General features: G+C 41.9%; 1 protein-coding gene across 1 annotated transcript; it reads left to right on the top strand.

The window, feature by feature from the left end:
• The first annotated feature begins 25945 nt into the window (after window positions 1-25945).
• Window positions 25946-67861, top strand: LOC147372839 (antigen WC1.1-like). The gene is made up of 12 exons (XM_086404355.1): window positions 25946-26123; window positions 27329-27514; window positions 39679-39993; window positions 43775-44083; window positions 44177-44485; window positions 53212-53304; window positions 55039-55353; window positions 61815-61856; window positions 61949-62257; window positions 62513-62545; window positions 63093-64719; window positions 67690-67861. The coding sequence occupies exons 1-11, from the start codon at window positions 25946-25948 to the stop codon at window positions 63293-63295; spliced, it is 2292 nt and encodes a 763-aa protein (XP_086260481.1). The 3' UTR covers window positions 63296-64719; window positions 67690-67861.
• Window positions 67862-72089: the final 4228 nt, after the last annotated feature.

The following is a 72089-nucleotide window of genomic DNA, read 5'->3' as shown; positions in this document are numbered from 1 at the left end:
GATGAAGACACAGAAGGATGGGGAGATCCAGGAAAGTACCTGCTTCATGTGACAGATTCTGTCTTCTTTTCAAGTCTTCTTTCTCCTTTGTATCCATCAGAAGAGACTCTGCTCTGCTGCTGGATAAAGTGACCCCCAAATCTCACACATACACGCATATACACACACACACACTCATATACAGACACACGCACACTCATCACAACCTACAGATGTTTGTGGTCAGTGAGGCTCTTGCACATGCAGCATCTGGAACATGCAGCCTCTGGGGCAGGAAAAAGAGAGAGACTAGAGAGTCACATTTGGGCATTTCATGCCTCCACTCAGAAGTGACACAGGTGACACCACCCATGTTTCATTGGCCAGAATGAGTCACCGGGGAGTAGAAATACAGCTATTTGATGAGTATTACTGTCTATCCACATCCTTCAGTAGAACTCTTGAGAGCAGTGCTGTCAGTTTTTTCTCACCTTGGAGAAGCTTCTGAGGTACAGCTTTGTGCAGAGATTGAACGTGATCTGACCCTCCGGAGTGGGCTTGAAGGCATTTTCTATTTGGATCCTTTGGCTGGTGTGTCTCTGACTCTTTACTCCACCTCAGTCTGTGCCGAGGGGGATTAGTCAGATTTTGCCCCCACCTCCCTTCCCCACTCAGTATCACTAACTGCATAGTGATTTTCAGCATTTGTTCAAGCGTTGATTTCTTATCCAATGTTTGTTATACTCCTTCTGTGTGTCTTTACTTGACCTTATAGAGACATTGAAGAACAAGACACAATACTTGCTCTCAAGAAGTCCCCACTTTAGAGACAATAAGAAAGTTTTTACAGATTGAAGAGACACAGCAGTAATTTTGAGCTGGAGGAATTGGAAAGAGTTCACGGAGGTGACAACTCTGTGCATCTAAAAACAGGGAAAGATATACGTATTTTCTTTCTGTAGTGGGCTTGAAAATGTGTCCTCTAGAATTTAAATATGCATAAATGTAATATTCACTATTTTTATAACTGATTTCATCTTGTGCAGTAGCAAGTGGTGTTTGCATGGATTGAAAGTTCCACAAAGTTAACACAGACTCTCCCATTTAAAATCGCAGACTCTCCCATTTAAAATTTGTCCCCCAAGTTAGCTTGGGTTTATGGTAATAATTATCTTGTCAACTCTAGTTGAAGCTCCCTGCTGAGACTGGTTTTCCTGTATTTAAGGAGACATCTTCTTGTCTCTCCTCCCCGAGATGGTGTCTGGGGTGGGAGGGTTTCTTACTTCCCAACAGCAGTGGGGAAGGGTCCTTGGTCTGCATGCTCTCCATTTAGAATCTGCTTGTCTTTGATTTAGTAGTTTTGATTGCTCTGGGCTCTGGGTATCTGAAGCTGCACTATGGAGGAATGAATGAGGCCAATTCAGTGCCACGCTCTCTGTTAGATGTTGCTGGTTATAGACTGTAAAGGGCTGAAGAGAGATGATGGGCTGGACCTCAGCCAGCTCATGGCCAAGCTTATCACATGCCCTTGTGATGAAGTGGTCTTTAGTAAAGACGCCTTTACCAACATTGGTCTCATCCATACAAGGAACACAGATGGTGAGGTGGGTCTCCAAAACTTTGGTGTAACAAATCAATTAATTGTTTCCTTTTAAAGTTGTATAGTTATTTTTTAATCCAAAAATATTTTATATATTAGTCACTCTGATTGGTCCTGAAAATGTCCCTCTACCAAGGATATTTAATTATTAGTTTTCCCAGCAAAGAGATTACTTAACCTCTGAAACCTCCATATTTTCATGGTGATTTGGGCATAATAATGGTACATATTGTAGTGCTTTACAATCCATAAGATGAAATAAACAGTCTAAGTTAAAGAACAGGATTCTTCCTGCTCTTTGCTTCTGCACTTCTAAGTCAATACAGAAGCTGTTAAAGTAAAAATTTTTATAACAGAATTTCTTCCTGTTACAGTTATGTGTGGTTTAAATTTAAAATATGCCAAAAGATAAGTATATAAACATCTGGACCACATGGCCATATCTGATTAAGACCAGACCAGGAGGCTTCATGGTGTTCACCTGTCAGTGTGCTGAGGTCTGTCTTCTTTATCTTTGGATATACAAAGATGCATCATTTTTGTTTAGAAGTGGCTCTCAGCACTGCTCTTGGAATGGGGCTAGCCTTGTTTCTGGTATTGCAATTGACTGCATTCATTGCAGAAAAGTTAGAAGTGAACCATACATAGCTTATACCATTTAATCATATTGAAATATTACAACAAATAACACAACTTGCATTGTGCTTTTAAGTCTTCATATCAAGTTAAATTATATCTCAAAAGATTTCTTTTGATTGAAATGATTCGTGTAAAATACCTGGCTGACATTCATTCATTCAGGTATACAAGAGACATCATTTAGAATTTTTAATTAGCAGGCATTGGGGATAAGGAGGTGAATTAGACACAGAACTTTACCAAGTCCATTTATAAAGTAAAATTAGCAAGTAAACAACTTAATTCATGAGGTTCACAGTTGGTAAGGTCGAGGTTCATGAGCAGTAGAACCTCTCTCTGGGGCACAGAGAGAAGGGGTGATGTGTGGAAGACTCACAACTCTGGCCCCAATCACCGTCACAGCATGTGGTTCCTGGGAGAGTTCTGACAGCTCCAGTCAAGGCTCCAGGTAACAGAATTGAATTCCTGTTCTAGAGTCCTGGGATTCCTGGGATGGGATGGAGAGAGGGGCCCTAATATTGCTTCTCCGCCAAGATGATGTACTACTGTTGACTAGTTATATCTCTTACTAATGCCAACTCATTTAATTCTCACCAAAACTCTGTCATCTATACACAAGTATAACTCTTCTTTTACAGACAAAGCCACTATACAGAGAGTGTAAGGACCCTGTTCAATGTCACATACATGGTATGTGGCTGAGCTCTGAGTCAGGCCAGGCAGACTGGTTGCTGAGCCTGTTCTCCTGACCCCTGAAGTTCACGTGGACACAGCTGGGTTAGTGTCCTCCCTAAAGCCTTCCTCCTTCAAATCTTGGATGAGATTAGACACTGAGATTTCCTTATGTGTCAGAGAAGATGAACCTTCATCAGAGGGTGAGTTGGTCCATGCTGACACTGCATCCTCAGCTCTGGGGTAGAGGGTGCTGCCTGGGCACAGCCTGCCAGCCTTGGCTTAGCCCCTCCTTCCAGCCCACTCCATCCCTATAACGGGGTATGGAGTCCCTAACAGTATGTTACCTACGAGGTCTCAATCCTGAGGCGAGATCATGTGTACCTGGTTCACTAAACGCATCCCTGTGTCATCCTGTGGGAGGAATGAATGGACTCCAGGAAGCATGTCCTGTGTTCTAGGTGTTTGTCTGGTGGTTTCTGGTGATGCTGCAGAGTCCATAACTGGGTAAGGAATGGTGACTCTGGGACCCACGGGGAGTAGAGCATCGACTCTAGTGACTGAGCAGATCCTGTTCCTACCCTAGCACCTGAGTTTATATTCTGGTTCTGACATTTATAATCGGTTATTATCACTACTGTGTTAAGCGTCCAGAAGGAGATGGGGTTCATGTACAGATGGGGGCTTGGAAGTCAGAGGAACACAGGACAAGTAAGTGTTATAAAATAACAGATTAATATGAACATATTTAGAGGGAGAAAAGCATGTATTCAATTGACTTTTCTCCCTTTTCATTTACCTGAGTCTCAAGTAGGAAGGATGGGTATGGCAGGACAGAGAAGTTGTGCCTGCTGACTGGGATGAGGGGTCCTTCCAGTGGGGGATGTGACAGGCCTGTGGACTGGTCCACAGCTTCCCTCCGTGTTGGCTTCATTAAGACCTTCAGGTGTGATACCATCTCTGAGCTCTGCGGGGCACGCTGGGGCATTTGTGTCATAGATGGGTCCTTCCCAAGTTTGTGCTGAAATGATGAGAGTCAGGGTGAGGGGGCCTCAAGGTGGGTTTGTGTGGACCAGAAGGTGTATCATGGGAATCTTGAGCCTGAGGGAGTATGAGAAATGAGGGCAGTTGTTAGTGACCTTGACTTTCGATGGGGGAGCTCTGTCTTGCATCCTTACTGCCCTTCTCAGTCTCTATATGCATCCCTGGGCTACTTTCTGGAGAGCATCTGGGGGCTTCTCTGATCAGTGGGACACAACAAGGCAGCAATGGCCACATTGGACATCAGTCCCTCCTGCTTGGCTCTGTGCCCTCAATCCACCTGGAATTCCATTCTTGCCACCAACTTTCCTCTTGAACTCAGAATGAATGAACCCTCTTCTCTTTTCTCCTTCATTCGCCTCTTCTTTGCCCCTTGCCTGCAGCCACTGTGCAGCAGAATACTTTCTATTTATCCTTCTGTCTGCGGGCAGTTCCCTTAAATAATATTTTGCATCTTCTTTAGTTATGGCTAATAATACAGGTGGGTTCTGAATCCTATCAAACCAAACTCTCCCTTTCCAAAGGGGGAAATCGTGAAGTTTAGAAAATGTTAATCTTTCTAAGCTACATATTTTCTTCTAGAGATCCCCACTCCTATTTTGGAGGGCTAGGGTTGAATGATGACTACTACTTTCTCTTTGTTTCCTGTAACAGCAATCTCTTTCTCTCCTGAAGCATCATTTGTTGACTAGGTGAAAGGGGTATTTCATTTAAATGAAATGCAATAAAGGGAAAGGGATTTAGCATGTGTGAAAATCCCTTATAGGGCTTCCCAGGTGGTTCAGCAATAAAGAACCCCCCTGTCAATGCAGGAGACACAGGAGACATGGATTCGATCCTTGGGTCTAGAGGAACCCCTCAAGAAGGAAATGGCAACCCACTCTAGTATTCTTGCTTGGGAAAGCCTATGGACAGAGGAGCCTGGTGGGTTACATCCCAGGGATCACAAAGAGTAGGACATAACTGAGCATAAATACACCTCCAGGATCCAGTCTCCAGATCAGTCTGAGAAGAGAAGAAAGACCTGCAGACTCATCCCCTCAACTTAATGGTTTCCACCTCACCCTCTCCATGGTCACCTGTGAATTTCTGCAGTCCTTGTCCTAATTTTCTTCTGGCCTGACAAATATTCTTGTATTTCAATCCTTCTTCTAGTACTTGGCTTCCATCTTGAGCTCAGTACTTGGAAGACCAGTGCTTGATTCCACTAGAGTTATTGCCTGCGGGCCAATGGATTACACAACTTGCCTCTGAAAAATCTCACAGTCCTTGGGGATCGGCCAGGGTGATCAGAGGAAGGAAAGGTACTCATAGTTTTCTACACCAGCCCTGATTATGGGGCCCGGCTCTCAGGACCATGGAAGCAGGAGGTCAAAGGACCGTGTTGCTCATATAAGGAGATGTTGAAGATGCAGAAGCTCATTGGTGTCTGAGCTGCAGAAAGTGGCAGATGCAGCCTCCGACAGTGCCTGAAATGGTAAAAGGTGTCGCTATTGGCTCTCAGGAGGGAGGGTATAAGGGGTGGTCTATATAAACCCCGGTCGGCACCCTGATGCCTCCTCACAGGCTGATCCTGCAGTTGGGACTGTGACCTTGAGGACATAGGATCAGGATGGCTCTGGGCAGACACCTCTCCCTGTGGGGACTCTGTGTCCTCCTCCTCGGCACCATGGTGGGTTATCAAGGTAAGAGCTGCCCCTCTGTCCTGGGTCCACAGCAGGGAGGGGATACCTTGATGAAGGGAAAGGTGTATGGAGTTGTGGAGCTGCAGTTTTAGTGTTTTTCACCAAAAAGGAAGCACTCGGCTGTGAATACTGGTCCGTTTCCTGTGGGGGGTCCACTGGTCATAGTGGCAGATTTTACAGAGCAGTGAGTTTTGGTCTGGACAGAGCTGGGTCAGCCTGAGTCCCCTCTGCTGTCTCCATTGTCCTCAGGGAGCTTTGAGGGTCCCAATGGCTCCCAGTGTGTGCAAGTTCCAGCGACTGACCCCAGCTGGGACTCTGGGCTGTTCCCACACACTTCACGTGCCTGGTGTGTGAGCACTGCCCCTGGGTCCCCGTGTTTCCTGTGTCTGTGCTCCTGTAGGCTCTGTGCTTGTGTTTGTGTGTGTGTGTGTGTGTGTATGTGCAGGTGAGGAGTGTGTGAGGGTATGAGGAGTGTGTGTGTGTGAGTGTGTGAGGATGTGTGAGGGTGTATGTGTGTGTGAGGAGTTTATGTATTTTTGTGTGTGAGGGTGTGAAGTGTGTGTATGTGTATGTGTGGAGTATGTGAGGAGTGTGTGAGTGGTGTATGAGGGTGTGTGAGGAGTGTGTGAGGAGTATGTGAGGGTGAGTGAGGGTGTGTGAGGAGTGTTTGAGTAGCATGGGAGATTGTGTGTATTTGTGTGAGAATATGTGTGTGTATGTGGGAGTGTGTGAGGCTGTGTGTGTAAGGGGGATGGAGCCTGTCTGCATGAGAGGAATGGGGCTGCTGAGCATGGATTGAGTCCATTGGCCTGTGAAGCACACAGGGTGTCCACAGGGCTGGGTGTCACGGCCACTTCTTGTAACTGGATCAGAGATAATCGTGCACCTGCCTGCCTCTCTCTGGCTCCCATCCCTCAGGCTCCCCTCTGCTTATTGACGTGTCTGCCCAGCACTGGGCTCTGTGAGAGGCTCTGTCTGCTGGCCTCGCCTGTTCCCACCAGGTGTCATTAGGGAGCAGAGAAGCCCGCATCCAGGAGAGGGGACTGCTTGTCTGTAGAGATCAGTTGATGCATAGCCTCAGGTGTCTAAGTTCCCAAGTCCCTGCCCCGGTCCCTGTGACTCATTTCCTGATGTGCTGCAGACCTGGGATGGTCCTTTCCCCTCCCGGGATCTGCTGTGACTCTGTAGGGAGCACTTTCTCCCATGCCGTCTCCTGTCCCCCCCCTGGGAGCTGCTTTCCCCTGAGTGAGAGTGGAGTATGTTACCAATCCTTCTTCATGGTCTGCAAGGTTTCTTTGGACAAATATGCTGATCTCCTTATGGGAGTCCTCTTGGGTGACAGAATTTTTTTCTTCTCTTTAGACTTAGAATTCTCTCTTTGTCTTTGCTTTTGGACAGTTTACTCTGTGTGTCTTGGAGAAGGTTGTCTTGAATTGAAATTTTGCAGTTACTTATTAGCTTCTGGAGCATTCTTTGGCATTGCCTTTCTTTGGGATTGGAATGAAAACTGACCTTTTCCAGTCCTGTGGCCACTGCTGAGTTTTCCAAATTTGCTGGCATATTGAGTGCAGCACTTTCACAGCATCATCTTTCCAGATTTCCCCCCAAGTTTGGGAAATTCTCAGTCTTTCTTTCTTTCTTTCTTTGCTAGGTCTCCTGGCTGCATGCAGGCTTTCTCTAGCTGTGGTAAGCAGGGGCTGCTCCTCACTGCAGTGCACAGACTTCTCATTGTGGTGGCTTCTCTTGGTGCAGAGCACAGGCTCTAGGTGCACAGGTTTCGGCAGCTGTGGCATGCTGGCTTAGTTGCTCTGCGGCATGTGGAGTCTTCCTGGACCAGGGATTGAACTCATGTCCCCTGCATTGGCAGGCGTATTCTTATCCACTTCACCACCAGGGAAGTCCTCAGCCATTATTTCTTTTCTCCTTCACTTCTCCCTTGACTCCATTCAATACATTGTTTCTTTTTATGGTGTGCATAGTTCCCACTGCTTTCTATATTCTTTTCATTCTCTTTTTGTTCCTCTCTTTGGATACTTTGAACTGATCTTTCTTCTAACTTACTGGTTCTTTTTTTTTTTTTTTCTTTTCCTTGGTCAAGTTTGTTGGAATTCTTCAGTTTACTCATTGTATTGTGTTCATGCTAAATCACCTCCGTCATGTGTGACTCTTTGTGACCCCATGGACTGTAGCCCACAAGGGTCCTCTGTCCATGGGATTCACCAGGCAAGATTACTGGAGTGGGTTGCTATGTACTCCTTCAGGGGATCTTCCAGACCCAGGGATCGAACATGAGTCTCTTACATCTCCTGCATTGGCAGACGGGTTCTTTACCACTAGCATCACCTGGAAAGCCCATTCATTTATTATTCAGCTTAAAAATATCTGGTTAGTTCTTTTTTTAAAAAAAGTATATGTCTTTATTGCTCTTATTTTATTTGTATTATTTTCCTGTTATCAATAAATATTTGAATTCTTTTGTAACTCTCTGAGCATCTTTTGAAGTATTATTTTGAATTCTTTGTCGGGCAATTCTTGGATCTCCATTAATTTGAGCTGGTTACAAGAGGTTTACTGTATTCCTTTGGTGTCTTATTCTCTTGTAGATGTCTGCACATTTAAAAAAGCTGTCCCCTCTGCCAGACTCTATGTCCTGATTTCAGTAGAGAAAGCCTTTCACTTCTGGGTAGCAGCACACTGGAATGTTCTGCAGGGTGCCAAGTGCAGAGGCATAAGGTGGCACTGGGTCTGGGAGGGCATGAGGCTGTTTGGCTCAGGCTGCTGATGTCCACAGCATTGACAACTGTGTGGTGTTTGGCAAGTGTTGCCGGGGGTCTGCTGTCACTGGAATGATAGTTAGTATTCTTAGCAGTGCCTCGGGTTCCAGAGCCTAAGGTCATGACCAGCGGTGGTGGTGGCCAGCGCCAATGGTGTGCACACATTTGGCTTTGGGGGCCTGTTGCAGGTGCCTCTGTCGGGGAGTTTATGGTTGCAGGTGCTCAGGTTGTGGGAAGGCCTAGGAAGGCAGCAAAAGCCAAGGCCAACAATGGCTCATTGCTCAAACTCACGTCCATTGAGTTGGTGATGCTATCTAACCATCTGATCCTGTGCTGCTCTTCTCCTTGTCCTTCAGTCTTTCCCAGCATCAGGGTCTTTTCTAATGAGTCAGTTCTTTGCATCAGGTGGCCAAAGTATTAGAGCTTCAGCTCCAGCATCAGTCTTTTCAATAAATATTCAAGGTTGATTTCCTTTAGGATTGACTGGTTTGATCTCCTTGCTCTCCAAAGAACTCTCAAGAGTCTTCTCAAGCACCACAGTTTGGAAGCATCGATTCTTCAGGGCTCAGCCTTATTTACTGTCCAACTCTCACATCCATTCATGACTACTGGAAACCATCATCTGTGCTGTTATTAATTCTTTCAGGGGTAAAATCTGCTGCATCTGTCTGCAGAGCAGGTTACTGTGAACTGTGATTTCTCCTGCCATGTGGTTGCTATTGATCCTTTGCTCTTCTTTCTTATGCCTAGCCATCTCTATAAGACTGGCTCAGCTTTGCAGGTCTGCGTGAAGTGAACCTGAAGCAGGACTTTCATATGGTGCCCCCAAAGGCTAGGGACACTGGTTACTCAGCCTGCTCTTACCCTCCTGGTGAGAGGAACTCTCCTGGCACCCTTGACACTGAGTCAATCTAAGGAGAATGTAATGATGCCTCCAAAATGATAGTATCTTGGCGTGGTCAAACTTCTTAGGGTACTCAGATCTTCTGGAGCTGTTTTTGTTACTGATGGCTGTCTAAGTTTGGTCTTTTTTAATAGGATGGAGGCTGCTGTCTCCTACATCAGCATTTTGGTAATGGCACATTTGAGGTCTTTATTCTTTGAGAGAATGGTTTTGAGTGTAGAATTTTAGATTGGCAATTTTATTTTTTTCCTTCAGTAAATCTAAGGCTTCAGTGTACTCTACCCTGACATCTCTTTTTGTTCTTGGTGTTTTGGATGTTAGTATAGATGTTTCTCAATTTTATATACCTAGTCTTTATCTTAGTATTTTTCTTTCTGTCAATTTTCTGCTGTTATTTTCCATTTTAGTAAAAGTAAGCTAGGTATGGTGTAGTAAAAATACAAAATGTATCCTTATATAACATGTTCTGTTCACTTTGGCAGGACTTCTGCTATGGTAATTCTTCAAGCACTCAGGTTGTTGGATTCTCCACCATTGTATTATGTTCCCACTGTGATACAAGGCTGCAGTATTCGCTGTGGTAGAAAAATATACTGGCTCTTAGATGTTTCTATGTGGAAGTGACATCAATCGTTCTGCCACTTTGTTGAATGAGCCAGATCACATGGTTATGCTTAACTTCAAGTAGGCAAGGAAGTATTACTATTTCCACATGCTCATAAAAAGAGAATTTTAAATGTTGCTGAACACTAGTAATGTCTCCATCTATAATATTCCTACAAATGAACTACTTTTTAATGCAGAAACCAGAGTCATCTTAAAACTTAATTGCTAAAGTGAGATTTGATCACTTTTGTCAAATTCCACTTGTTAGATGTGTGTTACTAGGTACATTCGAGTGTGGATTACACAAGGACATGAACACCAGGTGGCAGGAATAGCCAGGACATTTCAGAGCCTGTTACCTCAGCCCTTAGTTCCTGAGCTGGATGAGATGCTCCCTATGGACAGGGAAGGAGAGGAACAATTCCTCCCTGGATCCGGGGCCATGAGCTGTAACTGATGGGGAAGCTGGGCCCTAGTAGCCTTGGGCACATCTACAGGGAGGGCAGCATCCAGTGTCCCTGAAGGCCTGTCCTCGGTGGTATCCCTGGAGCTGGTTCTACAGGCTCGTGAGAAACACCTGGTGCCTCCCTTCCTGCTCCAGGTTCAGTGATGGCACATTGGGAGCTTAGAGTTAGCCATGGTGGGAATGTTTATACCACAGAGGTCAGGAAATACTATATCCCATGCACTCTTTTACTCCTCAGAGAGCTTATATTTTAAATATACACCACTACATGGTCTCCTAAAATCTCTCCTGTGTCCTGTGTCCATGTCTCTCTTGCAGCTCTGGAGCTGAGGTTGAAGGATGGAGCCCACCATTGTGAGGGCAGAGTGGAAGTGAAGCACCAAGGAGAATGGGGCACAGTGAATGATCACAACTTGATCATGGAGGATGCATCTGTCGTGTGCAGACAGCTGGGGTGTGGAGCTGCCATTGGTTTTCCTGGAAAGGCTTATTTTGGGCCAGGACTTGGCCCCATTTGGCTTTCGTATACTTCATGTGAAGGGACAGAGTCAACTGTCAGTGACTGTGAACATTCTAATATTAAAGACTATCGTAATGATAGCTATACTCATGATCGGGATGCTGGAGTAGTCTGCTCAGGTAACTCCTGTCTGGTTTGTGTGGGGATCTCTAGCAGGAAAAGCCTCTGTCTTATTACCAGAATGACTTGAGATGATGGATACAGCCTTTAGAGCATACTTGGGTGAAGGATCTTTGTGATGTGTCACAGGAGGCAGAGAGGTGAGGTCAAAAGTTTCATACAGATACAGCTTCTGGGTTCGACTTCTGTGATGTAGTCTCATCATGGTAATTGTTCTGTTTTCTTTGATGTAGTGGTCACTAGGGTGTGGCTACATGGCCGGGGGAAGGGTCATAGATGAGTTGTGGGCAACAAGGTTTATCATACTCATAGGGTCTAAAAGAGTCACACTCTTCCATGTTGGTATGTGGAGGATGTGACAATAGAAAACGCTCAACCAAGCAATCGTGACCCCAAATGGCATGTGAAGACCCGCAGACAAGTGACCATACCAGGGGTCAGGGTGCAGTTACACAAGGAAAAGGTGTGAAGGGATTTCACTGGTGCATTTAAATATCTCTAGGTCACAGTCAGAGGAAGCCAAAGTGGAACTTGTGGCAGAAAACAATCTCATCACACTGGTGCACCTGATCAACCGAGTGGAGAGCTCACATCATCTTTGCAGGAATGTTGAGGGAGCAGGAAAATGCAGGCTTGAAGTTTACAACACAGCAGCTGAAGTGCATCACGTATAAGAGGCAGTGAAGCTAAGAGGACCTGAAGTGACTCCTAAGAAGTGCTCAGTGCTGTCTATGTGTTTGACCTGTGCCAAGGTGGATGCAGTAAAGACAGCAGTGAAACTAGGGTGTGGGTGGGTGGTCACAGTATTTGACAGAGAGGCTTCTAGTTGTTATCATAATTGTGGATTGGATGTCCAGGATATTAATCCCATCAGAGCAGCTGGACTGGAGGAAGATATTGTCGGTTATCACAGTGAGTTCCCTGAAGTAGGGAGTTGGTCTTAGGCAAGAATCACTCCGTCTGATGTGATCATGGGACAAGGGAGCCCTGAGGACATCTGCAGTAGGTCCTTAGCAGCCACAGCCAATCAGCTCTTGGGTGTTTATGTTGAGGAAGATCATTGGAAAAGTGATCTTTTCTAATCTCACCTTTAGCAGATCTTTGATGATTCTAGTTGAAGCCCTTAAGAAAACAATTCTTTTCCTTTTTAAAAAGTACTTTATTGAGGTATGCCTGACATACAAAACTGCTTGATAAGTATGCATTTGTGAAACCATTACAGCACTATGTCATAAATCTATTCATCTCTTCAAAACGTTTTCTTCCATTCTCTTTATTATTCTTATTAAAAAATTATTTTCAAGGTGCTTTTAAATTTTAGTTAGAAACTTTTGCTTTAAGCAAACCTGTTTTCTGGCATCTCAAGTAACCTTTGTCATTGTCACAATGTCCTAATCATGGTTCTAACTGCAGATAAATTTGTGGAAACACTACAGGTGTCTCTACCATATTTTGATAAATCAGCATCTGAATGAAAATGGAGTGTGTGATGTTTGAACTTTCTGTGAAATTAGAACTCTGAATGTTATAATCCTAAGAAGATTGATGTCGTGATATTAATTCCAGTTAAGATACACTTAAAAGTAAAGAATTGGAGAATGCTCTGATATTTAAACACTGCTTGTGGTTTGTACTCCCTGACTACCATTGCTCTAACTTAGACTCTCACATTTTTATGAATGGTTCCAGGTTCCTTCTATTTCTCTTTTTGTCACTAGTTCCCTCCCCTTGGTCTGTCTTTTCTGTATTTTCAGACATGTTTTAATGATGAGAAGTTAAGTGTGGTGATTTAGTAGAGATAAGATTAGAATAGCTTGTCTTTTCATTATCTTAATCAAAATTGAACTCTTGGAGTTTCTTCTGCTTAATCTTAGGAGTCAGGTATGGAAGAGAAATTTCAGCCTCAGTAGTGGATTGTTGGAAGTGGAGTACTGTGTTTAGGAAAAATCTAGAGTAGAAACAATGACTAGAGAAGACTGTAGAGAAGCTTGTTTGAACTAAGGAGGAGATTTCAATGATCAGATCAGTCGCTCAGTCGTGTCCAACTCCTTGAGACCCCATGAATCGCAGCACACCAGGCCTCCCTGTCTATCACCAACTCCCGGAGTTCACTCAGACTCACGTCCATCAAGTCAGTGATGCCATCCAGCCATCTCATCCTCTGTCGTCCCCTTCTCCTCCTGCCCCCAATCCCTCCCAGCATCAGTCTTTTCCAATGAGGGGCTAAACAAATTGAGAAAGACTGTGGTGCAAGTGTTCCAAGTTGCTTCAGTCCTGTCCTACTCTTTGTGACACCATGGACCCTAGTCTACCAAGCTCCTCTGTCCATGGGATTCTCCAGGCAAGAATACTGGAGTGGGTTGCCATTTCCTTCTCCAGGGGATAGTCCTCACCCAGGGATCAAACCTGGGTCTCCTGCATTGCAGGCAGAGTCTTGATTATCTTCTGAGCCACCAGGTACTACAGTACTGAAGTGTAAAATGGTGAGGGGATGAAGATGCAAGGATTGCAGGAGGGGAAGGTTGGAAAGATGCAGGTCAACTCGTACATTCACCACAGCCTGTGTTGCATTTCCTTCCTGCCCTCATTCTCTCCCTCCCTCTCTTCCTTTATCCTGTTGTGGGAGTCATTTCTGAGCTCCGTGGAAGTGCTAGCATTTGTAGCTGGCAGTTTTCTTAGAGGAAAGTTTTTATAATATGGATTCTGTTTATTTAACAAATATGTTTACTCATATTTTTCTCTTTTTTTGTATCAGATTTTGGTGAGTTGTGTTTCACAAGTAATGCGTTTTCAAGGACTAGGCCCACTTTACAAAAAATTTTCAAATTAGAATAACACTGGTTCATATCTCTTATCTTTAAATGTTGGGAAGATCTATAATGATATTCCTCCTTTTGTTACTGGTGTTGTTAATTTGTGTTCCTTCTTTTCTCTTAATTGGTTTTGCTAGAAGATTATCCGTGTTAATGTTCTTTTTAAGAGAATCACTAATGGACCCTATTGATTTTTTTCATTTGTATTTGCTTTCTACTTAATTGATTTCTGTACTCAGTTTTCACTCCTCTTTTTCAGTTATGATTTTCTGTGATAGCTCAGCTGGTAAATAGTCTGCCTGCAATGCAGAAGACCCCTGTTTGATTCCTGGGTCAGGAAGATCCCCTGGAGAAGGGATAGGCTAACCACTCCAGTTTTCTTGGGCTTCCCTTGTGGCTCAGCGGGTAAAGAATCTGCCTGCAACACGGGGCACCTGGGTTCAATCCCTGGGTTGGGAAGATCCCCTGGAGAAGGGAAAGGCTACCCACTCCAGTATCCTGGCCTGCAGAATTCCATGGATTGTATAGACCATGGGGTCACAGAGTCAGACATGACTGAGAGACTTTCACTTTCCAATTATGATTGTTGTTGCTTTTGTAGATTCTTGAGTCTTGGATCATTTTCTTCTGTTTCTATTTTTATTCTAATGTAGGCATCAAGGAAGCATCAAGGTTCTAAATTTTCTTCTAAGCATCACTTTATTTTAAAGCCACCAGTTTTGCTAGTATATAATTTCTTTTGTATTTTATTACCATAAAATGTTTCTTTTTCTCTGAATGTATTCTTTGTCTTATAGTCTGACTTTGTATGATATTAATATAGATACTGTATACAGCCTTCTCTGATTTATGTTTGCATAGTATATAATTTTTTATCTTTTTAATGTGTTTCTGTGTTTATATTCAAACACATATATATTTATAGACAATATATTGTTTTGTCTTATTTTATCTGGTCTGATCATCTTGTTTTTTATTTGGAGTACTTTTACATTTAATGTAATTATTGATATAATTGTGTTTAAGTGTACTTGCCTGCTATTTGTTATATCTTTGTTCCTATTTTAATCTTTGAGTATATTATTTTATCTTAAAACTCTATTGGCTTATTAATCATATCAGATTTTTAGGTGATAATAATGTTGAATTATTTTTTTTAATTTTAAAATAATTTTTATTTATTTTTGGCTTTGCTGGGTCTTCATTGCTGCATAGATTTTTCTCTAGCTGTGGAGATCAGAGGCTACTCTCTAGTTGCAGTGCACGAGGTCCTCACTGCGGTGGCCTCTCTTGCTGTGGAGCAAGGCTCTGTGGTGCTCAAGCTTCCGTAGTCGTGGCTCCTGGGCTTTAGAGCACAGGCTCACTAATTGTGATGCATGGGCTTAGTTGCTCCGTGGTATGTGGGATTTTCCTAGACCTGGGATCAAAACTGCATCTCCTGCATTGGCAGATTGTTCGCCACTGAACCACTGGGGAAGCCCATGTTGACTTACTAATCTTTAATTACATTCTACCTTGAAATGATGTTATGTCACAACATGCAATGTCAGTCACTATAGTTTTCTTCCACTTTGGTCATTGGTGCTGTCATTGTCATACATTCTACTTATAAATTTATTATGAATCTTATAGTTTGTTGCTAATATTTTTGCCTTAAATCTTCTAACAGAGAATCAACATTTAGCAAAGACTCTATACCTTTGAGTGGATCCCTGTTTTCATCTGCTGTCATCTCCCTTTAGCTTGAAGAACTTTCTGAGGCAGTTTTGTGTAGTGTGTGTCTGGTGGCCTCCAATTCTATCATTTTTCATTTACCTGAAGTCATCTTAATTTTCATTCAGTTTTGAAAAGTATTTTTATAGGTGATTCAATTCTAGAGTAACAAATGCCCAACCCCAATACTTTAAATATGTTTTTACATTGTCATCTGACTTTCACTGCCTCCAACAAAAAGTCAGTAAATAATACTTATCCTTTTGTTCCGCTGTATATAATGTGTCAAATTTCCCTGGCGGCTCTTAAGATATTTTTGTTTGTTTGTTTACAACTGAATTTCAGTTCTTACATTGTCATGTTTTCTGAGAATGATTTCATTACTTTGTTCAGGGTTTGTTTAGCTTTTTGAATCAGTGGATTTATAGTTTTCAGTAAATTTGGAAAAGATTTCATTTATCTTTTCTTAATATTTTTCAGCAGAGCCCTTATTCTGAATCTCCAAATACACATATTTTATATGTTTTTATATTATCCTACATGCCATGGAGTTTCCATTCATATTTTTCTGCCTTTTTACTCTCTTTGGTTCAGTTTAGATAGTCTCTACTGCTGTGTTTTACTTCCCAGTTCTTCTATTCTGCAATGTCTAGTCTCTTGTGTAATTAATCCAAATAATTGTTCATTCCAATACTATATTTTTTCAGTTTTAGAAGTCTCATTTGTTTATTTTTCCTAGTTTTCCTCCCTGTTAATTTTTATTGTTTATTAAGCATATTGATATTAGTGGTTTAAAGATCTCTTCAGCCAGTTCAATCATTTCTGTAATTTCTGAAGCTGATTTAAATGATTATTTTTTTTTAATGTGTTATGGGTTACATTTTTCCCCTTTGGAAATTCTAATAATTTTCTGGTTGGATGTTGGGCATCACTAAGCAGTCCTTTACCAGTAAGAACTTTAGAAATAAATAATCAGAACACATCTAAAAATCAGGGAATTATACTTGATGAGTCAAATAATGTTTTTTCATTGGGTTATTTTCATTCTGTTCAAAATGTGTCCCTCTGATGACCAAATGATGAACTTTTATTTTTAATAAAAATAAAGTTTTTTCATTGGGTTATTTTCATTCTGTTCAAAATGTGTTCCTCTGATGACCAAATGATGAACTTGTATTTTTAATAAAAATAAAAAAAACTTTTATTTTTAATAAAAATAAAAAAACTTTTATTTTTCTCCCCTTTAGTTTTAAAACTTCCTTGATCCCACCTTGCCTGCTGTATGCCCCACCTACACCCTACTTCTACAGCAGTAGCTATCCTTTCTGATTTTCTGTTTCCTTATCACTATTGAGTTTTATTTCCATTCCATTATGGTCATGAAAGATACTTGGAATTATTTTAATATTTTTGAATTTGTTAAGACTTATTTGTAACCTAGCATGGAGAATATTCCATTTGTGCTTGAGAAGAATGCATATTTGTCTGTGGTTAGAATTAGTACAATGATAGTATTAAAATCAATTAGCATTTTCTATAAGTCCTGTTTCAGAAGAAAAATCTTTAATAGGAGATGATCTGGAAACTCAGCTGTCTGGTAAGCTCCCACTGAGAACACACACTCTACCAGGTTCTTTGACAAATCCTAGGATTTCAAGAGAGATGGCTGGGACTCTCTCTCTATGACTCTCTGAGTTTTCTTAACTCATCTTCTTTCCCACTGGGGTCACTGAAGAAATTCATGGAATTTTTGCCTTTGAAAAGACAAGATGTGTTGACATAAACACGAATTAGTGATAGCGTCTATATTTCTTCTCTGGAGCCGTCACCTGTCTACAGGTTGGCATCCCCTCAGGGGTCCAGCCTCAAGACTTTCCCTCACCTAAGTCACTTGAGGACTAGCTCCTGGGAGAGAAAACTGATTGGAATATTAGCTCTACAAGTTCCAGGAAAGCTTTCTAAGCTTGTCTGGATGCCAGGTCTCTCATCTTATAGCCCATGTTCCTCTGGGTGGGTTCTGTTCTGTATATCTCTACTTTTAAGTGCCGACATATTACACATTATCCTTGGATCTGTAAGTCCTCGGCTGCTAAATGGGAAATTCACTTCTCCAACCAATGCTAAAACACGTGTTTCCAGTATTCAGCCATTCCAATGATCTGAATTGGGCTCCGTAGTTTCTAGGCTCCTAGACCTAGGAATTCAGCTTTCTAATCAGTCTCAAAGTGTATGTTCTTGGGATTCAGCCATTCCAAACTTACCTTGTAATCCTCCTGGATTTCTCTTCAGAAACCTGCTGATGAAAATTTGGTTAGGACATTAACTGTCAAAGGCTCTCTACATGCTCCACTTTTAAAAAGAAAAACTTTCACACCATGGCCTGTAATGTGTGGTTTCAAATCAGTATCATGAACACTCACTGGTTTTGTTGTTTCCTCTTAGGATTTGTGCGTCTGGCTGGAGGGGATGGACCCTGCTCAGGGCGAGTAGAAGTGTATTCTGGAGAAGCCTGGACCCCAGTGTCTGATGGGAACTTCACACTCCCCACTGCCCAGGTCATCTGTGCAGAGCTGGGATGCGGCAAGGCTGTGTCTGTCCTGGGACATGAGCTCTTCAGAGAGTCCAATGGCCAGGTCTGGGCTGAAGAGTTCAGGTGTGAGGGGGAGGAGCCTGAGCTGTGGGTCTGCCCCAGAGTGCCCTGTCCAGGGGGCACTTGTCACCACAGTGGAGCTGCTCAGGTTGTCTGTTCAGGTGAGATGCAGGTCAGGCCTTTCACCTCTGTGAACACCTTGTTCAGGTGAGAAAGTCATGTGATTTTGCTGAAACTCTGTCTTCTCCTACCAGCATACTCAGAAGTCCGGCTTATGACAAACGGCTCCTCTCAATGTGAGGGGCAGGTGGAGATGAAGATTTCTGGACGATGGAGAGCGCTCTGTGCCTCCCACTGGAGTCTGGCCAATGCCAATGTTGTCTGTCGTCAGCTCGGCTGTGGAGTCGCCATCTCCACCCCCAGAGGACCACACTTGGTGGAAGGAGGTGATCAGATCTCAACAGCCCGATTTCACTGCTCAGGGGCTGAGTCCTTCCTGTGGAGTTGTCCTGTGACTGCCTTGGGTGGTCCTGACTGTTCCCATGGCAACACAGCCTCTGTGATCTGCTCAGGTAAGAGATAGGGATGGGACAAGGGCTACTGGTACACAGGATGCTCCTGGAGTGAAATGTCCCCAAGAGTGCAGAGTGAGGGAAAATGGACTTCAAAGTCAGATATTTCATGGTGAAATATAGATCTTCTCATTGTTCCTTCATTTTTCAGGCCAGGGCAAGAAGTGTGAAGGGGAATAATATATTTTTAAGCTACATTGTTGCTTACATAAAATCATAGAAAACAATGTAGGAGCAGTAAGTATAGACCTCAGTATGAAGCCCAACCCAGAGCAACAAAGAAAATGTCCCCAGCACCACAGTCACTGTCATCCCCTCTCCTCGATAGGGAAAAGCAGTTACCCAACTTCTACTTAAATAAGAGTTTTATCAATTTTTGAACTTTATATAAAATGATGCAGTATGTTGCATCTTTTGTATCTAATTTCTTAGACTCAAAATTATGTTTGGGATTCAGTCATGATGTTGTCGGAGAAGGTGATGGCACCCCACTCCAGTAGTGTTGGCTGGAAAATCTCATGGATGGAGTAGCCTGGTAGGCTGCAGTCCATGGGATCGGGAAGACTTGGACATGACTGAGTGGCTTCACTTTCACTTTTCACTTTCTTGCGTTGGGGAAGGAAATGGCAACCCACTCCAGTGTTCTTGCCTGGAGAATCCTGGGAATGGGGGAGCCTGGTGGGCTGCTGTCTATGGGGTTGCACAGAGTTGGACACGACTGAAGCAACTTAGCAGCAGCAGCAGCAGCATGATATTGTATATTGTAGCACTTTATTTTATTTTATTTTATTTTATTTATTATTTATTTTATTTTTTTTATTACTGTAAAGTATGACTTTGATTATATGGCCATGTACTGATCAATCCTACTGACAGTATACATCTGAGTTGTTTCCAGTTCTTGACTATTACAAATATGATACTACAACATGACAATGTCTTTGGATGCAAATATGTGTTACTTACTTTCCATGTTTAACCCTTGGTCTTTTATTTTGTTTTTCTTAATCCAGTGGTGTCCTTTGATGAACTCATTTCTTAATCTTATGGAAACATAACTTGCCAACTTTTCCCTGTACATTTAATGCTTCTTATAGCCTTTAAAAAAGAATTTTTGCCTACTCCAAGATCATAAAAACATTCTCCAAGAGTGTCTTATGGAAATTTTATTATTTTCTCTTGCATATAATTGTGCATTCCTTCTGGGATTGATAGCTGTGTAACATAAGGGTCAGGTTTCATATGGACATCCAATTGACTCAATCTTTTTCTGAAAAGACTCTTTTCCCCACTTCAGTGCTGCCTTCGTCATAAGCAGAAGGGCAAGTATGTCTGTGCTTTTTAAGACTCTCTATTCTGTTCCATGTTATCATTTGTCTATCCTTGCACCAATACTGCATTTTCTTAATTATCATAACTTTGTCATTGTTGTTGTTCAATCGCTAAGTCATGTCTGACTCTTTGTGACCCCATGAACTACAGCTCACCAGGCTTCTGGGTCCTTTACTATCTCCCAGAGTTTCAAACTTTGTAGTTAGTCTTAATAATTTTAATTTACAAAAGTTACTTTATATTAACTCCTCTGACTTTGTTGCTTTTCTTACCAACTGTGACGGTCATTCTTGGTTGCTTGTATTTTGTATCAATTTAGAAATCAGCTTGTCATTTTCACCAAAAGAAAAGCTTAAGGGTATTTTCACCGAGATTAGATTTAAAAATTTGAGAGGAGACAAAGGAATTTGAGGATGATTGACATTGACAATGTTGAGTTTTCCAAATCATTGATGTAATACATCCCTCCATTCAGTTATATCTTGAATTTCTCTCAGAGATTTTGCCTATCTTCTACTAGGATTTCTCCTAGGTGTTTTATTTTTGATGTTATGAGTATTTTTGTGAAAGTGTCCTGGCAATGAATTCTCTTTGAGTTGTTTTCACCTTTTAATTTTTAAAATTTTGATGTCATTTGAGACATTAAAATGTTGGGAAAGTTATATAAAAATTTCTTTATGACCTTTACCTGGGTTTCTAAATGTTAGTATCAATATTTCCCTTTAATCTCTGTGTGTGTGAGTGTCTTTCCTTCTCAATTCCCCTTCTGCCCCATTTCTTCCTGAATATGTAAAATCCTTCTGAATTAAGTTGAAGCTATGATGTTCCTTTACCCTTAGGACACTTCTGGGAATTTCCTTACAGAACCAGAGTTCATTCAAGTCTTTAAATGACTTCAGCACCAGGTGACATCTAATTGCAGCACTGAAAGGCCCCACTGGAAGACTGCCAAACTGAGTCTTTTTCTGATTAATGACCGAAAGTCATAAGCAAAATGAAGTATATGCTTTTTCTTCAGCTAAAAGTTTTGCCTTTTCATATTGATTAAATTGCTAACATCCGTTGAATCACAGAAAAAGCAAGAGAGTTCCAGAAAAACATCTACTTCTGCTTTATTGACTATGCCAAACCTTTGACTGTGTGGATCATGACAAACTGTGGAAAATTCTGAAAGAGATGGGAATACCAGACCACCTGACCTGCCTCCTGTATGCAGATCAAGAAGCAGTAGTTAGAACTGGACATGGAAAAACAGACTGATTCCAAACCGGGAAAGGTGTATGTCAAGGCTGTATGTTGTCACCCTGCTTATTTGACTTATATGCAGAGTACATCATGTGAACTGCTGGGCTGGATAAAGCACGAGCTGGAATCAAGATTGCCAGGAGAAATATCAATAACCTCAGATATGCTGATGACACCACCTTTATGGCAGAAAGCAAAGAGGTGCTGGAGAGCCTCTTGATGAAAGTGAAAGAGTAGAGTGAAAAAGCTGGCTTAAAACTCAACATTCAAAAAACTAAGATCAAGGCATCCAGTCCCATCACTTCATGGCAAATAGATGGGGAAATAATGGAAACAGTGACAGACTTTATTTTCTTGGGCTCCAAAGTCACTGTAGATGGTGACTGCAGCCATGAAATTAAAAGACATCTGCTCCTTGGAAGAAAAGCTACGACAAACCTAGACAGAATATTAAAAAGCAGAGACATTATTTTGCTGACAATTGTCCATTTAGTCAAATCTATGGCTTTTCCAGTAGTCATGTATGGATGTAAGAGTTGGACCATAAAGAAGACTGAGCTCTGAAGAATTGATGCTTTTGAACTGTGGTGTTGGAGAAGACTGTTCAGAGTCCCCTGGACTGCAAGGAGATCAAACTATTGGATCCTAATGGAAATCAGTCCTGAATATTCATTGGAAGGACTGATTCTGAAGCTGAAGCTGCAATACTTTGGCCACCTGATGAGAAGAATTGACTCATTGGAAAAGACCCTGATGCTGTAAGATTGAGGGTGGGAGAAGAAAGGGATGACAGAGGATAAGATGGTTGAATGGCATCACTGACTTGATGGACATGAGTTTGAGCAAGCTCCAGGAGTTGGTGATGGACAGGGAAGTGTGGCGAGCTGCAGCCAATGGGGTCACAAAGAGTTGGACATGAGTGAGTGACTGAACTGAACTGGGCTAAATTTTGGGGGAAAATCTTCTATACAACAATATAACCAGAACTGTTATCATGTGACCTGAATTTCTAGATTGAAGACTATCCTCTGATCTTGCACTGTGATGTTTCTACCTATGCTGAGCTAGTGCACAGCTACTATTATTCTTTAGTTCTTAATTTCAGCTGACACATTTTTCAGCTCTAGAAGTACTTCACTTTTGTTATGTCTCTGCAAAGATACACATTTTGTCTATTATTTCCATAAACACTTTAATCGTGGCTATTTAAATTCTCTGTCAGGTAAATCTAACAGCTGAAAAATCTGGGAAATTCTTTCCAATGTCTCCTTTTTCCTTTCTGTTTTTCATGAGATCTATTTTATTTAAGTGTTTGTTTTAAAGTTAGACATTGAAGAAATTGTAGAAATCCTTCAGAAAGAATTTTGTTTTGCTTTTACTTAGGGATAGATTTGGCCTCCCCGGTGGCTCAGATGGTAAAGAATCTGCCTGCAATGCGGGAGACCTGGGTTTGATCCCTGGATTGGGAAGATTCCCTGGAGGAGGGCATGGCAACCCACTCCAGTATTCTTGCTTGAAAAATCCTATGGGTAGGGGAGCCTGGTGGGTATAGTCCATGGGGTCACAAAGAGTCTGACATGACTGAGCGACTAAGCACAGCACAGGGATAGATTTAGGGATACAACAACTTACTTAACTCATTCTTATAGCAACACTTGGGTTAAAACAAAAATTGTGATAATGTCAAAAGGAAAACTCTGCATGGAGAAGGTGAACAATAAGAGTATGATTACTTTACTGCTGGGTCACAGCTTTCATAGCAAACATCCTCTTCCAACAACACAAGAGAAGACTCTACACATGGACATCACCAGATGGTCAACACTGAAATCAGATTGATTATATTCTTTGCAGCCAAAGATGGAGAAGCTCTATACAGGCAGCAAAAACAAGACTGGGAGCTGACTGCAGATCATGAACTCCTTATTGCCAAATTCAGTCTTAAATTGAAGAAAGTGGGGAAAACCACTAGACCATTCAGGTATGACCTAAATCAAATGCCTTATGACTATACAGTGGAAGTGAGAAATAGATTTAAGGGACTAGATCTGATAGACAGAGTGCCTGTGAACTATGGACAGAGGTTCATGACATTGTACAGGAGACAGGAATCAAGACCATCCCCAAGAAAAAGAAATGCAAAAAAGCAAAATGGCTGTCTGAGGAGGCCTTCCAAATAGGTGTGAAAAGAAGGGAAGCAAAAAGCAAAGGAGAAAAGGAAAGATATACCCATTTGAATGCAGGGTTCCAAAGAATAGCAAGGAGAGATAAGAAAGCCTTCCTCAGCAATCAATGCAAGGAAATAGAGGAAAACAACAGAATGGGAAAGACTAGAGATCTCTTCAAGAAAATTAGAGATACCAAGGGAACATTTCATGCAAAGATAGGGTCAATAAAGGATAGAAATGGTATGGACCTAACAGAAGCAGAAGATATTAAGAAGAGGTGGGAAGAATACACAGAAGAACTGACAAAAAAGATATTCACGACCTGGATAATGATGATGGTGTGATCACTCACACTCACCTGGAACCAGACATCCTGGAATGTGAAGTCAAGTGGGCCTTAGGAAGCATCACTACTAACAAAGCTAGTGGAGGTGATGGAATTCCAGTTAAGCTATTTCAAATCCTAAAAGATGATGCTGTGAAAGTGCTGCACTCATTTTGTTAGCAAATTTGGAAAACTCAGCAGTGGCCACAGGACTGGAAAAGGTCAGTTTTCATTCCAATCCCAAAGAAAGGCAATGCCAAAGAATGCTCAAACTACCACACAATTGCACTCATCTCACACACTAGTAAATTAATGCTCAAAATTCTCCAAGCCAGGCTTCAGCAATACATGAACCGTGAACTTCCAGATGCATAAGCTGGTTTTAGAAAAGGCAAAGGAACCAGAGATCAAATTGCCAACATCCATTGGATCATTGAAAAAGCAAGAGAGTTTCAGGAAAACATCTATTTCTGCTTCATTGACTATGCCAAAGCCTTTGACTGTGTGGATCACAATAAACTGTGGAAAATTCTAAAAGAGATGGGAATACCAGACCACCTGACCTGCCTCTTGAGAAACCTGTATGCAGGTCATAAAGTAACAGTTAAAACTGGACATGGAACAACGGACTGGTTCCAAATAAGAAAAGGAGTACATCAAGTCTGTATATTGTCATCCTGCTTATTTAACTTATATGCAGAGTACCTCATGAGAAATGCTGGGTTGGATGAAGCACAAGCTGGAATCAAGATAGCTGGGAGAAATATCAATAACCTCAGATATGCAGGTTACATCACCCTTATGGCAGAAAGTGAAGAAGAACTAAAGAGCCTCTTGATGAAAGTGAAAGAGGAGAGTGAAAAAGTTGGCTTAAAGCTCAACATTCAGAAAACTAAGATCATGGCATCTGTTCCCATTACTTCATGGCAAATAGATGGGGAAACAGTGGAAGCAGTGTCTGACTTTATTTTTTTGGGCCACAAAATCACTGCAGATGGTGACTGCAGCCAAGAACTTAAAAGATGCTTACTTCTTGGAAGGAAAGTTATGACCAACCTAGACAGCATATTAAAAAGCAGAGACAATACTTTGTCAACAAAGTTCCGTCTAGTCAAGGCTATGGTTTTTCCAGTAGTCATGTATGGATATATGAGAGTTGGACTATAAAGAAAGGTGAGCAATGGAGAGTTGATGCTTTAAACTGTGGTGTTGGAGAAAACTCTTGAGAGTCCCTTGGACTACAAGGAGATCCAACCAGACCATCTTAGAGGAGATCAATCCTTTGTGTTCATTGGAAGGACTATGAAGCTGAAACTCCAGTACTTTGGCCACCTGATGTGAAGAACTCTATCATGTGAAAAGACCCTGATTCTGGGAAAGATTGAGGGCAGGAGGAGAAGGGGACGACAGAGGAGGAGATAGTTGGATGGTGTCATCGACTGAATGGACATGGGTTTGGGTGGACTCCAGGAGTTGGTGATGGACAAAGAGGCCTTGTGTACTGCAGTTCATGGGGTTGCAAAGAGTCAGACACGACTGAGTGAATGAACTGAAGTGAACTGAATACAGCTTTCATATAAGCTCCATTAGGAGGGATTGAGGACAGGAGGAGAAGGGGACGGCAGAGGATGAGTTGGCTAGATGGCATCACGGACTCGATAGACGTGAGTTTGAGTGAACTCCGGAATTGGTGATGGACAGGGAGGTCTGGCATGCTGCAATTCATGGGGTCGCAAAGAGTCGGACACGACTGAGAGACTGAACTAACTAACTAACCAAGTCATCATTTCCCTTAATTCAGTTTCCTGTTCTTCAACCCTTCCAGACTTCTGATCATTGTTGTTTCTTCAGGAAACCAGATCCAGGTGCTTCTCCAGTGCAACGACTCCGTGTCTCAACCTGCAGGCTCTGCGGCCTCCGAGGAGAGCGCCCCCTACTGCTCAGGTGAGGGTCCCACAGGACAGAAAACCCTTTTCATTCCCCAGGTCGACGACCCATTGTCCCATTTCTCTCTCCTCAGACAGCAGGCAGCTCCGCCTGGTGGACGGGGGCGGTCCCTGCGCCGGGAGAGTGGAGATCCTTGACCAGGGCACCTGGGGCACCATCTGTGATGACAGCTGGGACCTGGACGATGCCCGCGTGGTGTGCAGGCAGCTGGGCTGTGGAGAAGCCCTCAATGCCATGGGATCTGCTCACTTCGGGGCAGGATCAGGGCCCATCTGGTTGGACAACTTGAACTGCACAGGAAAGGAGTCCCAAGTGTGGAGGTGTCCTTCCCGAGGCTGGGGGCGGCACGACTGCAGACACAAGCAGGACGCGGGGGTCATCTGCTCAGGTCTGCGCTGCACACTGTCCACAGGTGGGGGAGGGGTGGGGCCCTGGAGGACGGCGTCTAAGCCCTGAGGGAGAGATGCCGAAAGGACCAGAGAAGGAGGCTTCCTCCCATGTAGCCTGTCTTTCCAGCAGACGTGAAGACGAGGTGCTTTCACTTCCTCCCACAGCAACTGAGATTCTGGTCCTTTCTTCTCAGCAGTGTTTCCTGGCAGAGCCGTTTTTTACAGTTTTTCTTGAAAGCAGGGCTCTCTCCAGTAACATACAAAAATTTTAAATCCATGGTAATAGTTTCCTTTTGCTTCAGTAACAATTTACCAATTACTGGGTTAAAACAACATATATTTATTTCCTTACACTTCTGTAGCTTACATGTCCAGCAGGGATCTCACTGGGCCTGGATCAAGGCTTCAGCAGGGCTGCATCACTTCTGTGGCTCTGGGGGAGAATCTATTTCTTGTCTTTTCAATCTTCTAGATGAAAAAAAAAAAGAAGAAGAAGAAAGTTAGTCACACAGTCATGTCTGACTCTTTGCGATCCCATGGACTGTATCCTGCCCTGCCCCTCTGTCCATGGAATACTCAAGCTTCTAGAAACTGCCTATATCCCTTAGTTCACAGCCTCCTTCATCCATTATCAGACCAGCAATGCTACAGGCCTCCTAATATTATCCAGAGTCACATTTCTCTCTCTAGGCAGAGCTAAGAAATGTATTCCATGTTTAAGGATAGTGGGTCTAAGGATGTGCTCAGTCTGGGCTCACATTGTTCATACAATATTCTAGCTTAATCTCACCATTCCAAGGTCCTTATCTTAATCACATCTGTAAATCCTTTTTGTCAGGTATGGTAACATATTCACAGGTTGCAGAGATTGGGATGTGGACATTTTGGGGTTAATTATTCTGCCTATCTCCCTAATATCCACATCACACCCCTTAACATACTCTTCAAAGATTTTCGTAGGAAGCAGAATTCAGCTGCCCCTCCCTGACTAGCGCCCACACAGTTTGGTCTTCCTCTCAGTTCATATCCACTACACCATTGTGGTAGAAATAGAAAGACAGATACAAATGGACAAAGTCAGTTAAAAGAGAGGTGATGTCAGTCTTGTCATCTAGTGGGTATCTCTTGAACAAGGTCAGAGATGAATGTTTACCATTTCTAGAAGAAAGGAAAACCTAGAACATGCAGCAAAGTTTTCATTGTGTCCTGTTTCCTCTTTCAACCTTAGAGTTCCTGGCCCTCAGGATGGTGAGCGAGGACCAGCAGTGTGCTGGGTGGCTGGAAGTTTTCTACAACGGGACCTGGGGCAGTGTCTGCCGCAGCCCCATGGAAGACATCACTGTGTCCGTGATCTGCAGACAGCTTGGCTGTGGGGACAGTGGAACCCTCAACTCTTCTATTGCTCTTAGAGAAGGTTCTAGACCCTAGTGGGTGGATGGAATCCAGTGTCAGAAAACTGACACCTCTCTCTGGCAGTGTCCTTCTGACCCTTGGAATTACAACTCATGCTCTCCAAAGGAGGAAGCCTATATCTGGTGTGCAGGTGACTTACTATATGTTTCTGTGTGTCTGTCCCAACCCTGTAGGATGCAGTGAGATTTGATATTTTAAAATCTAAGTGATGAGTTTAATTTGGGTCCACAAAATGACATTAAGTGAAAATGTTAGCATCCGACTCTTTGTGTCTGCATGGACCGTAGCCTGCCAGGCTCCTCTGTCCATGGAATTCTCCAGGCAAGAATACTGGAATGGGTTTCCATTCCCTTCTCCAGGGGCTCATCCCAACCTAGGTATCACAAGTGAGTCTCCCACACTGCAGTCAGATTCTTTACCATCTGAGCCACCAGAGAAGCCTAAATGAGGTAAGGATGAAATTAATTTTATCCACATATTCCAATCTTGTTTGTTAAAATTTTTAATTGAGATATAATTCTTGTAACATTATATTAGTTTTAAGTGTAAAACATAGTGTTTATGTTTTTGTTCAGTTCAGTTCAGTCGCTCAGTTGTGTCCAACTCTTTGTGACCCTATGAATCACAGCACGCCAGGCCTCCCTGTCCATCACCAACTCCCAGAGTTCACCCAGACTCATGTCCATTGAGTCAGTGATGCCATCCAGCCATCTCATCCTCTGTCGTCCCCTTCTCCTCCTGCCCCCAATCCCTCCCAGCATCAGAGTCTTTTCCAGTGAGTCAACTCTTCGCATGAGGTGGCCAAAGTACTGGAGTTTCAGCTTTAGCATCATTCCTTCCAAAGAAGTCCCAGGGTTGATCTCCTTCAGAATGGACTGGTTGGATCTCCTTGCAGTCCAAGGGACTCTCAAGAGTCTTCTCCAACACCACAGTTCAAAAGCATCAATTCTTCGGTGCTCAGCCTTCTTCACAGTCCAACTCTCACATCCATACATGACCACAGGAAAAACCCTAGCCTTGACTAGACGAATCTTTGTTGGCAAAGTAATGTCTCTGCTTTTGAATATGCTATCTAGGTTGGTCATAACTTTCCTTCCAAGGAGTAAACATCTTTTAATTTCATGGCTGCAGTCACCATCTGCAGTGATTTTGGAGCCCAATAAAATAAAGTGTGACACTGTTTCCACTGTTTCCCCGTCTATTTGCCATGAAGTGATGGGACCGGATGCCATGATCTTCGTTTTCTGAATGTTGAGCTTTAAGCCAACTTTTTCACTCTCCACTTTCAGTTTCATCAAGAGGCTTTTGAGTTCCTCTTCACTTTCTGCCATAAGGGTGGTGTCATTTGCATATCTGAGGTGATTGATATTTCTCCCGGCAATCTTGATTCCAGCTTGTGCTTCTTCCAGTCCAGCGTTTCTCATGATGTACTCTGCATATAATTTAAAAAAGCAGGGTGACAATATATAGCCTTGATGTACTCCTTTTCCTATTTGGAACCAGTCTGTTATCCATGTCCAGTTCTAACTGTTGCTTCCTGACCTGCATGCAAATTTCTCAAGAGGCAGATCAGGTGTTCTGGTATTTCCATCTCTTGAAGAATTTTCCACAGTTTATTGTTATCCACACAGTCAAAGGCTTTGGCATAGTCAATAAAGCAGAACTAGATGTTTTTCTGGAACTCTCTTGCTTTTTCGATGATCCAGCAGATGTTGGCAATTTGGTCTCTGGTTCCTCTGCCTTTTCTAAAACCAGCTTATGCATCTGGAAGTTCATGGTTCACATATTGCTGAAGCCTGGCTTGGAGAATTTTGAGCATTACTTTACTAGCGTGTGAGATGAGTGCAATTGTGCGGTAGTTTGAGCATTCTTTGGCATTGCCTTTCTTTGGGATTGGAATGAAAACTGACCTTTTCCAGTCCTGTGGCCCCTGCTGAGTTTTCCACATTTGCTGGCATATTGAATGCAGCACTTTCACAGCATCATCTTTTAGGATTTGAAATAGCTCAACTGGAATTCCATCACATCCACTAGCTTTGTTCATAGTGATGCTTTCTAAGGCCCACTTGACTTCACATTCCAGAGTGCCCGGCTCTAGGTCAGTGATCACACCATCCTGTGATCATCTGGGTCATGAATATCTTTTTTGTCAGTTCTTCTGTGTATTTTTGCCATCTCTTCTTAATATCTTCTGCTTCTGTTAGGTCCATACCATTTTTGTCCTTTATCGAGCCCATCTTTTCATGAAATGTTCCCTTGGTATCTCTAATTTTCTTGAAGAGATCTCTAGTCTTTCCCATTCTGTTGTTTTTCTCTATTTCTTTGCATTGATCTCTGAGGAAGGCTTTCTTATCTCTTCTTGCTATTCTTTGGAACTCTGCATTCAGATGCTTATATCTTTCCTTTTCTCCTTTGCTTTTGGCTTCTCTTCTTTTCACACCTATTTGTAATGCCTCTCCAGACAGCCATTTTGCTTTTTTGCATTTCTTTTCCATGGGGATGGTCTTGTTCCCTGTCTTCTGTACAATGTCACGAACCTCATTCCATAGTTCATCAGGTATTCTATCTATCAGATCTAGGCCCTTAAATCTATTTCTCACTTCCACTGTATAATCATAAGGGACATATTGGTAAATCATTATCACACATACAGTGATATCCATCACCACATGTAGTTACAATTTTTTTCTTTTGATCCCACAAGTAAGAATTTGCATGCCGCAACTAAGACCCAGGACAATCAAATAAATAATTAATTTTAAAAGAGTATTATTCTCTTCATAGTCTTGACATAAGAACATGCATAGTGCTTTTTTTTTTTTTTTTTAATCCACATTAGGGCTTCCCTGGTATCTAAGCTGGTAAAGAATCTGCCTACAATGCAGGTGACCCCAGTTTGATTCCTGGGTCGGGAAGATCCACTGGAGAAGGGATAGGCTACTCACTCCAGTATTCTTGGGCTTCCCTGATGACTCAGCAGGTAAAGAATCTGCCTGCAATGTGGGAAACCTAGGTGCGATCGCTGGCTTGGGAAGACCCCTGGAGAAGGGAAAGGCTACTCACTCCAGTATTCTGGCCTGGAGAATTCCATGGACTGTATACTCCATGGGGTCATAAAGAGTTGGACACGACTGAGCAACTTTCACAAACACTATATACAAAAATATTATCTTCTTTCCTATATTACAGTTTTACGATATCTTTCACAATATTTTTTTCTCTAGAATGTTTTAAAAATTTTTTATTTATTTATAGGAACCCTTTATAAATAAACATCACTTCAGCTCAGTCACTCAGTTGTGTCAGCTTCAATATCAGTCCTTCCAATGAGCACTCAGGACTGATCTCCTTTAAGATGGACTGGTTGGATCTCCTTGCAATCCAAGGGACTCTCAAGAGTCTTCTCCAACACCACAGTTCAAAAGCATCAATATTTTGGTGCTCAGCTTTCTTTATAGCCTTATAAAGAAACATCACTTACTCTTTCTTAAATATTTTTGTAAATGTTTCCCCCATTTTTTGCATATATGTTTAAGGTTAATATGTGAATGGGGGGGTTATGTTATCAAATCTATAATGGTTTAATTTTTTGACTTCTGCCTTTAATGAAATGTTTCATATGCCATTCTTAATCTCAAAATAATATTGAATCAAGTTTTGTTTTCTGCAAATAATTTTACAGTTCCACTAAAGAATATTCAAAACCTAATTTTGAATTCATTTATTTATCTGAGTTTATTTTACTATGTGATTGTATAATATCATCACCAGATAAGAATTATATTTTAGATATGTGATAGCTTCATCACAAAATAAAAACACATTGCTTCATGATTTCATGGATATGATGTCAAAAGTACAGTCAACAAAGCAAAAATAGACAGGTAGGAATATATCAAACTAAAAAGCTTCTTCAAGCCAAAGGAAACATCAACAGAGTGAAAAAGCAAGCTAGCACAAATTATATAAGGTATTAATTTCCAAACAAATAAGGAACTCCTGCAACTCAAGAGAAAAAAAATCCAAAACCTAGTAACTCAATTGAAAAATTGGCCAAGGGCTTGAATAGAGAGTTCTCTAAAGAAGACATATAAATGGCCAGTGGGTGTATGAAAAATGCTTGACATTGTCAACCATCAGGGAAATGTAAATCGAAACCAGAAAGAGATATCGTCTCACACATGTTAGAATGACTGTTTTTTTTCTTTTTTAAAGACACAAGTGTTGGCAAGGCTGTGGAGAAATTGACACTTTCTGTGTACTTATCCACATTAAATGTATAAATTTTGTTAATAAAGCTATGCAATCCAGGGGTTAAATCTCTGGACTTTCACTGTCATGGGTCCAGGTTTAATCCCTGACCTGGGAACTAAGATCCTAGGAGCCACAGCACAGCCAAAAACAAACAACAACACAAAAACTATGACCAAAAAATCTGTATGATTTATAGTGATGTCCCTTTTCATTCTTGGTTTTGTTAACTTCCTTTACTCTCTGCTCTTCATTGGTATTGATTAGTGTTCATCAATTTTCAATGAGCCATGTTTAAAGGGTTTTTTCCTATGTTTTCCATCTTATGCTTACCTTCTTTTCCATTCATTATTATTCCTTTTTTAATTAACCCCAACATTCTATATTCTTTTCTTATCTCCTAGTTTCTTAATTGAAGCTTACATTTTTTTCACTTTTGGTCTTTCCTCTTCTCTAAATCTAGGGTATAAATCTTAGGCCCTACTTGAGTTTCATGAGAAGAATTTATGATAATATCATTATTTTGTGTTTATTATCATTATTATTGTATTTTTATTATCATTATTTCACAATATTTGGTAAATTTTAAATTTATTCCCAGACTCAGGTGTTTTTTGGAAGGGTGTTGCTGAATTTCCCAAAATAGGGATGGCTAACAATATTTTCTTTTTAATTCTTAATTTTATTCCATGTGGTCAGAGTAAATACTCTGTATGTATTCAAAGAGTGAAATATTTTGTCCTATTATGTGGTCATTTTTGATAAATGTTCCTAGAGCATTTACAATAATGTGAACTCTTGCATTGTAGGGTGCATTGCTCTATGTGTTACTTAGTTAAATGTGCTGATTACTTTGTTGTACATCTACTGTATTCTTTGTGTTTGTATGTCTGGTCTGTATGCTATTGAAAAAGATACAGTAAAAATCCCCCATTTTGATTGTGATTTTGCATATTTCTTTTTTTCATTCTGTCAAGTTTATTTCAAAATATGTTCTGTTACCTTTCTTGAATTTTGATGTCTATATCTTTATTAAGGGTGCATCTCATTATAATCTTGAAAATTCCCTCTTTAACTCAATTAGTGTTCAGTTCAGTTCAGTTGCTCAGTTGTGTCCAACTCTTTGCGACCCGATGGACTGTAGCACGCCAGGCTGCCCTGTCCACCACCAACTCCCAAAGTTTACTCAAACTCATGTCCATTGAGTCAGTGATGCCATCCAGCAATCTCATCCTCTGCCATCCCCTTCTCCTTCTGCCCCCAATCTTTCTTAGCACTGGGGTCTTTTGAAATGAATCAGCTCTTCACATCAGGTGGCCAAAATATTGGAGTTTCAGCTTCACCATCAGTCCTTCCAGTGAACACTCAGGACTGATCTCCTTTAGGATGGACTGGTTGGATCTCCTTGCAGTCCAAGGGACTCTCAAGAGTCTTCTCCAACACCACAGTTCAAAAGAATCAATTCTCTGTTGCTCAGCTTTCTTTACAGTCCAACTCTCACATCCACACGTGACTACTAGAAAAACCATAGCTTTGACTAGATGGACCTTTGTTGGCAAAGTAATGTCTCTGCTTTTAATATGCTGTCTAGGTTGGTTATAACTTTCCTTCCAAGGAGCAAGTGTCTTTTAATTTCACGGCTGCAGTCACCATCTGCAGTGATTTTGGAGCCCCCAAAATAACGTCAGCCACTGTTTCCACTGTTTCCATATCTATTTGCCATGAAGTAATGAGACCAGATGCCATGATCTTAGTTTTCTGAATGTTGAGCTTTAAGCCAGCTTTTTCACTCTCCACTTTCACTTTCATCAAGAGGCTCTTTAGTTCTTCTTCACTTTCTGCCATAAGGGTGGTGTCATCTGCATATCTGAGGTGATTGATATGTCTCCCAGCATTCTTGATTCCAGCTTGTGCTTCATCTAGCCTAGCATTTCTCATGAGGTACTCTGTATATAAGTTAAATAAGCAGGATAACAATATACAGTGTTGAGATACTCCTTTTCCTATTTGGAACCAGTCTATTGTTCCATGTCCAGTTCTAACTGTTGCTTTATGACCTGCGTACAGGTTTCTCAAGAGGCAGGTCAGGTGGTCTGGTATTCCCATCTCTTTTAGAATTTTCCACAGTTTATTGTGATCCACACAGTCAAAGGCTTTGGCATAATCAATGAAGCAGAAATAGATGTTTTCCTGGAACTCTTTTGCTTTTTCAATGATCCAACAGATGTTGGCAATTTGATCTCTGGTTCCTTTGCCTTTTCTAAAACCAGCTTATGCATCTGGAAGTTCATGGTTCATGTATTGCTGAAGCCTGGCTTGGAGAATTTTGAGCATTACTTTACTAGCATGTGACATGAGCACAATTGTGCAGTAGTTTGAGCATTTTTTTGCATTGCCTTTCTTTGGGATTGGAATGAAAACTGACCTTTTCCAGTCCTGTGGCCACTGCTGAGTTTTCCAAATTTGCTGGCATATTGAATGCAGCACCTTCACAGCATCATCTTTCAGGATTTGAAATAGCTCAACTGGAATTCCATCACCTCTGCTAGCTTTGTTCATAGTGATGCTCCCTAAGGCCCACTTGACTTCACATTCCAGGATGTCCAGCTCTAGGTGAGTGATCACACCATTGTGATTATCTGGGTTATGAAGATCTTTTTTTTGTACAGTTCTTCTGTGTATTTTTCCCACCTCTTCTTAATATCTTCTACTTCTGTTAGGTCCATACCATTTCTTTTATTGACCTCATCTTTTCATGAAATGTTCCCTTGGTATCTCTAATTTTCTTGAAGAGATTTCTAGTCTTTCCCATTCTGTTGTTTTCCTCTATTTCTTTGCACTGATCTTTGAGGAAGGCTTTCTTATCTCTCTTTGCTGTTCTTTGAAATCCTGCATTCACATGGGTATATCTTTCCTTTTCTCCTTTGCTTTTTGCCTCCCTTCTTTTCACAGCTATTTGTAAGGCCTCCTCAGACAGCCATTTTCCTTTTTTGTATTTCTTTTTCTTGGGGATGGTCTTAATTCCTGTCTCCTGTACAGTGTCACGAACCTCTGTCCATAGTTCATCAGACACTCTATTAGATCTAGTCCCTTAAATCTATTTCTCACTTCCACTGTATAGTCATAAGGGATTTGATTTAAGTCATACCTGAATGGTCCAGTGGTTTTCCCCACTTTCTTCAATTTAAGACTGAATTTGGCAATAAGGAGTTCATGATCTGAGCCACAGCCAGCTACTGTTCTTGTTTTTGCTGCCTGTATAGGGCTTCTCCATCTTTGGCTGCAAAAATATAATCAATCTGATTTCGGTGTCAGCCATCTGGTGATGTCCATGTGTAGAGTCTTCTCTTGTGTTGTTGGAAGAAGGTGTTTGCTATGATCAGTGTGTTCTCTTGGCAAAACTCTCTTAGCCTTTGCCCTGCTTCATTCTGTACTCCAAGATCAAATTAGCCTGTTACTCCAGGTGTTTCTTGACTTCATACTTTTGCATTCCAGTCCCCTATAATGAAAAGAACATCTTTTTTTTGGGTGTTAGTTCTAAAAAGTCATGTAGGTCTTCATAGAACCATTCAACTTCAGCTTCTTCAGCATTACTGGTTGGGACATAGACTTGGATTACCGTGATATTGAATGGTTTGCCTTGGAAATGAACAGAGAGATCATTCTGTTGGTTTTGAGATTGCATCCAAGTACTGCATTTTAGACTCTTTTGTTGACTATGATGGTTACTCCATTTCTTCTAAGTGATTCCTGCCCACAGTAGTAGATATAATGGTCATATGAGTTACATTCACCTATTCCAGTCCATTTTAGTTCACTGATTCCTAGAATGTCGACATTCACTGTTGCCATCTCCTGTTTGACCATTTCCAATTTCCCTTCATTCATGGACCTAACATTCCAGGTTCCTATGCAATATTGCTCTTTACACCATTCAACCTTGCTTCTTTCACCAGTCACATCCACAGCTGGGTGTTGTTTTTGCCTTGGCTCCCTACCTTCATTCTTTCTGGAGTTATTTCTCCACTGATCTCCGGTAGCATATTGGGCACCTACTGACCTGGGGAATTCATCTTTCAGTGTCCTATCTTTTTGCTTTTTCATACTGTTCATGGGGTTCTCAAGGCAATAATACTGCAGTGGTTTGCCATTCCCTTCTCCAGTAGACCACATTTTGTCAGAACTCTCCACCATAACCCGTCCGTCTTGGTTGGCCCTATGTGGCATGGCTTAGTTTCATTGAGTTAGATAAGGCTGTGGTCAATGTGATCAGGTTGGCTAGTTTTCTGTGATTGTGGTTTCAGTCTGTCTGCCCTCTGATGCCCTCTCTCAGCATTACTGTCAATTAGTGTATCTTTTCTTAAAGTCTACTTTCTAGGACATCGATAAGCTACTCCAGTTTTCTTATAGTTAGTACATTTTTTTTCCAGCATTTTACTTTCAACCTTTCTTTGTTTTCATAATATAAGGTGATCGTTTTGCAAGTAACATTTGCATCAGTTTTGTTTTATCTTAATCCATTCACTGTAAATGCAATTACTGATATTGATGTATTGGTATCTGCCATTTGCTTTTAATTGATCCACATGCTTTATGTTCCTTTCTCTCTCTTTTTTTTCTTCCTTTGGTATTAAATAAATCTGTTATTATTTCAGATTTTCCTTTTTCCTTTTGATTTTCAACAGCTTTACTAGGAGTGGGGGTTTTCATACTCTTGTTTATATTAAAAGAAATTCTCTATTATTATATGTTCAACTATGACTTCTGCAGTTCTGTCTCTCTGTCTGTGTATCTCTTCTCCCTCTCCTATTCTTTATTATCCTTCTCATCTCTCATCTTTAGGACTCCTCTAAATCACTATATTCTAAGTTCTATCTAAAATTTGTTTGACTTATTCATTCACTTTTTAATCCTAGATATTTTATTTTAGGTTGGCAATGGTTCATTGCTATTTTTATTTGTTTATGATTTTTGTTAATTTTTCATCTTTTTACCTGTATATTCTCCCCTTCTCTCTTTTCCCCTAAATACACTGATAGTAGTTAAAATCCTTATGCATTTCTATCATGTGTGTCTCTGCATTCTCTTATCTCTTTTTTTCACTTTGGTCATTTGTCATGTTATCCTAACTTGTCAAATGTCATGTAATTTTTTATTGAATGCTATTAATTATATATGAAAAAGTAAGATACTCGATACATTTTCTAATACCTGAAAGGATTTACCCTTTGTTTTCCTAGGCAGATAGGGGGAAGGGGTGTATATCACTCAAACATCTAAATATAACCTAAAACTGAGCTGTAATAAGTGTGGGTTGCAGTTTTGGTAGCACCCAATCCACCTCTGATTTTTCTGTCCCTATGACAGGGGCTTTCAGAGATTTCAGTTCAGAGCCTGAATTCTTTGGTAGCTCAGCACCCAAGAGAATGAGAAAGACTCCGCTTTCCAAGTCCTTTTATATAGTTCTTTAGCCTCCTGTCCTTCACAGCTTATATACTGGGCAGATATTTGAGGAGAAAACATGCTGTGTGAGAGAGGCTCTCAAGACTCTAATTTTGTGTCTCCAGCACCAGGTAACTCCCAAATTATGCTGGCTTCCTGTCACAACAGTAGTCCTCTGCTTGCCCAAGCCCAGATTCAGAATCATTAAATTATGCAATGAATCAGCAAACTACCAGAGAAAAAGAAGCTGTAGATCCTTGGCTAACATTGAAATAACTTCCACTCTAGAATTTTAGCATATTTAGTCCATGTTGTGTCAACAAATGTTGAATACATTTCAGTTCAGTTTGTCGCTCAGTCATGTCTGACTCTTTGTGACCTCATAAATGAAAGCATGCCAGGCCTCCCTGTCCATCACCATCTCCCAGAGTTCACTCAAACTCATGTCCATCGAGTCAGTGATGCCATCCAGCCATCTCATGCTCTGCCGTCCCCTTTTCCTCCTGCCCAAATGTCTCCCAGCATCAGAGTCTTTTCCAATGAGCGCCTACCCTTCGCATGAGGTGGCCAAAGTACTGGAGTTTCAGCTTTAGCATCATTCCTTCCAAAGAACACCCAGGGCTGATCTCCTTCAGAATGGACTAGTTGGATCTCCTTGCAGTCCAAGGGACTCTCAAGAGTCTTCTCCAACACCACAGTTCAAAAGCATCAATTCTTCGGCTCTCGGCTTTCTTCACAGTCCAACTCTCACATCCATACATGACCACTGGAAAAACCATAGCCTTGACTAGACGGACCTTTGTTGGCAAAGTAACATTTACTGTTTCTTAAAAAACATTTTTCAGCTTTTTAAGCTGTATCCAGCAAGACCCAGCAAAACACATTGTCTTGCTGTGAATTCCTCCATTCTCCATGGAAGTGGAAAATTTTAGGTTTAATTCTCTACTTCCTCATTTACTTAAAGTGCAACATTGATAGACATTCTTTAACCTTTCTTTACATCACTTTTATGTATAAAAGGAGAGGAGAATACAGTGAGCTTGTTAATGTTATTTGTTCAAGGGCTTGCAGGAATGTGACCTATTTCTTCTCAGTTATAGAAGTAGAAGATTTTGCTGGTGGCTCAGCTGTAAAGAATCATCTGCCATGCAGGAGACACTGGTTAGATCGCTGGGTCAGGAAGATCCCCTGGAGGAGGGCATGATTACCACTCCAGTATTCTTGCCTGGAGAATCCCATGGGCAGAGGAGCCTGGTGGGCTACAGTTTATAGGGTCTTAAAGAGTTGAACATGACTGAAGTGACTAAGCAAACATACACGCTATTTCCCCCTAAAGATCACATAACTCCAAAATTTGAATAACAGAGATTCTTGACACAAAGTCCAAGGACGGATTATATTTTTTTGGGAGAAGAAGCAACATTCTTCTTATGGACTCTGTGGGAGAGGGAGAGGGTGGGAAGATTTGGGAGAATGGCATTGAAACATGTATACTATCATGTATGAAACGAGTCGCCAGTCCAGGTTCGATGCACGATACTGGATGCTTGGGGCTGGTGCACTGGGACGACCCAGAGGGACGGTATGCGGAGGGAGGATGGAGGAGGGTTCAGGATGGGGAACACATGTATACCTGTGGCGGATTCATTTCGATATTTGGCAAAACCAATACAATATTGTAAAGTTTAAAAATAAAATAAAATTAAAAAGAAGCAACATTCTATGATTTCCAGTGGAATCTGGGCAGTGTCAATGTTCCTTGGCATCATCTCTTGGGGAAAGTTGTTCAGTCTACTCAAAGAGACCACATTCTTTGAAAGCAAGTATCCAGATCTGAAGTCTGAAGCTTAGAACCACAAATGAAATATTCTGGGGTATACCAAGATATCACAGAATCCATTTGTTTTGCAGTTCTGAATGACTGTACCAAGGAGAAGGATTCTAATGGTAGAGGATTCATGATTGCTATCTGAGGCATCTGATAAGGCCAGTTCCTGACTCCACTCCCTTTAATCAACCCCTTTAACTCTTAGGTCAACGGCATCAAAATATGTGTGCTTTGAAAGGAATCCATCCAGCTGCCAGCTCATTCCTGTGACTCTGAACTCATTTAACTTCTCCGGGTAGAGAGACTAACATTTCCTGTAAAATTTTCTCTAATGCTCTGCAGAACTCTACAGATCAGAATGTTAACTCTGATAGGACCTTGTGCCACCTTCTGTCTCAGACTACTCACTAGAGTGTTTTCAACTTAATATTTCCTGTTTTATTTTCTTCCTATTTTTCAACGTTATTATTCTCTTGCCACTGGTATAAAAAAGCAGACCCAGCTGCTGCCCCATTGCAACGACTCCGTGTCTGAACCAGCAGGGTCTGCAGCCTCAGAGGAGAGCGCCCCCTACTGCTCAAGTGGGGGTCCCACAGGCAAGAAAACCCTTCCCAACCCTTGGTGTCCCATTTCTCTCTGCTCAGACAGCAGACAGATCCGCCTGGTGGACGGAGGTGGTCGCTGCTCCGGAAGAGTGGAGATTCTTGACCAGGGCTCCTGGGGCACCATTTGTGATGACCGCTGGGACCTGGACGATGCCCGCGTGGTGTGCAGGCAGCTAGGCTGTGGAGAAGCCCTGGACGCCACTGTCTCTTCCTTCTTCGGGACGGGATCAGGGCCCATCTGGCTGGATGAAGTGAACTGCAGAGGAGAGGAGTCCCAAGTGTGGAGGTGCCCTACCTGGGGATGGCAGCAACACAACTGCGATCATCAAGAAGATGCAGGAGTCATCTGCTCAGGTATGGTCAGTTCTTTGTCCACAGGCTGAGAAAATGGAAAGTTCCAAGAAAGCTGGTGTCTGATCAGCAGGGCAATGGGAGGTAGGTGGGCTAGAGAGGACTGAGACGCTTACCCATCCCCTCTGAGTGCACTGTGGCTATGAGTGATGAGTTTCATGTACTTTCCTCGTATAAGTCTCTGCTATTCTTTTCGTCTCCAGTGGACTTACCTGATGCTAAAATAGCTTTATTCATTCTCCCAATTAAAATAAATCCTCATCATTTTTTTTCATAATTCACTTTTTGTAAGAGTGAAACATTTGCTAACTGCCACATACACATCCTCTTTGCACAGGGAGGCTATGAGAGGCAGGGACAAAAATGAGGATGTACTTTCCTGGGTGGAGTTGTTTCTGTACAAACAATGTGAGACATTATTTTGCACTAAGCTAGTCGGAGTGGAGGTTACTCTTACTATAGAAGGATATCATTTACATATATAGAGATGATCCCTAAAGGGATATTATTTAACAAATCAGAGATTCTTATGGGTTTGTGGCAGATTTCAAGTTTCCTTTGCAAATTTAGTTGTAAATGTTCATAGTTCTTTGATGGTAGAACTAGAGAACTGTGAATGAAATGCTCTGAGTCTTATATTCTTTCATTGTTACTAGAAAAGTCTCTTTCCCCAAGTTTTCCTTTAAGATATCTGTATAAATGCAAACTTTGGAGGAACACTTAGCCATGCACTGGCAAGTCAAAGGTGGAGGTAATAAACATGAATTTCTGTGTTTTATGATAAGATATTATATAGTTTATATTTGGTGATTTCAGTGATATAAGAAACTTGTGTTTGGGGGCTTATTAGGAGCAAGAGGACAAATGTAATTTTTGAAGAAGGTAGAACAGGTTTTATAGTAGCTGGGAGTAAGGGGAATGGCAATGGGAGCTGATGAAGGCAACTGTGAGGTTCTCTGAGCAGCACTGAAAGTCCAGGTGTGGTGTGGAAGATGCTATGTGTACCTAAGGACACAAGATGTCTACATAGCAAGAGACCAGACAAGGATATATCTTAATTATATTTAATATCTTTACTCATTCACATCAGTTCAGTTCAGTTCAGTCGCTCAGTCATGTCCAACTCTTTGCAACCCCATGAATTGCAGCACGCCGGGCCTCCCTGTGCATCACCAACTCCCGGAATTCACTCAAACTCACGTCCATCGAGTCGGTGATGCCATCCAGCCATCTCATCCCCTGTCATCCCCTTCTTCTCCTGCCAATCCCTCCCAGCATCAGAGTCTTTTCCAATGAGTCAACTCTTCACATGAGGTGGCCAAAGTACTGGAGTTTCAGCTTTAGCATCATTCCTTCCAAAGAACACCCAGGGCTGATCTCCTTTAAAATGGACTGGTTGGTTCTCCTTGCAGTCCAAAGGACTCTCAAGTGTCTTCTCCGACACCACAGTTCAAAAGCATCAATTCTTCTGTGCTCAGCTTTCTTCATAGTCCTTCTCTCACATCCATACACGACTACTGGAAAACCATAGCCTTGACTAGATGGACCTTTGTTGGCAAAGTTATGTCTCTGCTTTTGAATATGCTATCTTGTATGAGTGGTCAAGCTAATCCTTCAGTTCTTTAATTTCTGCAGTGCCTTTTCTGTTCTCTCCTGCTCTCTATGCTGCTGCTGCTGCTGCTAAGTCGCTTCAGTCATGTCTGACTCTGTGAGACCCCACCAGGCTCCGCCGTCCCTGGGATTCTCCAGGCAAGAACACTGGAGTGGGTTGCCATTGCCTTCTCCACCTGCTCTCTATAGTAGATTTTTATTCTGTTACATCATTCTTTTTGAGACTTTAAAGTTCACAAACTTATGCAATCAGAGTCTTTCACCAGAACAAATTCCACCATGTACATAAATAATTATGAGCACACTCAGAAACCAGGAAAATTATTTAAAAAGTTGTTCTTTATGATTTGCAGGTTTTCCCCTATTGGATTACCTTTTCTCTGTCCAAAATATGGGCTCTGAAGGATGACATCATTATCATCAGTCTTTTCTTTGGTCTCTCTCTCATATGTCATCCACTCCCTGTTTAACCTGCCACTCACTCCACCTCACTCCCTACAGGAGTTATTTCCTTTTGGAATCTCCTTTCCATTTATTTGTAGCTCTTAAGCTTGTTTTTTTTTTTTTTTTTCTTTTCTGCATTGGGAAAAATGGGAAAGGGTAGCAGGGTTAGGTGCAAATGGGAGGAGCACAGGGGATAAAAAGTGTTAAAATCTCGTTGAATGAGTCTTTTCCCCCCAAATCTTTCTATGTTTCATTCCTATTGAGGCTTTTGCAGTTTAGAAATCTATAAAATATATATTAAAAGACACTTACTCCTTGGAGGGAAAGTAACCTTCCTAGACAGCAACCTAATAACCAACTTAGATAGCATATTAAAAAGCAGAGATATTACTTTGTCAACAAAGGTCTGCCTAGTCAAGGCTATGGTTTTTCCAGTGGTCATGTATGGATGTAAGAGTTGGACTGTGAAGAAAGCTGAGCACTGAAAAATTGATGCTTTTGAGCTGTGGTGCTGGAGAAGACTCTTGTGAGTCCCTTGGAAACACCAGTCATGGGTGTTCATTGGAAGGACTGATGCTGAGGCTGAAACTCCAATATGCTGGCCACCTCATGCGAAGAGTTGACACATTGGAAAAGACCCTGATGGTGGGAGGGATTGGGGGCAGGAGGAGAAGGGGACAACAGAGGATGAGATGGCTGGATGGCATCACTGACTCGATGCACACGAGTTTGGGTGAACTCAGGGAGTTGGTGATGGACGGGGAGGCCTGGCGTGCTGCGATTCATGGGGTCGCAAAGAGTTGGACACGACTGAGGGACTGAACTGAACTGAACTGAAAGCATACATGGGTTGTTTGCTGTCTGCTCTCTTCCTCTCATTCTCCTTTTTTATAGCTTGCTGGCTTCTTATCTCAGAAATCCAAATAGGAAAGGCATATGCAGTTAGCATATAGATAAGGTTAGAATACATTAAAGTATCATTACTCTTTCACATTTGCTGAGAATCTCATGTCTAGTATGAAGTAATCAACTAACTCAATTGTCTTGCATAATCCCACTGAGACCTCACTTTCTCCCAGGTGTCTTGATAAATCCTAGGTTTTTAAGAAAGATGGCTAGGACCATTCCCTCCCTCTCCTATGACTCTCTGAGCTTTTGTCATTTCTAAACTTGCCTGTGGACAACTTCTTTCACAATTAGATTATAATACCTGCACTCAGATCCAGCCTGTGTGATATTCCCTGTCCTCAGTGACTTGAATATTGGCTCTGAGAGAAAACTGGCCAGAAGTTTAGCCCCAGAAATCTCAGGATGGTCCTCTAAACTTCTAAACTTCTCTGGCTCTTAGGCCTCTAAGCTCTTGAACCCCATGGACCTTTTTCACTCTCACTTCAGCTCTGCACCCACGTTTGAATGACTACCACTGTGCGGTTTCTTTGGGCACTGTAGTTTCCATGCCCCAGATAGGAATTAACGTTCCTAACCAATATATATTCTCGGGATTCAGCCATTCCGAACTGACCCTTCAATCCTTCTGGATATCTCTTCAGAAACTTGCTCATGAAAATGCAGTTTGACAAGGACAGTCAAATTCTCTCTTCTTATCCCCTCTTATTCCACTGTTGGAAAGAAAAGCTTTCACACCATCTCACGCCTGTGAATGTTGTTTCCAATTGTCAAGACAGGTTCATGAACACTCACCGGGTTTGTTGTTCTTTGTTTCTCTTAGGATTTGTGCGTCTGGCTGGAGGAGATGGACCCTGCTCAGGGCGAGTAGAAGTGCATTCTGGAGAAGCCTGGACCCCAGTGTCTGATGGGAACTTCACACTCCCCACTGCCCAGGTCATCTGTGCAGAGCTGGGATGTGGCAAGGCTGTGTCTGTCCTGGGATATGTGCCATTCAGAGAGTCAGATCGCTGGGTCTGGGCTGAAGAGTTCAGGTGTGAGGGGGAGGAGCCTGAGCTCTGGTCCTGCCCCAGAGTGCCCTGTCCAGGGGGCACATGTCACCACAATGGAGCTGCTCAGGTTGTCTGTTCAGGTGAGATGCACATCAGGACTTAACCTCTGTGTACACTCAGTTCAAGGTAAAAAAGAAATCAGATTGTGCTGAAATCCTGTCTTTTTCTATCAGTGTACACAGAAGTCCGGCTCATTAAAAATGGCACCTCTCAGTGTGAGGGGCAGGTAGAGATGAATATTTCTGGACATTGGAGAGCTCTCTGTGCCTCCCACTGGAGTCTGGCCAATGCCAACGTTGTCTGTCGTCAGCTCGGCTGTGGAGTCGCCATCTCCACCCCAAATGGAGCAGAAGGAAGTGATCAACTCTGGAAAGCCCGATTTCACTGCTCGGGGGCTGAGTCTTTCCTATGGAAATGCCCTGTGACTGCCCTGGGTGTTCCTGACTGTTCTCGTGGCAACACAGCCTCTGTGATCTGCTCAGGTAAGACAGGGAAGGGCTACTATACTTAGGATGCTCCTGGGGTGAAATGTCCCCAGAGCAGAGAGTAAGGGAAAACAGGCTTAGAAAGGAAGATATACTATATTGAAATTATTGAACTCAGGTTTCAACTGCTAATTACTCAAGAATCCAATCCTGAGAGTTTAGCATGGGGTAAAATTAAAGACAGCTTTATTGAGAAAACCAGCAGTTCTGGGGAGACAGAGGACTAATGTACCAAAGAACCAGCTCCTCCTTGATGATCAGGGACAAGAGTTTTTAAATGGGAATTTCAGGAGTGCACAGGTGGAGGTAGGGGACAGGTTACCTGCAGAATAGCACAGCTAGCTCCGACAGTCATCTTGAAATAGATCTGATCAGTGCCACCTTTATTGTTTGAATTGCAGTTAATCATCAGTTCTAGTGTTGGTTTGTTCCCATTTCCTTGAGGCCAATTCTTGGAATTGTGTAAGATGAAGAAGGGCTTCCCTGTTGACTCAGATGGTAAAGAATCTGCTTACAATGCAAGAGACTCGGGTTTGATCCCTGGGTTGGGAAGATCCCCTGGAGAAGGAAATGGCACCCCACTAGTCTGGTCATCATGTAATTTACTTCTACCACCTGGTAGGGATTTCAGCATCTGCAAAACAGCTCAAAGGATATGGCTCAGAATGTTAGCTATAGCCCATGAGGAGGAACTAAAAATCCTTGACTTTGTTTAGGGCTAAACTATTATTATTTTATCCTATTTGACTGGTTTGCTTTGTTTCTGAAAAATTTTCATTTATGTGATTAAATTTATTCTTTGGCTAAGGCTTTTATACAGACAGAAGCAGGTGCAGGACATGAGGGTGGTCTGTCCTGAGAAGGCTCCATAAGGTCCTGCTCCATAACCTTCTCATTGTTCACTCATTTTTTCAGGGGAAAGAAGTGCTAAGAAATGCTAAGAAGTGCTATGTCGGGAAAGAAATGCTTAGATGAATAATATTTTTATGAAACATTATTATTTAAGGGTAATAATAGAGAACAAAGTACAAACAATAAGTGTATAGCTAGGTTATGTTCCCCAACCCAAATCTACAAAGAGAACATTCACAGCACCACAGAATCACTATTGCCTCCCAATAGCTGTGTCCTCCTCCTCTCCAGGGAAGACTGCTTACCTAAGACTTGTACTGCCATAGAATATTTTGTCAGTTTTTAAACTTTATGTATAACCACACAGAATGTTTTCTTTCATGTCTAATTTCTCACTCATGATATTGTTTATGGCAACATTGTATTCAATTTTATTACTATAGAGTATTCCTTTGAATGATCACATGACCATGCATTGATCCATTCAACTAGTGGCAGAAATTTGAGTTTGTTGCCAGGTTTTGACTATTACAAATACAGTGGTGCAAGTTACCATGATGATGACTTTTGGAATAAATATTTATTATGTTTTTTGTGTGTTTAATTCTGTCTTATATTTTTATTTTCTTAATGGTATGGGGTACTTCAATGAGCCAAGTTACTAATCTTAAGTTAATTCATTCACCTTTTTTACTGTACATTAGTGCTCCTTCAGTCAGTCAGTTCAGTTCAGTCACTCAGTCATATCTGACTCTTTGCAATCCCATGGACTGCAGCACTTCAAACTTCCCTGTCCTTCATCATCTCCCACAGCTTGCTCAAGCTCATATCAATTGAGTTGGTGATACCACCCAATCATGTCATCCTCTGTCATCTCCTTCTCCTGCCTTCAGTATTTTTCAGCATCAGGGTCTTTTGCAATGAGTCAGTTCTTCCCATCATGTGGCCAAAGTATTAGAGCTTCAAACTCAGCATCAGTCCTTCCAATGAATATTCAGCACTGATTTCCTTTAGGATTGACTGGTTTAATATCCTTGAAGTCCAAGGGACTCTCAAAAGTCTTCTCCAACACCACAGTTCAAAAGCATCAATTCTTCAGTGCTCAGCTTTCTTTATGGTCCAGCTCTCACATCCATACATGACTACTGGAAAAACTATAGCTTTGTTGGACCTTTGTCAGCAAAGTAACATCTCTGCTGTTTAATATGCTATCTAGGTTTGTCATAGCTGTTCTTCAAGGAGCAAGCATCTTTTAATTTCATGGCTGCAGTCACCATTTGCAGTGATTTTAGAGTCCAAGAAAATAAAGTCTGTCACTGTTTTCATTGTTTCCCCATCTATTTGCCATGAAGTGACGGGACCAGATGCCATGATCTTCCTTTTCTGAACGTTGAGTTTTAAGCCAACATTTTCACTCACCTCTTTCACCTTCATCAAGAAGCTCTTTAGTTCCTCTTCACTTTCTGCCATAAGGGTGGTGTCATCTGCATATCTGAGGTTATTGATATGTTTCCCAGCAATCTTGACTCCAGCTTGTGCTTCATCCATCCCGGCATTTCGCATGACATGCTCTGCATAAAAGTTAAATAATCAGGGTGACAATATACAGGCTTGACGTACTCCTGTCTCAGTTTTGAACCAGTCCCTTGTTCCAGTCCATAGAGCTCCTTATATCCTTCTAGAAAGAACTTTGTCTACTCCAAAATCACAGAAATGCTTTCTGAGAGTATCTCACAGAAGTGTAATTACTTTTCTTTTGCATGTAGTCATACAGTGCTTCTAGGATTGATAACTGTGTAGGATAAGGGTCAAGTGTCATGTTTTCATATGGGCATCCAGTTGACTGAAAATCTTCTCCTGGAAAGACTATTCCCTAGTGCAGTGCCACCTTTGTGATAAACAAAAGGGCACATGTGTCTGAACACTTCTTTTAGACTTTCTATTCTATTCCACTGTGTCATTTGTCTATCCTTCAGCTGTACCACATTTTCTTAATTATTGTAATTTTATAGTAAATCTTGAACCTTCCCTGGTCGCTCAGATTGTAAAGAATCTGTCTGCAGATTCTGTGGGAGACCTGGGTTTGATCCCTGGGTTGGGAAGATCCCCTGGAGAAGTGCATGGCAACCCACTCCAGTATTCTTGCCTGGAGAGTCCCCATGGAGAGAGGAGCTTGTTGGGCTATAGTCCACTGGGTCACAAAGAATCGGAAATGACTGAGTGACTAAAAACACAGAGTAAGTCTGGGTAACTTTAATTTAAAGAAGTTATGTTGTTGCTGTTCTTCCTAACTGCCTTGGTCATTCTTGGTTTTTGTATTTTGTATACATTTTTGAGCTGAAGCTCCGATACTCTGCCACCTTATGTGAAGAGCTGAGTCATTTGAAAAGACCCTGATGCTTGGAAAGATTGAAGGCAGGAGAAGAAGGGGACAACAGATGAGATAGTTGGATGGCATCACTGACTCAATGGACATGAGTTTGGGTAAATGCTGGGAGTTGGTGATGGATAGGGAAGCCTGGCGTGCTGCAGTCCATGGGGTTGCAAAGAGTCAGACATGACTGAGTGACTGAACAACAACATAAATTTTGAATCATCTTGTCATGTTTCACACACACAAAAGCATCAGGGAATTTTATTGAGGTTAGCTTTAATCTGTATATAAATTTGAGAATGATTTATTTTGACAACATTGAGTTTCCCAAATCATTGGCAAAATATATCCCTTCATTCAGTTTGGTCTTGAATTACTCTCAGATGTTTTGCACATCTTTACCTAGGTTTTCTCCTAGGCATTTTATAGGTTTGATGTTACTAGTATTTCCTTTAGTGAAGGTTCTAGGAGTGAATTCTCTCTGAACTTTATCTGGATTCCCCAAACGTTAGGTTAGTATTTTGCTTTAATCCTTCTTTTTTTCTTTCTTTTCTCTCCCTCTCTCTCTCACTCTAGTTTTCTCTCTCTTTCTCTGTCTTGTTTTAGCTTTCCCTATCTCTCCTCCTTTGTCCCTCTCCTGCCCCATTTTCCACCTGAGTATGTAAAATCTTTCTGGATTAAGTTGCAGACAGGATGCTCCTTTATCCCTCCCCCTCCCCAACAACAACAACAAAAAACTTCAGGGAATTTCCTTACATAACCACAGTTCAATCAAACCTTTAGAGATATCAGCCCCAGATAACATCTAAGTGCAACCACATGAGAGACCCCAAAGATAGAACTGCCAAGTTGAGTCTTTCCTAAATTACTGACCAGGAAATTATGATCAAAATTAAAAAAAAAAAATTCCTTCAACTACTAAGTTTGGAGGGAAACTTTGTTATACAGTATTGTTAACCAGGCACTTACCATGTAACCAGCTTTTCTATATAGAGGAATATTTATCCTCTCATCTTCCATTTTACTATTTCTACTTTATATTGATCTAATGTGCTGATAGACTCATTCTCTAGTTCTTAATTTCAGCTGTTAACTTTTTCAGCTGTAGAATTTTCATTTGTTTTTGTTATCATTTCTCTGCCAAGACACACATCTTATTAATTAATTCTTTGAGGACTTTAATCATGGCTATTTAAATTCTCTGTCAGACTATAAAACTCTTAGAGGAAAACATAGGCAGAAGATTCTTTGACATAAATTGCAACAAGATCTTTTTTGACCAACCTTCTAGAGTGAAGAAAATAAAAACAAAAATAAACAAATAGGACCCGATTAAACTTAAAAGGTTTTGTATAGCAAAGGAAACCATAAACAGAACAAAAAGACAACTGTCAGAATGGGAGAAAATATTTGCAACTGAAATGAAACAACTAACAAGCGACCGATCTTCAAAATGCACAAACAACTCAATATCAACAAACCAAACAACCCAATTGAAAAATGGGAAAAAGACCTAAACAGACATTTCTCCAGACATACAGATGGCTAACAAGTACATGAAAAGATGTTCAATATCACTAATTACTAGAGAGATGCAAAACTGCAGTCAGGTATTACTTCACACCAGTCAGAATGTCTATCATTAAAAAAATCTACAAACAATAAATGTTGGAGAGAATGTGCAGAAAAGGGAATCCTCCTACATATGGGTATGTAAATTGGCACAACTACTATGGAGAACAGTCTGGAGCTTCCTCAAAAAACTAAAAATAGAATTATCATATGACTCAGCAATCCCACTCCTGGGCACATACCTGGAGAGAATCATCATTCAAAAAGACACATTCATCCTAATGTTCACTGCAGCACTATTTACAACAGCCAGGACACAGAAGGAACCTAAATGTCCCTCACAGGAGGAATGGATAGAGAAGATGTTGTACATATATAAAATGGAATATTACTCAGCCATAAAAGAATAAAGTTGTGAAATTTTCAGAGACATGGATAGACCTAGAGATTGTTATGTTTGGTTTAGTTCAGTTCAGTCACTCATCATGTCCAACTCTTTGTGACCCCATTGACTGTAGCACAAGAGGGCTCCCTGTCCATCACCAACTCCCAGAGATTACTCAAACTCATGTTCACTGAGTTGGTGACGCCATCCAACCATCTCATCCTCTGTCATCCCCTTCTCCTCTCACCTTCAATCTTTCCCAGCATAAGGGTCTTTTCAAATAAGTCAGTGCTTCACATCATCAGGTGGCCAAAGTATGGAGATTCACCTTCAGCATCAGTCCTTCCAATGAACATTCAGGACTAATTTCCTTTAGGATGGACTGGTTGGATATCCTTGCAGTGCAAGGGACTCTCAAGAGTCTTCTCCAACACCACAGTTCAAAAGCATCGATTCTTTGGTGCTCAGCTTTCTTTATAGTCCAACTCTCATATCCATACATGACTATTGGAAAAACTATAGCCTTGACTAGATAGACCTTTGTTGTGAAAGTAATGTCTCTGCTTTTTAATATGCTGTCTAGGTTGGTCATAACTTTTCTTCCAAGGAGTAAGCATCTTTTAATTTCATGACTGCAGTCACTATCTACAGCGATTTTGGAGCTCAAAAAAATAAAGTCAGCCACTGTTTCCACTGTTTCCCCATCTATTTCCCATGAAGTGATGGAACTGGATGCCATGATCTTTTGTGTGTGTGTGTGAATGTTGAGCTTTAAGCCAACTTTTTTAACTCTCCTCTTTCACTTTCACAAAGAGGCTCTTTAGTTCCTCTTCACTTTCTGCCATAAGGGTGGTGTCATCTCCATATCTGAGGTTACTGATATTTCTCCCAACAATCTTGATTCCAGCTTGTGCTTCATCCAGCCCAGCGTTTCTCATAATGTACTCTGCATCTAAGTTAAATAAGCAGGGTGACAATATACAGCCTTGACATACTCCTTTTCCTGTTTGGAGCCAGTCTGTTGTTCCATGTCCAGTTCTAACTGTTGCTTCCTGACCTGCATACAGATTTCTCAAGAGGCAGGTCAGGTGGTCTGGTATTCCCATCTCTTTTAGAATTTTCCACAGTTTATTGTAATGCACACAGTCAAAGGCTTTGGCACAGCCAATAAAGCAGAAGTAGATGTTTTTCTGGAACTCTCTTGCGTTTTCAATGATCCAGCGGATGTTGGCAATTTGATCTCTGGTTCCTCTGCCTTTTCTAAAACCAGCTTGAACATCTGGAAGTTCATGGTTTGCGTGTTGAAGCATGGCTTGGAGAATTTTGAGCATTACTTTGCTAGTGAGATGAGTGAAATTGTGTGGTAGTTGAGCATTCTTTGGCATTGTCTTTCTTTGGGATTGGAATGAAAAGTGACCTTTTCCAGTCCTGTGGCCACTGCTGAGTTTTCCAAATTTGCTTGCATATTGAGTGCAGCACTTTCACAGCATCATCTTTTAGGATTTGAAATAAGATTGTTAAGTAGAATGAAGTAAATCAGAAAGAGAAAAACAAATACTGTATAACATCACTTACATGTGAAATCTAGAAAAATGGTAGAGATGAACTTACTGCAAAGCAGAAATAGAGACACTAACCTAGAGAACATCATATGGATACTAAGAGGGGAAATGAAGAGTGGGATGAATTGGGACATTGAGATTGACGTATATGACATATAGACACTATTGATGTGCTGTGCTGTGCACTTAGTCATATCCGACTCTTTGCAACCCCGTGACTGTAGCCCGCCAGGCTCCTCTGTCCATGGGGATTCTCCAGGAAAGAACTGTGGAGTGGGTTGCCATACCCTCTTCCAGGGGATCTTCCCAACCCAAGGATCTCTTGCATTGCAGGCGGATTCTTTACTGCCTCAGCCACCAGACTCAGAAGCCCTACACTATTGATACTAAGTATAAAATAGATATTGCCTGGAGAATCCCGTAGATATGGAGCCTGATGGGCTACAATCCATAGTGTCACAGAGTCAGACTGAAGTGACTTAGCATGCACACACACATAAATTTTGCCAACAAAGATCTATCTAGTCAAGGCTATGGTTTTTCCAGTGATCATGTATAGATGTGAGAATTGGACTATAAAGAAAGCTGAGCACCAAAGAATTGATGCTTTTGAACTGTGGTGTTGGAGAAGATGCTAGAGAGTCCCTTGGACTGCAAAGAGATCCAACCAGTCCATCCTAAAGGAAATCAGTCTTGGGTGTTCACTGGAAGGACTGATGTTGAAGCTGAAGCTCCAATACTTTGGCCTCCTGATGCGAAGAGCTGACTCATTGGTAAAGACACTGATGCTGGGAAAGATTGAGGGCAGAAGGAGAAGGGGATGACAGAGGATGAGATGGTTGGATGGCATCATCGACTCGATGGACGTGGGTTTGGGTGGACTCTGGGAGTTGGTGATAGACAGGGAGGCCTGGTGTGCTGTGATGCATGCGGTCACAAAGAGTCAGACACTACTGAGCTACTGAACTGAACACATAAAATAGATAAATAATAACGTATTGTATAGCACAGGGAATTCTACTCAGTGCTCTGTGGTGATGTAAATAGGAAGTAAATCCAAGAAAGAGGGGATATATATATATGTCATTGTTGTTTGGTCGCTGAGTTGCATCTGACTCTTTTGTGACCATGGACTGTAGCCTGAGACACTCCTTTGTCCATAGGATTTCCCAGGCAAGAATACTGAAGTGGGCTGCCATTTCTTTCCCCAGAGGATCTTCCCAACCAGGGATGGAACCCCAGTCTCCTATTGGGCAGGCAGGTTTTTTTTTACCACTGAGTCACCTAGGAAACCCTTACATGTATATATAACGTATTGAATTTGCTGTAGAGCAGAAGCTACCACAATATTGTAAAGCAATTATGCTCAAATAAAAATCAATAAAAATAAATAAAATAAACTCTCCGTCAGGTAACTCTAAGAGCCAAATACCCTGGGAAATTTTTTTAATGTTTTTTTTTTCCTCTTGTTTTCCATGAGATCTCTTTTATATAAGTGTTTTTAAAAATCACAAACATTGTAGATAAAAAATTGTACAAATCCTTCAGAAAGGATTTTGTTTTGCTTACTCTATTTAGGGGTAGATTAAGGATAGAGCAACTTATTTAACTCATTCTTAGGGCAAAGCTTGGCTTAAAACAGGAATCATGGCATTGTCAGGACCAGGGCTGTTCATAGAGAAAGGGAACACTAAGATTATGGTAACTTTACTGGTATGTTACAGCTTTCATCTCAGCTCCATCACTAGGTCATTATTATTATTATTATTATTATTTTATTTTGAATTTTTTACTTTGTATTGGGTTTAGCCGATTAACAATGTTGTTACCGTTTCAGGTGAACAGGCAGGGACTCAGCCATACATATACATGTATCCATTTCCCCCCAAACTCCCCTCCCCTCCTAAAAATTATTTTGCTTAACTGAGTTTCCTGCTCTTCAACTCTCCCAACCCTCTAATCATCGCTCTTTTTTCAGGAAACCACACCCAGATGCTGCCCCAGTGCAATAACTCTGTGTCTGAACAAGCAGGGTCTGCAGCCTCAGAGGAGAGCGCCCCCTACTGCTCAGGTGAGAGTTCCACAGGACAGAAGACCCTATTCATTCCCCAGGTCAATGCCTCATTGTTCCATTTCTCTCTCGTCAGACAGCAGACAGCTCCGCCTGGTGGATGGGGGCGGTCCCTGTGCCGGGAGAGTGGAGATCCTTGACCAGGGCTCCTGGGGCACCATCTGTGATGACTACTGGGACCTGGACGATGCCCACGTGGTGTGCAGGCAGCTGGGCTGTGGAGAAGCCCTCAATGCCACGGGGTCTGCTCACTTCAGGGCAGGATCAGGCCCAATCTGGCTGGACGACCTGAACTGCACAGGAAAGGAGTCCCATGTGTGGAGGTGCCCTTCCCGGGGGTGGGGGCGGCACGACTGCAGACACAAGGAGGATGCTGGGGTCACCTGCTCAGGTCAGCACTCCACACTGTCCACAGGCTAGGGGAGGGGAGGGCCCAGGAGGACGGGGGTCTGAACCCTGAGGGAGAGATGCTGAAAGGACCAGAGAAGGAGGCTTCCTCCCATGGAGCCTGTCTTTCCAGCAGACGTGAAGAGGAGGTGCTTTCACTGCCTCCTGCAGCAGCTGAGATTCTGGTCCTTTCTCCTCAGTAGTGTTTGCTGGCAGAGCCTTTTCTGTTTTCCTTGAAATCAGGGCTCACTCTTCTGGTACATATGGTAGAGAAGTCTTAAAGCCAAGGTCTAGTTTTTTTGTTTTGTAACAAATTATCACATAGTTAATGGTTTAAAAGAACACATGTACTTCCTTACACTTCTGTAGCTTAGATGTCCAGCAGGAATCTCACAGGATGGGGATCAAGGTTTCAGTAGGGTCACATCACCTCTGAGCCTCTGGGGAAGAATCTGTTTCTTGTCTTTTCAAGCTTCTAAAAACTGCCTGCCTGCCTTCGGTCATTACCCCCTTCTGTTCATCATCAGACCAGCAACGCTCCACCTCTCTAACTGTTATACATATTCACATCTCCCTCTAACCAGAACGAGGAAAAGTATTCCACTCTAAAGAATAGTGAGTCTAAGATTGTGATTAGACTGTGCTCAGGTGAGAGAAGGCAATGGCAACCCACTCCAGTACTCTTGCCTGGAAAATCCCATGGATGGAGGAGCCTGGTAGGCTGCAGTGCATGGGGTCCCTAGGAGTCAGACACGACTGAGTGACTTCACTTTCATGCACTGGAGAAGGAAATGGCAACCTATTCCAGTATTCTTGCCTGGAGAATCCCAGGGATGGAGGAGCCTGGTGGGCTGCCGTCTATGTGGTTGCACAGAGTCAGACACGACTGAAGTGACTTAGCAGCAGCAGGTGGTTAATCCATCATATTTCAGGGTAATCTCAAGGTCCTTAGCTTAATCACATCTGTAAAGTTCCCTTTGCCAGATAAGGAAACAGTCACAGATCCATTATTCTATCTGCCTCCACACTGTCCACATCACACCCCTTTCATATACTCTTTTAGATGTTTTGTCAGGAAGCAGGAGTCAGCTCCCTCTCCCTGCAGGTGTCCAGGTTGGTCTTTCTCTCAGTTCATATCTGCTACATCATGGTGTTAGAAATATTTAGAAAGACAGACACAAATGGACAAAGTCAGGTGAAAAGGAGACAAGTTTCACTCTGGTCATCTAATGGATTTGCTTCCTCAGCTGGGTCAGAGATGAGTGTTCACATTTTTGGGGAGAGAGGAAAACCCAGAGCACTGAGTGGGGTGCTCACTGTGTCCTGTCTCCTCTCTTTCAACCTTAGAGTTCCTGGCCCTCAGGATGGTCAGCGAGGACCAGCAGTGTGCTGGGTGGCTGGAAGTTTTCTACAACGGGACCTGGGGCAGTGTCTGCCGCAGCCCCATGGAAGACATCACTGTGTCCCTGATCTGCAGTCAGCTTGGCTGTGGGGACAGTGGAAGTCTCAACACCTCTGTTGGTCTCAGGGAAGGTTCTAGACCACGGTGGGTAGATTTAATTCAGTGTCGGAAAACTGATACCTCTCTCTGGCAGTGTCCTTCTGGCCCATGGAAATACAGTTCATGCTCTCCAAAGGAGGAAGCCTACATCTCGTGTGCAGGTGACCTATGTGTGTTTCTGTGTCTTTCCCAACTCTTTAGGATGTTGTTAGTGAGATTTGATATTTTAAAATCTAAGTAATGGGTTTAAGTTGAGTTTATAAAATGAAGCTTGGATGGAGCTTATTTAATCTACATGTTCCAAACTTGCTTTATTAAAATTTTTTAATTGATACAACATTATATTTTTTGCTGTGTTCAACATAATGCTTATATGTTTGTGTGTATTGATAAATGATCACTACAGTAAGTCTAGTTATATATATATATATGGGTCCATATATATAGATCCATATATATAGTTAAAAATTTTCCTTCATGATGAGAATGTTTAAGATGTATTTTCTTGCCATCTTTCAAATAGACAATACAGTATTCACTATAGTCACCATGCTGTATGTTATATCTCTTCACCTATTAATTTTATAATTCAAATTTATACCTTTTGATTACCTTTGCTCACACCAAATCCCCCACCTCTGGCAGCCACCAACTACTCAACATCTCTGAACTTGCTTTTTGTTTTAATATGAACATATAAATGAGATTATATGGTATTTTTCTTTCTCTGATTTGTTTCACTTAGCATAATGCCCTCGAGGTCCATCCATGTTGTTGAAACTGGCAAGATGTTTTTCTTTTTTATGGGTGGATATAAGTCTATATTTGGAGAAGGTGATGGCACCCCACTCCAGTACTCTTGCCTGGAAAGTCCCATGGATGGAGGACCCTGGTGGGCTGCAGTCCATGGGGTCGCAAAGAGTCGGACATGACTGAGCGACTTCCCTTTCACTCTTCACTTTCATGCATTGGAGAAGGAAATGGCAATCCACTCCAGTATTCTTGCCTGGAGAATCCCAGGGATGGAGGAGCCTGGTGGGCTGCCATCTATGGGGTTACACAGAGTTGGACACGACTCAAGCGACTTAGTATAAGTTTATACTACATTTTCTTTATCCATTCATCAGTGAAGACTTACATTGTTTGACTCATATATATTGCTATAAAATACTAAAAGGTAATACTGTTAAAGTGCTGCAGTCAATATGTCAGCAAATTTGGAAGTTTCATCAGTGGCCACAGGACTGGAGAAGGTCAGTTTTCATTTCAATCTCAAAGAAGGGCAATGCCAATGAATGGTCAAACTACCTCACAATTGTGCTCATTTCACATGCTAGCAAGGTTATACTCAAAGTCTTTCAAGCTAGACTTCAGCAGTAAGTGAACTGAGAACTTCCGAGATGTACAAGCTGGGTTTAGAAAAGGCAGAGAAACCAGAGATCAAATTGCCAACATTTGTTGGATCATAAAGTAAGCCAGAGAATTCCAGAAAAACATCTGCTTCATTGACTACATAAAGCCTTTGACCATGTGGATCACAATGAACTGTGGGAAATTCTTAAAGAGATGAGAATACCAGAGCACCTTACCTGCCTCCTGAGAAACCTGTATGCAGATCAAAAAGCAGCAGTTGGAAATGGACATGAAACAACCGACTGGTTCCAAATTGAGAAAAGAGTTCATCAAGGCTGTATATTGTCAGCCTGTTTATTTAACTTGTATGCAGAGAACATCATAGGAAATGCCAGGCTGGATGAATCACAAGCTGGAATCAAGATTGCTGTGAGAAATATCAGCAACGTCAGATACACAGATGATACCACTCTAATGGCAGAAAGCGAAGAGGAACTAAAGAGCCTCTCATTGAGGGTGAAAGAGGAGAGTGAAAACGCTGGCTTACAGCTAAAAACATTCTAAAAACCTTCTAAAAACTAAGATCGTCAGCACTTCATGGCAAATAAAAGGGGAGAAAGTGGAAACAGTGACAGATTTTCTTTCCTTGGACTCCCAAATCACTGCTGATGGTGACTGTAGCCATGAGATTAAAAGAGGCTTGCTCCTCTGTGACAAAGCTAGACAGAGTATTAAAAAGCAGAGACATCACTTTGCTGGCAAAGGTCCATATGGTCAAAGCTATGTTTTTTCCAGCAGTCAAATCTAGACGTGAGAACCGGCTTATAGAAGAAGCTAAAAAGAGTTGATTCTTTTGAATTGTGGTGCTTGGATGCCACAATTGAATTGAGAATCCTTTGGGCAGCAAGGGGATAAAACCAATCCATCCTAAAGGAAATCAACCCTGAATAGTCATTGGAAGGACTGATGCTGAAGCTGAAGCTCCAATACTTTGGCCATGTGATGAGAAGAGCTGACTCATTGGAAAAGACCCCGATGCTGGGAAAGATTGAAGGCAAAAGAAGAAGGGGGCCACAGAGGATGAGATAGTTAGATAGCATCACCAGTTCAGTGGACATGAATTTGAGCAAACTTTGGGAGTTAGTGAAGGACAGAGGAGCCTGGCACGCTGCAGTCCATGGGGTTGCAAAGAGTCAGACACAACCTAGCAACTGAACATATGTTGCTGCAATGAACATTGGGTTTTCAAGTTAGTGTTTTTGTTTTCTTCAGATAAATACCCCAAAGTGAAATTCCTAAATCATATGGCAGTTCTATTTTTAATTTTTGATGCACCTCAATACTGTTTCTATAGGGGCTGCATCAACTTACATTCCCTCTAACTGTGCAAAAGCTTTCCTGTCTCTTCACATTCTCCTCAACTCCTGTTATTTCTTCTTTTTGATAAAAGCCTTTCTAGAGGATATGAGGTCGTATCTCATTGTGGTTTTGATTTGTATTTTCTGATGATTAATAGTGTTGAGCATGTTTTCATGTACCTATTGGCAAGTTGTATGTATTCTTTAAAAAAATGTCTATTCAGGTTCTCTGCCCATTTTTAAAAAATCAGACTGTTTTTTGCTACTGAGTTGGAAGAGTTCCTTGTGTATTTTGGATAATAATCCTTACCATAAATATAATATGCAAATATTTTCCCCAATTACACAGGTTGATTTTTCACTTTGTTGATGGTTTCCTTAATTGGGCAGAAGCTTTTTAGCCTTATGTCATCACAACTGCTTGTTTTTACTCTTGTTCCCTTTGCTTTTGGTGTCAGATCCAAAAAGTCATCACAAAGACTGGTGTAAAGGATTTTATTTTCTGTTTTTTCTTGTAGAAATTTTATGGCTTCAGGACTTGTGATCAAGTCTTTAATCTATTTTGAGTTAATTTTTGTGAATGATGTAAGATAATGGTCCAGTTTCATTTTTTGCATGTGGCTGTCCATGGTTCCCAATGCCATTTACTGAAAAAACTGTCCTTTTCCCAGTGTATATTTTTGGCTTCTTTTCAAAAATTAATTGACCATAGAAATGTGGGTTTATTTATGGACTTTCTATTCTATTCCATTGATCTCTGTGTTCATTTTTATACCATCGACATACTGTTTTGATTAATATAGCTTTGTAATATAGTTTGAAATCAAGAAGCACGACACCTCCAGCTTTGTTATTCTTTCTCAAGATTGCTTTGGTATTGGACGTCTTTTGTGGTTCCATGCAAATTTTAGGATTGTTTCTTCAGTATCTGTGAAAATTTCCATTGACATTTTGATAAGGATTGCAGTGAATCTGTAGATTGCTTTGGGTAGTATGGGTATATTAATAATATTATATCTTCCAATCCATGAGCACAGAATATCTTTCCATTTATTTGAGTCATTTTCAGTATCTTTCATCACTGTGTTTATAGTTTTCAGTGTACATGTCTTTCACCTCCTTGGTTAAATTTATTCCTAGATATTTTATTATTTTCATGCAAATGTAAATAGAATTGTTTTCTCAGTTTCTCTTATAGCAGTTTGTTGTTACTGTAAAAAAATGCATATGATTTTTGTATACAAATTTTTCTTCTACAACTTTATTGAGTGTATTAGTTCTCATATTTTTGCTGAAGTCTTTAGTGTTTTCTACATGTAATATCATGTAAGGGGATTTCTTTTCTCTTGACTCTGATGGTAAAAATCTGTCTGCAATGCAAGAGACCCGGGTTCAGTCCCTGGGTCGGGAAGATCCCCTGGAGGAAGGAATGGCAACCCACTCCAGTATTCTTGCCTGGAGAATCCCAATGGACAGAGGAGCCTGTCAGGCTGCAGTCCTTGGGGTTGTGAAGAGTCAGACACGGCTGAGTCTAACACTTTCACTTTTCAATCTGCATATAGTGTCAGTTTTGCCTCTTCCTTTCAGATTTGGATATCTTGAGTTTCTTTTTATTTCCTGATGGATCTGGATAGGACTACCAAAACTAAGTTGAATAAAAGTGGTGAGAGTAGACATTTTTGTCTTGTGTCTGATTTCAGAGGAAAAGCTTTTGTTTTTTTACAGTCAAGTATGATGTTAGCTGTGTACTTTTCATATGGCCTTAATTATGTTGAGATGCAATCTTTTTCTATACCTATTTTATAAAAGAGTTTACTGTAAGTGGATGTTGAATTTGTCAAACACTTTTTCTGAATCCTTTGAGGATATGATTTTTACCTTCATTTTGTTTATTTGGTGTATCACATTGATTAATTTGTGAATGTTGAACTATCCTGTATCCTTGGAACAAATATCACTTCATCATGGTATATGATTCTTTTAGTGTATCATCAAATTCAGTTTTCTAATATTTTGTTGACAATTTTTGCACCTGTACTTATCAGAGTATTAGCCCATAATTTTCTTTTCTCATGGTGTCCTTATGTGGCTTTGGTATCAGACTAATGTTGGCTTCATAAAATGAATTTGGAAGTGTTCTTTTCTTCTGTTTATGGAAGAGTTTGAGAAGGTTCCACCACTAAATACTGTTACATTGGAAATTGAGATTTCAGCAATAAATTTTGAATGAAATAAATAAATGTTGGTGAGGGCAACAAATAGTCAAACCATAGCGCCTTATTCCTTCAACATTTCTCTCTCTGTTTCTCTCTCTCCTTCCCTCCCCCTCCACACACACAAACACACACACCTCATTCAGGTGCACCTTGAAGGGTATGCTGGATGTTGCCTGAAACCCATAGCTAAGAGAATGTGAGATCAGATTCTTCAAAAGCAGAGGCTCACTCCCTTCCTTGCCTCTTTTTGCTCATCTCTTTGTCTTTTTCATTTGAAGGCCAAAGAGGCATTAAACTATGAGACCTTTTATTGATGATATTTTCCCTACAATTAAACCCTGTGAATTGAGAGGTGGTAAAGTCTTTGACCATGAAAATGAGCAACCCGCTCATAGAGGTCCTGCCATCATTTTCTCAGAGGTTCTCTGCATAGAGTGGGTAGGAGTTTTGATAGGATGATCTGGAAAGAATATATAAATATTGATAGTTTATGACAGGTACTATTTACCCTTCTGTGTTTTTGAATTTATATTTATTTCTCTCAGCTTCAATTCTTTTATGTATATTTTCAGTCTTTTGTTTATTGTTTCTGCATCTTCTCAATACAAATTGTTCTCAGTAGGCTTTTTTTTTTAACTCTGACAAGAATTTCTGGCTTACTCAGTGTGTACATATATGTGTCCATTTATCTTCTCAGAATTCTACTAAGTTTTTCCTGTATACTTCCTTTTTAAGAGATTCCTAACCAACACTATGAGCCCAAAGAAACTGCCTGCAGTGTGGGAGACCTGGCTTATTCCCTGGGTAGGGAGGATCCAGTGGAGAAGTGAATAGCAATCCACTCCAGTATGTTTGTCTGGAAAATCCTATGGACAGAGGAGCCTGGTGGGCTGCAGTCCATAGGGTCATAAAGAGTTGGACATGACTGAGTGACTAACACACACACACACACACATAACCAACACTACATTGTGGAGCAATTATCTTCCAATTAAAAATAAATTCAGAAAAGAGAGTTTCCTTTTACAACAGTAGTCTTCACTTGCCCACTTGTCACACTGAATAATAGGTAAGAGTAGTTTATAATCTATCTAATAATTTTCCATTAAAATTATGTACATGAGATTTTGAATATAAATTGACTCTGTGCTTCTGGACTGATTATTTTTAATATGAACTATTATCATAGACTGTTACCATTAATTTATATTTGGTTTACTATTTCACTGATTAGTATGAATTTTAAAAAAGAAATTTTATTTCACTGAATTTTATTTGTCTATTCATTCATATAATAAATATTTATCAAGCCCCTCTCTAGGTATTTCAAAATGGTTTTCCATAGATATTTGTTGAATGAGTGCATACAATGTGCAGGCACTGTCCTAATAGCAGAAACATGGCACATATAAGATATATAAGGTCCTTCTTCTAATGGAACTTTCATTCAGAGGGGAGTGTGTACATTCGTAGATGTCTGTGTTTATATTTGCTGTGGGGTGTGAAGACTGATAAACAAGTAAATATTTAAAGATATTTCAGCTGGTGATCAGATGCAGTGAATGTTTCAGTCCAGGAGATAATGAGCCTGTTTTCACATGTCATTTGCACTGAGCCGTGGGTCTTAGATAATCTTATGTGGAGACAGGAACACCCTCAGCTATTTCTGATCCACTATTTCCCTTTTGTTTGCAGGAAGAAGACCCAAGAGCTGTCCAACTGCTGCCCCCTGCACAGGTACGCCGGCCCCGCCCCATTGCGTGTGGCTCCCAGGGGGTCCTTCCTCTCACCAGGGGAGTCACAGGAGGGGCTGCTGCCTTCTCAGACAGAGAAGCTCCGGCTCAGAGGAGGACACAGCAAGTGCTCAGGGCGGGTGGAGGTGTGGCACAGTGGCTCCTGGGGCACCGTGTGCGATGACTCCTGGAGCCTGGCAGAGGCTGAGGTGGTGTGTCAGCAGCTGGGCTGTGGCCAGGCCCTGGAAACCCTGAGATCTGTAGCATTTGGCCCTGGAAATGGGAGCATCTGGCTGGATGAGGTGCGGTGTGGGGGCGGGGAGTCCTCCCTGTGGGACTGTGCTGCGGAGCCCTGGGGGCAGAGCGACTGCAAGCACGAGGAGGATGCTGGTATGAGGTACTCTGGTGAGTGAGGGGCTCGGGGTCCACCCTGGGTGAGCTGGGGGCAGCGCAGGGGCAGTGGGCTGGGCCGGGCGTGGTGGGGAGTGTGTGTTCAGACATCCCGGGTGCTGGGGCTCTGATCTAGGATGAGGGAGCTGGGAGGACTGGACACTGATGCTGTGGAGACTGAGAGGGGTGATTTCAGGCTCAGGAGGGAAAAATGGTTTGCCCTGCATTCTGGCCAATTCTTCTTCCCCACACTACTGTTTTTCTCTTTAGGTGTAAGGACAACATTGCCCACGACTACAGCAGGTACTGTGATCCATCCACGGGCAGTAGAGAATACTCAGATACTGGGGACCTATTCTGTGGGCCCTCTGACAACTCAGAAGAGGAAAGAGTCTGAGGAGCCATGGCTGTTGGGGAGGAGCCAGGGCATTACACTGGGGAAATCCCCTGCCTTGATGTCCAGGGTCTAATGTTCTCATGCCCGGGGTCCAAGAAAGTCTGGTTTCCATGTTGTAGAATCTAAGGATCTCCCACCTGCCCTTGAGTGTTGCTCCTCATCAGAGAGGTGCAGGTCCCTGGACTGTTTGATGCTCTGTCTCCTGAAGCCCAAGAGAAGGGATGAGCTGGGTCCTCAGAGACTGTCTCGGCAGGGCAGCTTCCTGACAATCCCAATCTCTGCCTCGGGGCCACACTGGCCAGAGTGGAGTTGACTTGTCTCAGGACAAGACCCGGGGGAGCCCTGACATTGTATGAGGCTGAGATGCCATTGTCCAGAGCTCCTGAAAATGCTGACACAGGAGATTTCTCTGTGCCCAAGACTATCTCCAGCCCTTTTTCCTGTTCTCCTTAGGGACCAGAACAACCTCAAATTCTCTCCCTGGCATCTTCTCCCTGCCTGGGATCCTCTGCCTTATCCTGGGGGCCCTTCTCTTCCTGGTCCTCGTCATCCTGGTGACTCAGCTGCTCAGATGGAGAGCAGAGCGCAGAGGTGGGCTGCAGGGGGAACTGGGGACCAGGGAGAGTGTGTGGAGGCAGGAGATGGAGCAGATGTGAGGAGGGGAACCTGGGCCAGGTACTGTTCTGAGTTGCAGACTCCATGTGCTCCGTGCTGAGCTCTAAGGGCTGAATAGACAGAGGTTCTTAGGACTGGGGTGTGAACTCGCATAAGTCATGGCCTCTCCTGTGAGACCAGACAGAGTTGGCCCTGAGCTGTAATCAGGGTCAGATGAGGGAGAAGGTGCTAACATGGTGCATGGGGTAGGAGACGATGCTGAGGTCCTGGCAGCCCCCATGTGAGCACCAGGGAGATGAAGGTGGGCTGGCTGGATCGGGGTATCTGGGGAAGCTTCTCTGACCTGCTGGGGGGTCTCTCAGTCTTATCTAGCTATGGAGATACAGCTTCTTGCTGAAGCTGTGTATGAGGAGCTCGATTACCTTCTGACCCAGAAGGAAGGTCTGGGCAGCCCAGGTGAGTGTCTCTGTCTGTCCTCCTGGGATCTCTGGTTGTCACCACCCACTAGCTGTGCACATCTTCTCAGCATCTGCAGACCCCATGTGTGCCCCAGGCTCACAGAGACGGCTCCTCCAAAGAGGCAGGATGGCCTCTCAGAGCCCCGTGACCTCCCAGCCTCTGTCTACACTGCAGAATCCAGGCCTGTCCCTTCTCAGCCTTAACACAGGTCCCGTGGGTGTGGGGAGGGTCATGATGTGTGTTGTGTGATGTTTGTCTCCACTTGAGGCTTCCCGTCAGATTTCTCACTGACTAAACTGCCGTATTACACCAGGGATGGTGAGGACAACAGTGACTACAGATCCAGTCCAGGAAATAGAGGTGGACCTGCCTTGGCTGGGCTCTGGGGAGGAGAGTTTCCCTTATAGAGAGGAGATTTAAGGGGAATGGTTTTCCTTTGATGGACCAGAGGCATCCCTTGTGTCCACATGGGGTTCGTCCTTCTCCTTTTCTGGCTGTTCTGTGATGTGTCACGTCGGGACTGGTCTCTCTGTGTCCAGAATCACCACAGGCACACAATGTTTTAAAAATTAACATTTGTAAAGCACAATTTTTCAAAGTACTTTAGCAATGCTCAGTGGTGGAAGAGTTGCTTTGAGATATGTAGTTTCCACCAGAAAATATTAAGATATGTAAAATCATGTTTTGGCTTATGGACACATCAAAATGAAACATGGATCTTAGAGAAAAAAGTCTTTTGAAACAAGGAGTGACTGGTGCCTCTATTCAGAAACTCAGAAACTCTGGGTCATAAGGTATCTTAGGTATTCCCCAGACCAACCCACTTTGTGGTTTTATACACTCCCATGTCTGCTCTTGGAACCCCCAGATCAGAGGACTGATGTCCCAGCTGAAAATTACGATGATGCTGAAGAAGTACCAGTGCCTGGAACTCCTTCTCCCTTTCAGGGGAATGAGGAGGAAGTACCCCCAGAGAAGGAGGATGGGGTGAGGTCCTCTCAGACAGGTGAGTGGGGTCAGTTGATCTCCTGCAATCTTTCTATCTGATAAGGGTGAATTTGTGCTCCTCAATGCCCAGCCTCCCTAGAGATTCAAAATATAGGTAATCTTATACATTTGATACCATCATCTTGACCATATGCCATATTTAATGCTGTCAGACTCCTTGCAAGGAGTGAGGAATCACTCTGCTTTTGGCATTTATGTCTCCATAATGTGACATAAACTTATCACTTTTTATGTGATATACTTGCATAAAGGTTTATAGATTATGGAATTTCCTGGTGGTCCAGAGGTTTGAATTCTGCACTTTCACTGCTAGGGCCTAGGTTCAACCCTGGTCAAGGAACTAAGATCCCACAAGCATTATGTCATGGCCGAAAGAGAAACTTATTGATTAATTGAGCATATTTAAAAGAAAGCTAAGCGCTGAAGAATTGATGCTTTTGAACTGTAGTGCTGGAGAAGACTCTTTAGTGACCCTTGGATGGCAAGGAGATCAACCCAGTCATATTAAAGGAAATCAATCTTGAATATTCATTGGTAGGATGGAGCTGAAGTAGAAGCTCCAATACCTTGGCCACCTGATGTGAAGAACTGACTCCTTAGAAAAGACCCTGATGCTGGAAAAGATTGAAGGCAGGAGGAGAAGGAGATGACAGAGGATGAGGTGGTTGGATGGTATCACCAACTCGATGGATATGAGTTTGAGCAAGCTCTGGGAGTTGGTGATAGACAGGGAAGCCTGGTGTGCTGCAGTTCATGGGGTCACAGAGAGTCAGGCATGACTGAGTGACTGAACTGAACTAAACCAAATTCAAAGGTAGAACAAGTGTTTTAATAATATCTTTGCACGGTCACATACATGAAGGCAAACCATTCAATATCACAGTAATCCAGGTCTATGCTGAATCAGTAATGCTGAAGAAGCTGAAGTTGCCGTTCTATGAAGACCTACATGACCTTTTAGAACTATCATCTAAAAAAGAGGTCCTTTTGATTATAAGGGACTGGAATGCAAAAGTAGGAAGTCAAGAGATACCTGGAGTAACAGCCAAATTTGGCCCTGGAGTACAAAATGAGGCAAGGCAAAAGCTAATAGAGTTTTGCCAAGAGAACACACTGGTCATAACAAACACCCTCTTCCAACAACACAAGAGAAAACTCTACACGTGGACATCATCAGATGGTCAGTACTGAAATCAGATTAATTATATTCTTTGCAGCCAAAGATGGAGATGCTCTATACTATCAGCAAAAACAAGACTGGGAGCTGACTGTGGCTCAGATCATGAACTCCTTATTGCCAAATTCAGACTTAAATTGAAGAAGGTAGAGAAACCCACTAACCATTCAGGTATGACCTAAATCAAATTCCTTATGATTATACAGTGGAAGTGACAAATAGATTCAGGGGATTACGTCTGACAGGCAGAGTGCCTGATGAATTATGGTCGGAGGTTCGTGACATTGTACAGGAGGCAGGGATCAAGACCATCCTCAAGAAAAAGAAATGCAAAAAGGCAAAATGGTTGTCTGAGGAGGCCTTACAAATAGCTGAGAAAAGACAAAAAGTGAAACCAAAGGAGAAAAGGAAAGATATCTCCATTTGAATACAGAGTTCCAAAGATTAGCAAGGAGAGATAAGAAAGCCTTCCTCACTGATCAGTGCAAAGAAACAGAGGAAAACAATGGAATGGGAAAGACTAGAGAGCTGGTCAAGAAAATTACAGATACCAAGGGAATATTTCATGCAAAGATGGGTACAATAAAGGACAGAAATATTATGGACCTAACAGAAGCAGAAGATATTAACAAGAGGTGGCAAGAACACACAAAACTATACAAAAAAATCTTCATGACCAAGATAATCAGATGGTGTGATCACTCACCTAGAGCCAGATATTTTGGGATGTGAAGTCAAGTGGACCTTAGGAAGCATCACTATGAACAAAGCTAGTGGAGGTGATGGAATACCAGTTGAGTTCTTTCAAATCCTAAAAGATGATGCTGTGAAAGTGCTGCACTCAATATGCCAGCAAATTTGGAAAACTTAGCAGTTTTAATAATATCTTTCCAAGCCATAGGACTGGAAAAGGTCAGTTTTCATTCCAATCCCAAAGAAAGGCGATGCCAAAGAATGTTCAAACTACCGCACAGTTGCACTCTTCTCACACTCTAGCAAAGTAATGCTCAAAATTCTCTAAGCCAGGCTTCAACAAGGCATGAACCATGAAATTCTCAATGTTCAAGCTGGATTTAGAAAAGACAAAGGAACCAGAGATCAAATTGCCAAAATTCGCTGGATCATTGAAAAAGCGAGAGAGTTCCAGAGAAACATCTACTTCTGCTTTATTAACTATGCCAAAGCCTTTGACTGAGTGTATCACAATAAACTGATATTTCAGTAGCTGCAAGAAGACCCTCATTCTCTAGAAGAGAGTATTTCTCCATCTGTGGGCCTGTGTAGTTTCTGGGGAGGAGATATCTGTGGGTGCACCTGTGATACTATTTGTGGACATTTGGGAACAGGAGTCAAGTCAACTAAGAGCAGACTTGGGTTGTGAGTGAGGAATTCAGATTTTTCCTGTCTCCAGTCTCCCTCTTATTGTGAATTTGCATCTATCACCTGTGAAAGGAGAACATTTAAATTCCCTTTTATGATTCTTACCGTTGCTGGGCATCTCCTTGGTATTGTGTTGCCTGGAAGCAGGTCTCCCAGAGCTCCTGAGCACGGGTCTCCTGTTATGCAGGATTTCCCCATGCACTGAGGCCCAGGAGACCACATGCACTGGATCTGAGAGGACAGCTGGGATCCATCCTCACTGGAACTCATGTGAAATAGCCTGAGCCTCCCTCCCCACACCTGGGTCCCAGGGATGCTTTGTCATAAGCACTTGCTTGACTCCCTTCCACCAGAGAGTTCTGTCCCATCCTCGTGTCTCAGTTCTAATCAAACTTCTCTTTTCTATTTCAGGCTCTTGTCTGAACTTCTCCAGAGAGGCAGCTGATCCTGGGGAAGGAGAAGAGAGCTTCTGGCTGCTCCAGGGGAAGAAAGAGGATGCTGGGTACGATGATGTTGAACTCAGTGCCCTGGGAACATCCCCAGTGACTTTCTGTGATGCTGTATTAACTAGGAGATGAAGCCTCGGATATTCTAATTGCCTGTATTTCAATAGAGTAGTGCTGACCTGGAATTGTGTCATATGAAAATTGCTCAAAATGAAATATTCTTAAAAATTAACTTTTTGCTGTGCTGTTAATTTATCAAGCTCCATGTCAAACGCTTTTAGAGGATTGGTCCTCAAATGCCATCTTTCTCAAAGGAAATGAAAGATGAGTGAGCTGACCTGCTTTCTCACTTGTCTTAGAGGCTAATAAGGGCATGCTCTCAAGTGCTCCAGGTCACTCTTAAGGATGTAAACTTGGTCTATATTCACACACTCCTTCCTAACAAGATGAACTCATGGGAAAACAAAACAAACCAAATAATTATAAACACCTCTGAGATGTCACATCACCAGTTTGTAACTTGTTCTTGGACACCAGACTGTGTATGAGTTTCAAAGTGGAAGGTTGGCTGGTGGGAGAGAATGGATATAGCTTTCCTTATCCTGCCTCAATATTCACTGGCCAATTAAAACTCTAACTGAACATAACTACCTCTTCCTTTTTCATCTCTCATTTATTCCTTTAGTGGATACAGACACCTCTTTGCTCATCTCCTATGTCTATCTGATTATCCAATCCTTATAAATCCATTCTTTCTTTTCCATCTCTTCCTACCATTTCTTTAGGATGCTGCTATTTCTTGTCTCTCCAAGGATCTCTCCTTCTAAGTGAATTATATCAGTTCATATATGTCTTCAAGTTGATGGAAGGCAAATTGGTGCTCACCCACACCCTATATTCAGATTGGACAAGAAGGCAAGAAAATGGAGACCTAGGCAGAGGAGATCCAGAAGAATAGATGTAGATAGAAAGATCAAGAACATTTGGCTATTTATGTTTCAGAGATATAGATGGAAGCATCTGACATGACTGATCTCTTAAAGGAAGAATTTCAGACCAAGGGGCTTCTTTGAAAACATCTATTTTTCAGATATTTCAAGATTGTTTCAATATTGCTTATACAGTGTCAGACTTTATTTTTTTTGGCTCCAAAATCACTGCAGATGGTGATTGCAGCCATGAAATTAAAAGATGCTTACTCCTTGGAAGAAATTTATGACAAACCTAGACAGCATATTCAAAAGCAGAGACATTACTTTGCAACAAAGGTCCATTTAGTCAAGGCTATGGTTTTGAACTGTGGTGTTGGAGAAGACTCTTGAGAGTCCCTTGGACTGCAAGGAGATCCAGCCAGTCCATTGTAAAGGAGATCAGTCCTGGGTGTTCATTGGAAGGACTGATGCTGAAGCTGAAACTCCAATATTTTGGCCACCTCATGGGAAGAGTTGACTTATTGGAAAAGACCCTGATACTGGGAATGATTGGGGGCAGGAGGAGAAGGGGACGACAGAGGATGAGATGGCTGGATGACGTCACCGACTTGATGGACATGAGTTTGGGTGAACTCTGGGAGTTGGTGATGGACAGGGAGGCCTGGCATGCTGTGATTCATGGGGTCACAAAGAGTGGGACACGACTGAGTGACTGAACTGAACTGAACTGAAAATGTAATTGTGATCCTGCTGTGACTCCTCAGTGTAGAGAGAGATGGCATGAAGAAGTGACAAAGTAAAGATTACGTTTACACAGCACTACCCCTGCAACCCTCCCTGCCCCCCACCCCCACCCCTGGCCAATTCCATTGTGGACATGTGGAGAAGCTGCTGAACTAATATAAAACCTGAGAGTGCTGACCTGCTTGTGAGCTGGACCCACCCAGTTACTTGGTTGATGACTCTGGATGGTTTCTAGGGCTCCAACCTACACTCACGCTTGCAGTCTTCATAGTTCTAGGCTGTGCTTGGGGATGGGAAGAAGCCCAGGGCTTCTTCCAGGGCAGCTCACATGGCTATTCACTTGGGAAGTGATGAAATAGAAGACATATGATGAAATAAGGCACACACACGAAGAAGCTCAGTGAACTCCAAAAAACACAGATAAACAATTAAATTCAGGAAGACAATATAAGAAGAAAATAAGATTTAAAAAAATTTCTCATCATCATTATTATTGATTTTAATTTTTGGTTCATGAGTCTTTGTTGCTGCACATGGGCTTTCTCCAAATGCAGCAAGAAGGCACTACTATTCTTTGTGGGCAGCAGGTTTCTCTATGTGCAGGCTTCTCTTATTGTGAACAGGTTCTAGGCACCCAGGCTTCAGGGGTTGCAGCATCGCCTCCTATTTGTGATTTGCGGGTCCTAGAGCTCAGGCTCAGTAATTATTGAGCTAGGGCTCAGTAATTGTTGAGCTAGGGTGTTAATTCACAGAATAAATTCAGATTTTTTTTTAACAGAGATAGAAATCACAAAAAAGGAAGTAAACAGGGAGTTTGCTGATGGTTTAGTGGTTAGGTTTTGATGCATTTGCTGCTGTTGTCTGGATTCAATCCCGGTAGGGGAACTGAGGTCCCTCAAGCTTTGCAGTGAGGCAAAGAGAATAACAGAAGGAACAAAACAGAAAAATGAACCAAACAGAGATTCAGTTGCTTAAGATTCAGTTCAGTTCAGTGGTTCAGTCGTGTCTGACTCTTTGTGACCCCATGGACCGCAGCACGCCAGGCTTCCCTGTCCATCACCAACTCCTAGAGCTTGCCCAAACTCATGATCATTGAGTCGGTGATGCCATCATCCAATTGTTTCATCTCCTGTCATTCCTGTTTCCTCCTGCCCCAAATCTTTCCCAGCATTAGGGTCTTTCCTAATGAGTCAGTTCTTCCCATCAGGTTGTCAAAATATTGGCGTTTCAACTTCTGCATAAGTCCTTCCAATGAATATTCAGGACTGAATTCCTTTAGGATGGACTGGTTAGATCAGTTGCTTAAGACTACAATGAATGGAATGCAACAAAATGAAAAATTGTTGATGCTACCTAGAGCATCAACAACAGCAGAAGACTCTGTAACTTAGAATGCAGGACCATTGAGATTACCCAGCCAGGGGACAAAGAAAAAGAGGAATGAAAAAGAGTGAAAGAACCTGTGTGAACTATGGGATAACTTTCACAGAAACAACCTGCACATTATTGGAGTCCCAGAAGGAGAAGAGAGGGAGAAAGGGACCCAGATTATACTTAAAGAAATAATACCAGATAAGTCCCAAATCTGATGAGATTTAGACATCCAAGTTCATGTAGCTAATAGGTCACTCCTCAGAGTTCATTCAAAATGATCATCCCCCAGACACATTGCTTGTAATCAAGAAGAAGAGAGAATTTTATAAGCAGCAAGATAAAAGTAAATGCTCACCAAAAAGAAATTCCCTTAAAATATCAGTGAACTTTTAAGTAGAAACCTGACTGTCCAGGAGAGAAAGGATGATATATTCAAACTTTAGGAGAAAAAAAAAGCCTACCAACCATGAATACTTTTCTCAGGAAGGTTGTTTTTCATAAATGAAGACGATATAAAGACTTTCCCAAACAAACAACAGTTGAGGGAATTCATTAGGCTTGTCTTACAAGATTGCTGAGGGGAATTCCTCAAACTAAATGAAGGATGCTAATTGTTATATGAAAGAAGTGAAAATATGCAACAGACTTGTAAATGTAAATACTGAATCCAATTCAGCATCCTCTGACACTGTAATATGGTAGTGTGCTAGTCAGTTAGCTTTAGTCTAAGGAAAGTATTAAAATAGCTATAGAGAAAAATATTTTGTTAGTGGATACACAATATAGAGAGAGGTAAATTGTGACATCCAAAACAAAATGCATAGAAGGGGATAAAAAGGTAGAGCTTTTGCATGTCATTGGAATTAATTTGTTATCAGTGTAGTATTTACTGTTGTCCCACTAAGATGTTTTATGTGAGCCATGTTTTATGTGAGCCATGTGGCAACAAAAATGTAAAAACCTACAGTAGATTCACAAAAAGTAACAAGAAGGGACTCAAAGAGCAACATTATCCAAATGTATCAGTTCACAGTTCTAACTGTTGTGCAGAACAGTTGAGTTGTCCTGGTCTCCACATCATCTTTCAAGATCAGCCGAAGAGGACTGTCCTTCGAAAAGTGAAAGACTAATTAAGCTGTCTGTTATTTTAAGCCAAAGAAGTCTTTTGGCACCTCATCTCCTTCCTTATGTCATATCGATGGTGCAGCTGTACTTTTTTAATTGCAAATTTTCTTCCTGTGATATTGCTGTGTGGTTTTAATGAAATAACTGCCAATGATAAATCATATGAATATCCTGTCTCCTCAGTTGGGTT

The sequence above is a fragment of the Bos grunniens genome, chromosome 5 (genome assembly GCF_055505025.1).
Source record: "Bos grunniens cultivar Pamir isolate PY7600 chromosome 5, Bosgru_T2T1.0, whole genome shotgun sequence".
Lineage (NCBI taxonomy): Eukaryota > Metazoa > Chordata > Mammalia > Artiodactyla > Bovidae > Bos > Bos grunniens.
Note: the sequence above shows the minus strand (reverse complement) of the source record. Positions and strands in the feature narration are given on the sequence as shown.

Bases quoted from the DNA above. Each gene is read 5' to 3' on its own strand.
- LOC147372839 (XM_086404355.1), top strand. From the start codon at position 25,946: ATGGGATCTGCTCACTTCGGGGCAGGATCAGGGCCCATCTGGTTGGAC. The intron at 44,486-53,211 runs GTAAGACAGGGA...CTCTTTTTTCAG, and splicing joins AGCCTCTGTGATCTGCTCAG to GAAACCACACCCAGATGCTG. The intron at 55,354-61,814 runs GTGACCTATGTG...TTTTGTTTGCAG, and splicing joins AGCCTACATCTCGTGTGCAG to GAAGAAGACCCAAGAGCTGT.